Here is a 52,489-nt window from a genome sequence, read left to right as displayed (position 1 = left end):
AGAAGATTCCATTCTTGAGGTGAAGCAGGAAAACAAAATGATAATTATACAAAGTAAAAATGATATTTTAATATTAGACAAACGTTTAATTATATGTATAAAATGCGCGTTTATTTACTTATTCAATAAACAACTGAAAATATATGAACTATTTTTATACTGATCATTACACACCCTGTGTTTCGGTTTCATTGTGCTTTAACTCGAAATATTAAAAAAAAAGTACACTGTTCGAGACATGGTGTTGCAGATGTTTATGGGCGGTGGTGATCTCTTACCATCAGGAGACCCACTTGCTCGTTTGCCATCCAGTCGAATAAAAATAAAAAAATACATTTTTAAAGGGAACTACATTTGCTGACACTTAAATTTAGATATTTTGTCACTAAACTGCGGTCCTCATTATTATATCTATCCCTAAGAAATATATTGGTCATCAAATTAATCAAATCTGTCTCTAAGTATGAGTCATCAGATAAATGTAAACCTTTATCCTAAATTATAGTTTGATCATCAAAATTCGATCACTAAAATAATAGATCTGTCACCTAATAAATAGATCAGTTCCTTAATTCGATGCTTGTACCTATTCTACTAAGGCAGGTCTGATTAGGTACGACGACGAGCGAAGCGAGGAGGAGTGTTAGGTAGAACTGCGACCCCAGAATCCAACATTTTTTGCTAATACTTTTATGATGAATATAAATGTTTCTAGTAGGTACTTTAGTCTTGGATGTTTGTATGTATTTAAGTATATATGTATGTATTTATGTCTACCCGTTGTTTAGCACCCATAGAACAAACTTTCTTAGTTTGGGGCTGGGTCAATTGGTGTAATTTGTGAGAAGATATTATTATTATTATTTAATTAATTGTATATCATTATCGTCAAATTTCAGTTCAATTATTTGATGATCAATATTATTTTCATTGATTATAATTAAATTCTTAGGTGGCCATTTCTATATTGTTTGGTGATTCAGTTTTAGTGACACATCTATTATTTGGAACCCAATATAATTATTTGATGATCAATATTATTTCCGAGTATTTTTTAAGTAATATTTAGGTACTTAAACGTTTTTCTATTATTTGGTGATTCAATTTAGTTGACAGATCTACTATTTTAGGAACAAATATTATTTTCACACCTCTCCTTCAGAAAAGTAACTTTTCTTCCCTGGCGAGAGGGAGCAAAGTGCAACTTTTCTGTTCAAGGCTTTTCTAAGTGTTTTATTGCAAATACCATTTTTTGAAGTTGATTATTGTAAAGCCACGCCATTTTCTATGCTGATTGTTCTTTAATAATATTTTGAATATTTTAATTCAAGTTTCTTAATGCTTGTTTGTGAAAAGTTGTATGAGCCACTCGGAGCAAAATTATTTTCATCTTGGGCGTTAACACTTGAATCCCTCACTACGCTCAGGATTCTACTTTAGAATCCCTCGCTACGCTCAGGATCTATTGCGAGAATCCTTTGCAACATTCTGGATGCAATGTACGCCTCGCCGTAAATACACCCATTTTGCTCCTTGTGACACAAATAACTATTTCACACCTCTCCTTCAGAAAAGTAACTTTCCTCCCTGACGAGAGGGAGCAAAGTGCAGCTTTTCTGTTCAAGGCTTTCTAAGTGTTTTATTGCAAATGCAATTTTTTGAAGTTGATTATTGTAAAGCCACGCCATTTTCTATGCTGATTGTTCTTTAATAATATTTTGAATATTTTAATTCAAGTTTCTTAATGCTTGGTGTGAAAAGTTGTATGAGCTACTCGGGAGCAAAATTATTTCATCTTGGGCGTTAACACTTGAATCCCTCACTACGCTCAGGATTCTACTTTAGAAATCCTGAGCGTAGCGAGCAGAATCCTTCGCTACATTCTGGATTCAATGTACGCCTCGCATAAATACACCATTTGCTCCTTGTGTTTGTTTAGGTGATCAATAAAATCATACCCAATTTCACTGCCGCCATAAAACTTAGTGGTTCTTAACATACATTTCCAGTTCGGTTTTAAATTTAATAATGTATATGTGTGTAACGTTTCATTTAACGCGAACGCGTAAGCGAACGGGTGTAGAAATAATGTCAGCGGAATACTTAAGTGCGCTCAGTGCAATATAGTCATAAATGAAGTTTTATGTTTTATACAGAATAAATTGGACGTGATGGACGAAGAGGGGTTGATTCGAGTGTGTGTAAGTGCATTTTCGACTACTGATATTGATGCTGCGAAAGTGCTACTGTACAAGTCGATCTCGACATCGAAGCGAAATGCTCGCGCCGTAAGGATAAAGAGCAGAGGGATGTTGCAGACATTATTTGCACGTTCAAGGAGACAGACCCGGATGGTACGCCGATATTTGTAGCAAAGGAGTTGCAAAAATTACCCCCCGTAACTTTGACCACGTAGATGTCACGTCTTTATTAAAGGACATCGTTTCTTTGAAGTCTGCCGTAGCGAATGTGAGGGAATCTTACGCGACGATGGACCAGATTAACGACTTACGTTCAGAGGTTCACAAGTTAAAGTATGCATCACTATTAAATGTCGATGACGGAAACGTAAATACAAGGAAAAGAGGCAATTATCTGTTAGATAGCGGTCCGTTCGGTTTTCTACATTTTTCTGCAACTACCGACGCAAACATACCGCCCGAAAACAAAGTGTGTGCGCGCTCTCCGTTGCCGTCACACTCGGGCGCGAATGTGGAGAGCGCTGTCTCGCTCGCGCCTGAGGAGCCACTCCCAGCGCCGACGGTTACTTTGGAAGACGCAACTACTACTGATGAGAGTGATAGCGATGACTCACCAAAGCGATCGAGCAGGATTCCGATACAAACAATGAATAGCGGTGTGCAACAACTGCAAATGAATTCTACTCAAATAAGCAACGATGTAAACAGTGGAGGCAAAGGCAACAAATCTGTAGCGGAGATTGTATTACAAGCAGGTGAGTGGAAAAATAATAAGCACTGTGATTTAGAATGGATTAAAGTGCAAAGAAAAAAATATAGAAATAGATTGGAACCTGTGCGAGGAAAAGCAACAATTTTACCGAATGACAAATTCAAAGCGGCGGATCAGAGAACTGCCTTATTCATTTCGAATGTGCATAAAGAAACGTCGGACAAAGATATCGCTGACTACATACTGGCTAAGACAAACGAAAAGATTGTGTTATAAAATAAAAATGAAAAGCGAAAAAACTTATCAGTCTTTTAAAGCTATGGTACAGAAAAATAAGTTAGATGTTTATCTAAATGAAAAGTTATGGCCAGACGGAATAACGTGTAGACGTTTTATGCCATACATGAAGCAAGATGAGCGAAGAAATTTAAATAAGCAATGACTAATACGACCCTTATATCATACAATTGTAAGAATATTAGGAGATGTATAGACGGAGTTAAACAACTATGCAGTGATGGGGATGTTATTGCGCTTCAGGAGACTTGGTTAATGCCACATGACTTGTCGTTCCTGGACACTGTACACGAAGAGTTCGGGAGCACCGGCACGTCCGCAGTCGACACGGCAGCGGGCATTCTGCGCGGGAGGCCGCACGGAGGCGTGGCGCTACTGTGGCGCAAATCTCTCTTCCAGTGCGTGACAGTCATTCCGTGTGCTAATCCTCGCGTATGTGCAATTCGTGCGTTAACAAACGGTTCGCCCGTTGTTGTGATAAGTGTCTATATGCCTACTGACATGAGTGAAAACATTCTGGCATTTATTGATTGCTTAAGTGCCATTTGTGCGATCATAGATGAGAGTGATACCGAGTCTGTGTTTATTCTCGGCGACTTTAACGCGCACCCGGGAGAGCGGTTCTACAATGAGCTCGTCGAATTTGCACGGGACCAGGACTGGGTATGTGCCGATTTAGATATTTTGAAGTCGTCGGGAGCATTCACATTTATAAGCGAGGCACACGGATGCCGTCGATGGCTCGACCATTGTATTACAACTAAGGCTGCATTGCCGTGTGTTACAAACATTCATATTAAATACGATGTTTTTTGGTCTGATCACTTTCCACTTATAGTAAAGTGTAATTTAAATGTAGTAAATAAAAAGACAAGTGTAACGTGCTTAGAGTATAATAATAAAGTTAAATGGGGGCAAAGAAGTGCTCATCAAATAACGGAATTTTCCAAAATTTGTGATTTAAAGTTAAAGGATATAGATTTGCCAACTGAGTTTCAGGATTGCTGCGGTAGTTATTGCGATAGTTTATGCCATAAGCGCCTGATTGACAAACTGTATACGGATGTAATCGGGGTTCTATGCCATGCTGCTACTGAAACTCATAAAATGAGTATTAGTAAACGCAAAAACGGCTTGGCAGGGTGGAACAAGCATGTTAGTGAGGCTCACAGACACGCTAAACTTGCGTTTGGAATTTGGGAATGGCATGGGAAACCGGGATCAGGATGGGTTTATGATGACATGATGAAGGCTCGTAGGGTTTTCAAGGGGAGGTTGAGGTGGTGTCAGAACCATCAAGATCAAATTAAGATGGACTTGCTGGCATCCCATCACTCTGGTGGAGACTTTAAGGCCTTCTGGAAGGCTACAAATAAACTGAACCCCAGGAATGGCGTGCCTGTGAGTGTAAATGGAGTTTCAAATCCCAAAGAAAATTGCCAACTTATTTAGAGATAAGTTTAAAATTAACTCGCCATTGGGTCCGACGTGTCGGGGTATCGAAGCTGGTACACTGACGGGAGACGTATCAGTTTGTGTCTGTGCTAAAGATATTCGAGTAGCAATCAAGAGAATGAGGGGGGGCAGGTCACCTGGACATGATGGCTTGAGCGTTGAGCATCTCCGGCATGCTGGCATCCACCTTCCTCGTGTACTGGCTTTAATTTTCAACTTGTGCCTAAGTCACTCTTATTTGCCACCTGAGTTGATGGAGACCCTCGTAGTTCCTATTATTAAAAATCGAACGGGTGACGCTTCGGATGGGACAAATTACAGGCCTATATCATTAGCAACTATTGTAGCGAAGGTGTTTGACAGTGTGCTTAACTCCTACCTCAATGCACGCATTAAACTACATGACGCTCAGTTTGGCTTTCGACCTGGGTTGTCAACAGAGGCCGCCATTCTCGGCCTAAAGCACACTGTCAAATACTACACAGACAGAAAAAAACCTATTTATGCCTGTTTTTTGGACTTGACGAAAGCCTTGACCTCGTATCGTATGATGTTTTGTGGACGAAATTGCAGGGATCTGGGCTACCGCCAGAGTTAATCCATCTTCTCAGGTACTGGTATTTAAACCAGGAGAACCGTGTGAGGTGGGCGGGGAGGCCACGGAACCGTACAGGATGGAGTGTGGGGTGCGTCAAGGTGGTCTGAGCTCGCCTCTGCTATTTTGTCTGTATGTGGACGCACTCCTTGAGCAGCTCGGCGGCACACATGTCGGCTGCCATGTTGATGGCGTATGCCTAAACAACATTAGTTACGCGGACGACATGGTGCTGCTGCTCCCTCCATTGCCGCGCTCCGTAAACTTGTAGCTGTGTGTGAATCCTACGCCTCTTCACACGGTTTGCTTTATAACGGGAAAAAGAGTGAATTATGATTTTTAAGGCTGGGAACAAGTGTCCCACAGCTGTACCGCCTGTCCAACTGAACGCATCGCCCTGACGAGAGTCACTCGCTTCAAGTATCTCGGGCACATTGTTACTGACGATCTGAAGGACGATGCTGATATGGAAAGAGAGCGAAGAGCATTGTGTGTGAGGGCAAATATGCTGGCCCGCAGGTTCGCTAGGTGTTCAAACGCGGTCAAGATTACACTGTTTAAGGCGTACTGTTCTTTCCTTTTACACCAGCAGCCTGTGGGTCCGATATACCCAAAAGTCGTACAATGCTATTAGGATTCAGTACAATAACGCCTTTAGGATGCTGATTGGTCTGCCTAGATGGTGCAGCGCATCAACCATGTTCGCTGAGTCACGCACAGACGGGTTTGCAGCAATTTTGCGCAAAAAAGCAGCGTCACTGCTGAGTAGAGTAAGGAGCAGCCCAAACAGCATCTTAAAGATGATAGCTGATCATGTTTGTTGTCTGTTCTAAACGAAATATTTTAAGGGTAAAATCCAACTTAGTTTTTAGTTTTAAATACTAACATTATTTTTAAGATTGCTACTAACAAAAATGAGATCTATGTTATCTTTTTAAATAAAATAAATTATTATTATTATTATTATTTAAGTGTGTGGCCCTTACCGGCTGTCCTTGTGGAACACACGCCGCTGCTGTGTTGATGAAAACCGAAGAGACGCATGCAATCGCTATCAGAATAATTGAAAACAATTTTGTCATTTTTGCTCCGACGATTTATCTGAAAATATAAAAAAATCTCAGTCGAATCTAATTAGAAAAGTATTCTCCTGGAGCCGGCCCCACGGCCGCTTGCAGCAAAGAACTAATATTCTAATCCAATAATTCCATTCCAAATTCGATTCTGCCGTTGAGTATTTTTAGCACAGACGACTACTTGGCTCTTCCCGGCTTGAGTTCCGCAACCACCAAAGTTTGATCAAACGGGTGAATGGTTTAGGAGCGCATGCAGGGCTTGGATTAATAAATAATGAAGTACTTACCTGTTTGAACTGTGTTTGTAATGGATACAGCAAACCGCGTCCACTGGAGATGTGCGTAACCACAGTGATATTCTCTCCTTTTATAGGTGTATCAATTCTAATGAGCAAGGGCAAATGTATGATAAAAAACGCCAAGTGCGGGATGGACTCGCGCGTCGAGGGTTCCTTTCAGTTAACACTAGTACCTATCTAGGTACTCAAATTCCCGCAAGTGCTTAGCAGTTGTTCTATTCTAACAAACCAAAAGGTTGTTTTAGATAAAAAATTAATTGAGAGAATGCTACAACGAGCAGGTACACATTTAACGTATAATCTCAATGAAAAAAGTAGCGTCGTCCCGCTTTACATTTCGGTGTGATCTAACCCTTACGGTAAATTGGTGCGGTGAGACCTGCTTCATGCTGAATTGAGTGGTTCAGGTCAACGGGAAGAACTTTGCACCTACACCTGCATCAATATCCGCCTCAGCGGAGCGTACAAAAAATACCGGACACTTCTTACCGACCGTCGAATTATATAGTCGTATCTGATACTTATTTAGTTTTTAGTTGACTAAGCATCTCTAATACACAAGTGCTGAGCAAACAGGCCATGAAATCGCTTAAAGGAAAAATTAAATATTTAAAGTGTATTTACAGCCTATAGCTTTTGCCCGCGATTTCGCCTGCAGGTAAATGATTCGTGTCCTGAGGCCACAGGCCAGGGCGCGCGAGGGCGGAGGGCGGAGGGCGGAGGCGGGTCCCGCCGCAGCACGCACGGACGCATTGCGATTTGAGATACAATTTGTAATGAAATGAAACAGCGTAATTTATTTTGTTTTAGACGTGGTAACAAGTGGTTTTTAGGGTTCCGGAGCCAAAATGGTAAAAATGGAACCCTTATAGTTTCGCCATGTCTGTCCGTCCGTCCGCGGCTGTGCTCAGGGACTATCAATGCTAGAAAGCTGTAATTTTGCACGGATATATATGTGATCTATGCCAATAAAATGGTACAAAAAAAAAAAAAAACATTTTTTTAGGGTACCTCCCGTAGACGTAGTCCCGTAGACGTGGTCTTTTAAAACCATTAGGGGTTTGCTAAGACGATTTTTCGATTCCTTGATATGTTTGCGAAATATTCAACTTTAAAGTGAAAATTTTCGTTAAAAATCTAAACCGGTGGGTGGAAAATTTTGAAGAAATTCAGGATGGTATTAAGTATATCAAACTTTCAAAGAAAACTATAACGGCTAAGTTTGCTTGAGTATTATTAGTAGTTTAAGAGTAAATAGCAGCCTAAGGTATAAAATATACGTGAACTTGGAAGATTCCGTACTTATAAAATACGAAATCCTTAGAAAAATATTACTTAATTTTTTCGTAATGGCTACGGAACCCTATTTATTTGGGCGTGTCCGACACGCTCTTGGCCGGTTTTAAAACTACTGGTAAAATGTACAGCGACACTAGTCCAATTCATTAATTACCTACTTATTTATTGCATTACTTAGGTAAGTACTAAACATACTCGTACGACTATGTATTTGGAGTGGTAGGCCTACGCCGCGTGACAAAATATTTTTTTAATAATCTGAGTACTTAACTGACTTTTGTCTAATTATATTTCTACCCAGGACAGTACTAATACTAAGTCATCTTTGTTTTCTTATATCTCTTTCTCTTTTCTTCCCTTTCACCTAAGTATTTGTATTTTTTGCCGATCCTACAAACAAAACTCACGTAGGAAATCTTATAAATGGATATCATAGTAAAATCATGGTAAAATCATAATGCTTACCTACTCGTAATCAAGTTAATATTATATTGCAATAACTTGATTCTAGTATTAAATTAAGTACCTAGTATGTGCCTGAAGCAGGCAATTTCAGCCATAACTTAAAACATAACAGTAAATAAATAAATAAATATCATGGGGCACTTGACACCTTCTTGACACCAATTGACCTAGTCACAAACTGAGCAAAGCTTGTACTATGGATACTAGGCAAGATAAACATACTTATATAGATAAATACATACTTAAATACATATTAAACATCCAAGATCCGAGAACAAACATTCGTGTTATTCACACAAATTATCTTCCCTGGCCGGGAATCGAACCCGGGACCTCAAGCTTCGTAGTCAGGTTCTCTAACCACTTGGCCATCCGGTCGTCTGAAGACGTATTATAGGTATCTGTAATTAGCCCGCGTATTAAAGACAGAGTAGATAGGACAGAAAGTCAGGGCCAAGCTATATACCAGTGGTGCGGCGTTAGTGATGTAACAACTTGATCCTCGCCGGAATGTCTAACTTTTAATGTAACGTCAGTGATGCTAAGGTTGTCCAGGGATGTTCACTCGACTTCGATTTTCGAATTTCGGAGTAAGCCCTCAAGTGCAAGCCCTAAGTGGATGTCGCGGACAGAGTGGTGGGCAGGGCCAGCGCCCCCTAGCGCCCCCTCGCCCCGGCGACGGCGGCAGCGTCGAGTCGTCGACATTCCGTAACCACGGGAAAGTATCTCCACAGACCTGAACTGACTGAACAGTTCTCAGTTGCATGCGGACACCCCCGCGGAACAAGTGTCAAGAAATCTAGATAACCCGAGAGGGCAAAAGAATCCCAGTCCACGTCATACGTCCCGCTGCTGGGCACAGGCCTCCCATAAGAATGAGAGGGCTCGGGCCGTAGTTCTCGCGCGGGCCCCATGCTGATTGGGAACTTCACAGACACCATCGAATGATCACCACGGCCCCTGTGGTTAAACAAAACAGCTTTGTTTTTCTAACGATAGTCTCACACAACACGTCGGATTGTGCCATTCGACTGCGACATACAAATACCTATAAGTAAAATAAATTAAAAGCGCATGTCGCTTTAATAAATAACACCATTTGGAAATGATTAGATTCTAATAAATAGGTACTTGGTGTAATTTCTCGGTCGATTACAGCGTAGTGTAGGAGACATCAGCAGCCGCGAGCCATGCCCGCGATGCCCCGCGCCGCGCCGCCGCTCGCGCTGCTGCTCGCGCTGCTGCTCGCGCTGCCGGCGCACGCGCAGCTGGAGCTGGGCTTGCTGTCGCAGCTATACTACCCGCGCCTGTCCTACTTCACGTATATGCACCCCGGCTTCCAGCGCCGCCCCAAGTCGAAGCACCAGGCGGGGCCGGGCGTCGGCGAGAGCCTGCTGGCGCGCCTTCCTCTGTCCAAGCGGGTGGCAAGAATCGGCCAGGAAGAGGACGCCTCCGAGGAGCAGCGCCTGCCCCGCGTGGAGCCCTACCGCAGCCCGCGCGGCGGCGGGCTGGTCGAGTGGTGACAGGACTGCCTTCCTGCACTGTTAATGTTGTCAACATTAGGGCTCGCCAATAAAATACCCGCAGCTAATATATCCTACTTTTTAATAAATGTCAGTGAACTTTGTTAAAACAGTTTTCTTCAGCGTACCTACTACACGTTGCACCGTGTGAAATTAGCCACCATTTTATTGCATGTCGATTTTATTGAAGGAATCGGTGCCTGTAGTATTTAACTTTGTGATATCGTCACAGTAAAACTCCGAGTCGTCTAATAATAACAGTTTTCTTTTATTTAATACAAAAATTTCGCTTACCCGGGTCCTGTAAAATTGTTTTTTTTTTTATATATAATAAAGAAACACTGTGCCACTTATTCAAAATTTGATAAAATTGAGACTGTGCCTCATCAGTCCATCACACAAAATTTGAAGGGTTTTCATTGAAAGGGAACTGAATTATCAATGTTTTTGTCATTTTCAAAGGGTTAGGGTAAAAGCAGAAACCCTATTACCTACTACTAAGACTTCGCTGTCCGTCCGTCTGTCCGTCTGTCACCAGGCTGTGTCTCATGAACCGTGATAGTTACACAGTTGAATTTTTCACAAATTATGTATGTGGCCGCTATAACAACAAAAACTAAAAACAGAATAAAATAAATATTTAAGGGGGCTTTCATTAAATAACCGCGATTTTGTTGCCGTTTTTTGCTAATGTCTAATGAATGTTGAATAGATGTATGGACCTTCCTTTCGTGCGCGAGCCTGACTCGCACCGCACCTGGCCGGTTTTTTTATGGTTTTTGCATCTACTCCGATAACACATAGATCTGTTCAAGATTATTTTGCAATAAAAATAAATGCAAAAGAAAATTAATTCCGAATATCAGAACGCTAAATCTTAGTGTGAGTATTAATTTTCATAAAATCAAAAAATCGATTTTTTTCGAAAACGGTGAGGCTTACTAAGGTATTTTGTTTTATATTTGGTAGATATGGCTTGCTGGTCAGTCTCCCTCGCCTCTGTCGCCTACCGGGCTACCAATAATAGGTATATCGCTTAATTTACAATCAATTATCTCCCTCGCCTCGCTACTGGCGAGCGGCGAGTTAGGATTCTCTGGGTTCATGACAAACTCATTCCTCGCAACGCATCCTCGCACATCCCTGGTGGGAACGGAGCCTTAGTTTCTCGTTTTTACTTACGGGACGGGACCTATATTCAAGGACTGTTCTTTAAAAAGTATTAGATGAGTAGATGGCTCAGCTATAAGTCTATAAGTACCTATAAATGAGTCACCACTTTTGACCACGTAACTATTTAAAGCGCTGTGATCGTTTGCGTCGTCCCTATTTGGATGAACCGCGCACGTGATGCAGCAGATTGTTGCGGCTGCGGGGGTTTCCCCGCCGGCGGCTGCGCGTGATCTAGGTACCTGTACCTACACATTACTACTACTAGGTATTTAAGACTACATACGCACTATATGCGGCTAACCGCGCGGTTTTAGCGCACCATCTCTTTCTCTATCTGTAGCCATAGTTTGAAGAGGGACGACGCGCTAAAACTGCGGGCAGCGTATAATACCACATATGTAGTGCGTACTTGCAACGTGTGATGTGATCTATCAGATGTCTGCGGGTCAGTGCCACAGCCAGAGGTCGCCACGCGACGCCCGCCGCCCGCCGCCCGCCGCCCGGAGCTCCACTTATCTACTTTACGTTCTACAAATACGTAATATATCTAGGTTGTGCCACGAGAGTTGAAGTGAATGATTACACACACAGAGCACAAGAACTGATTGCAAAAAACAATAATTTTTAAAAATCAAAAACCCGGCTGCTAAAACTAAAAGGAAGAAAATAAGTCTAGTGGTCTAGACCTCTGTTAAGTAGCTAATTTAAAGTTCAACAGTCGGGGCCATTACTAAGAGTTTTTGAGCGTCACGATTTAAATGGGTCCCAACTGTTGAACTTTAAGAGACCACTAGACATATTTTCTTCCTTTTAGTTTTGGCAGTCGAGTTTTTGATTTTTTAAATTTATTGTTTTATTTCACACTTTTTAATAGTTCTGTGGAAATGGTAGATCAAAACTATTATAACTCATATATATTTAGAATTGGCTAATTATTAGCTTTCATTTCATACCCCACTCGATAGGTTTGAATAAAAATAATAATTTTTAAACACAATTTGACGCCAAAAATCCGCCATTTTGATTTTTCAGGAATTTCTTTACCCAGTGTCACTCGCGTCATCAAGAGGAACCCAATGACGTATCATAAGTATCATTTATCAAAATCGGTTCTGCCGTTGAGTAGTTACGAGAGGACATAGGAATAGACATACATACATACACACGCGTCAAATACATAACCCTCCTTCTCCGCTGTCGGGTAGAAAGGAGAATGAATGAAATGAATGAGTTAATGTCAAAATCCTGCTGTCGGTCGTTACACGACAGACCCTTGAGTGCCTGACCTCAGGTCTGGTGGCACTACCTATACGTACGTATTGATTACGAATGCGTAAGTTTGTGTGTGTGTGTGTGTGTGTGTGTGTGTGTGTGTGTGTGTGTGTGTGTGTGTGTGTCGTGCGTGTTTGTTACTCGAGGTTCACGCTAAACGGCTGAAAGGATTTGGATTAAATTCAGAATACATACAGCTGTCCCACTGGAATGTCTAATACAATTAGCTAGTTTTTATCCCGACTTCCCATGTCAAATCGTGAAAATCGTGTGGCGTTTCCCCCTTTCCTTCCACACGGCAGCCGGCAGGGCTGGAGTCCGGAGGTCGTTGTAAGCAATAGAGCGCTGGTGCGCACGCTACGTACCTACTTAATATGTAAACTCTCAAAATCCTAACCTGGAATGAAACAATATGGAATTTTGCGCGGGTGATCTTCATGCAACGGAAAAGGAGACACTTACTTAGAAATATTTTTAGATGTTTGTTGTTGTTTTTGGAAAATCGCAAGTTCCATTTGTCTGCCAAGTCTAGGTCACGCAAATGAAGCCACAGGTAAAAGCTAGAACCAAATAAGGCACTCCTAACAACAACAACTAACAACTACAACTAAGGCTCTCCTGCGTGGTTCGGGAGATAAGACGTGAGCACGAGCAGGAGCAACCCGGCCTATATATCCCCCGCAATGATACTTAATGGATCTTTCACAATCATTAATTTAAAACTTCCACACCTGTAATTGTAAACTAACCGTGCACTTAAAGCAAGCTCAAAGTAGTGCGGCAGGATTATCTAAACGCAGTTAGATACGTCGCAATTACAGCGATGACTCGTCGCTACGAGGAAAACTGTGGTGGCGTACCCGCTGGAGAAACCCATATCGTCAATAACCATTGCATCGGTGATATTCTTTTCAATTCCCTGACGCGCCGTTGATCGATTCGCATTTCGTAAGGTGCGGGTTTAAAACGTGACGCATGAGATTCACACAACTATATCGCATGGTAAGTAATCTGTAGCCAATGTGGGTTAAATTATCGTACTTACATGTCTTCTTTGGGAGAGAGCTATGGCTGGAGTTTCTTTGTGCGATAGAATCCAGAATACGGAAATCCGTCGAAGAACGAAGAAAATGATAGTCTTTCCGAAAGCGCTGGTAGTTTTAAAAAATGACGTGTAAAAGTGCCCATTGCGGCCTATTTACTGAATAAATGATTTTGATTTTTTGATTTTTTTTGAACGAAAGTCGAAGGACAGATAACCCTTGGAGCAAAAAAGTCCTCGAGTCGGCGTCCTCGGCGACCACGAACAAGAAGACGAAGCGTTGGCAGGCCTCCCACTCGGTGGACTGGCGACATAGTGAGACGCCAGTGGCGAGTTGTCGTTCATGGTGGCGTTCGAAGGCGGAGGCCTTCGTTCAGCAGTGGACGCGGCGTCTCCCGGGTGATGATGATGATTATCTTAACACCATGTATAAATAGAGCAGGTACTTTATAAACGATTATGGCCTCTCAAGCAGAGAGTCATTGGGTTCGAGCCCGGGCTCACACCTCTGTTTGTGATGTGGTGACTAATAATAACATTTGAACCAAGAACTTTATGAGGAAGGAAAACGTCTTGAGGAAATCTGCACACACCTGTGAACAAAAATAAAATGGCAGCGTGTGAAAGTTTTCAGTCCGCACTACACCCACTGGGACATTACGGGCTCTAGCCGGTCCAGGCAGGCTACGCTGTATTCTCTATTGTGAATCGTAGCCGAGATGCTGGTGCATGAAGGAAAAATGAAGCATCCATCGCGTCGCGTAGCGTCACGTCTTCTAAACTGACCCCAGACCTATTATATTTTCAATTTAATGAATGTTTATTTCTGCTTTATCCAGCGATACCTGCAGCGGAGGGCATTTTAATGTCAGTGTGGTAGTACGCTCTGTGCACGCGGCGAGCGGCACTGCCTCATTTTATCGCCTCGGCGCACAGCACATGTCTGGTGGAAACAGCTGAGCGAAGCGAGGCGAGGTAAACGAAGCGTTTCTATTGGTTCATGAAAAACACATTCCTCGCAACATATCCTCGCATATTGGTGCAAACGTAGCTCCAAACAGACAAGCTCGCTTTTAGTGTGCAGTGCACCGCCTGACCGCCTCACCGGTCACCGTCACCGGGCAACCCGCAGCCGCGTCACTTCGCGGAATTATTTTATTTTAATTGATGCCGCAGTTAGATTCTGCGACGAAGAATATACCTACTTACTATACAGCGGAACCCGTATTTGTCTGAAGTTTTTTTATTAAAACTTTTGGTTAAGGAGATTCACTACTTATTGATGTGAATTGGACCAAGTGCTGCACAAACCCAGTAGCTACAAACTAAGCACACAGTGCGTTATGCTCCTCAGGCTACATTAGATTCAAATTCAAATTACTTAATGTTCAACATCTATTTTTCTTACTTAATATCTTATCACATATTTTGTGTTTTTTTTTTCATGGTATCACCGGGATTCCACCGAAAGCAGGTTTCCACCAAAGATGTGCGAGGCGAGGATGTATTGTGTTGCGAGGAATGTGTTTTTACTACCCCAGTGCTCGAGGAGAGTTATGTTTTTCGAGCGTACTCGTATGTATGTATATATGTGTTTGTATGTATGTATGTATTTATGTTGTTATATGTACCTATGTCCATTTCTTTAGTCCTCGCTGCAGCCTAAACTCCTGGACGGATTTTAACATATGCCGTATCATTGGATTTTTCATAACCGTCGGAGTGACATAGGGTATATAATAGAAAGAAAGAAAGAAAGAAAGAAGACATTTATTCACTTACACAGAAGACACACATATACAGCAAAATTAACACAAATAAAATAAAAAATAAAAAAAATAAAAAATTACAGAAAAACACATGAAAACATTAAATACAATATACACAATGTTGTGTGTCCCCGCGAAAGTGAAACGGTCGCTGACTCAGCATTATGCTGAAGCGTTAAACGCCTGCAGCGCTGATTTTCTGCCAGAACCGTCTGTGACTCACGGAACGATACACAAATATAATAAATAAATAAACCACTTATCTATACATACACAAATAAACTTAAGAGAAAAAATAATAATAATAACTATAACAAACCAAGAAATAAATAAATTACAACGAACAATAATTAAAAGAAAGAAGAAAAAACGGATTGTTTAAAAACATCAGGCCGGTATATCAATGTGGTTGGCATGTCAAAGTGCTGGATAGGGAAAGGGTTTTGGAGCGTCAACAAGTAATCCTTCAGCTTGCGCTTGAAGGTATACCCACTACACGCTCCTTGGATAGGGGGAGGAATATCATTCCAGCACTTGGACGCCGCAAACTTAAAACTTCCGCGGAATGCTGCAGTCCGGTGCTTGGGCACAAGAGCCATTGCGCTCCTGCGTTCACTAATATTTCAATATGGCGTCTGCAAAAAGAAATATGGCGGGGGTATGAAAAAAAATTGTATTGTTACAATATGGATATCAAATGAAAGCTCATAATTAGCCCACGGTTATAAGTAATACTTTAAATCTACTATTTTCACAGATAAATCAAAAATATATAAAACAAAACATTAAATTTTAAAAATCTAAATACCCGACTGCCTTAAAAACTAAAAGGAAGAAAATAAGTCTAGTGGTCTAGAACTCATAAGTAGCTAATTTTAAGTTCAACAGTCGGGAACCATTTAAATCGTGACCAGCTCAAAAATTCTTAATGGGTCAATCAATTAATAATGGGTCCCGACTGTTGAACTTTAAATTAGCTACTTAACAGTTCTAGACCACTAGACTTATTTTCTTCCTTTTAGTTTTTAGCGGGTTTTTGGTTCATTAACCAATAGAAACGTTTCCTTTACATATCCTCACACAGCCATCTCTGGTGGAAACCGCTGAGCGGAGCGAGGCGAGGTAAATGAAGCGTTCCTATTGGTTCACGAAAAACATATTCCTCGCATCACAACCAGCTCGCAACACATCCTCGCACAGCTCTGGTGGAAACTGAGCATAATGTTGAAATTTCTCAGCAAGATGCCTCTTAAGAGGAAAATTATCGTGAAATTATCGATCAAATCAAGTTTATGCAGCAAACTCGGAGGCTACAAAGCAATAAAATAGTCATAAAATAGCCAGCGCAAAACATGATTAAGTTAAGTATGTCGCGTGGAGATAGTGGCGAGGCGACGCAATGCGCGTGCGCGCTACTGCCGTGCGCATGCGCCAGCGCGAGTACCTAGCGATGCCCTTATTAAAGACACCTAAACTAATAAGGAACTTATTGCGATACCAGCAAGACCTCTATTCATGCTTGAGCTTCATCGCGTCACCGTCACTACAGTAATTTAATTGTTCTAACTTTAGATGCTTATAAGGCACTCGTTCGTTCCTCCTGCCCCCGCCCCCGCCCCCGGCCGTCGAGGAAGCTTAGCTGTCGCGGTCAAGATCAAGAAACATACAATAACATACCAACATACTCGTAGTACCTATTTAAGATCACGCAGGAAAGTTGCCAACGCGGCACGCGGCACGCGGCACGCGGCATCGCGACGCGAGCTCTGATGGTGTCTCACATAATGCCCGTTTGTCACTCAGTATAATAATTATATTTTATCAACAAAAAATACTGATTATCTTTGTATTCTTACATAGACATTTAGGTATTCTTCAAATTGAAATGCGAACAAAAAGTATTTTTTCAAAACGGTTAATTTAGTACCGAACTATGAGAACTAACATAAACAAATGCAAACGAACGAACCGAGAACCTCTTTGTATTAAGTCGGTTAAAAAAATTAACCTCGATTCGAAACGAACAGGTAAAATGTATCTTAAAATCATCGTTCTATTAATGTTTGGAAAGCCCATATCCTGGAAAATTTGAAAAGAAATAAATGCGGGTGCCGCGCGCGGATATAAGCGGCGGCGGCGGCGCTTTGCCGACAGTCGCGCCGCGCCCGCCGCTGCAGTATGCGCGCCCTGGCCGCCCTGGCCGCCCTGGCCGCGCTGCAGCTGGCAGCAGCCTCGCCCGTCGCGACGCGGCACGTCACAGGCGACCGGCCCAGCACCAGCACCAGCACCAGCACCAGCATGAGGCTGGTGCGAGCGCTGCGCAGCACGCGCGTGTTGGTGCAGGCGCCGGCGTCGGCTGCGTGCGCGGGCGCCGAGGGCGCCAGGCGCGACAAGGGCGCCGGCCGCATCTGCCCCACTGAATTGTACGAATTTGTGCTGTGGGGAAAGGACGCGAGAAAACAATTGGGCAACTGATTGCTACATAACGAATGTGGGTTAGGTGAATTTTATTATTCACGTTATTTTCATTTTGATCGTGAATGGTTTATACTTTTATATTTATTTTAGGTCTATTTATTTACAGAATTTTAGTTAGTAGGTTTAGCAAAAAGACTGACTTAGGTAACAGTGATCGCTGAGTTTTGCTATTGAGATAGAGTTCTATATTGTATAAATAATAAAAAATAAAACTTAATTGGTGGCTTTTTTTTGACTGACTTTTCCTGATAGCCTTTAACCTGATAGTTAATGCCCTCATGCAATTATCATCAAAAATCTGTACCTATGCAATTTGCCATAAGGACAGGAATTATCAGAACGTATGTGTATGTGTGTTCGTTGTTTTAGTGGTGGTTATTAAAAGGGATCATGAAGGCTGTGATATAGGCGCTTAATTTTTTACACTTGTACAAAATATTTAATTTTGTTTATAAACAAAAAAGCATTCCCATTTATTTTTCTCACTGTATTGGCATACTTTGTTCTTTAATTTGTCGCAAGTTGCACATTTTTTTCAAAGTTAGGCAAACGAAAAACGCCTGCGGCAGTAAAGCAGCAACACCGACCGAGCTCGGAGCTGTCAGGCGCGCCCTGTCCGTGTCCTGTCACTTTGTCTGTCATTCGTTCATTACTCTCGTTGAACGTACGGTACGGACGAGCTAGGTCTAGCAAAATTGTTTTTCGTCGTAGTGTATTACCTTAAGGATGGTGTTGGTGTATCAGTGAGTGAGCGTGAGTGGGGGGCGCCGCGAGCCGCGACCATGGGGTACGATATCGGCTGGATCATCCCGCGGCTACGCAGCCCGGGCCGCCTGTGGAGCTGCGCCAGCTCCATCACCGTGGCGGTGGTCGGCCTCTTCAGCAAGTTCATCATCGGTGCGTGCCTCCCCCCCCCTTCCCATCAGTTCCACCGTGAGACTGTCACGAGCTCGCCCATGCGGTCCGCGAACCAGTACCTAATCGCTTCCCCATACTACACAAACAAGTTTATTGGAGCCTTAATTGCTGAGAGAATGTTCATATTTGGCAACTGGTTGTTGAATATTTGTCCACAAATAAATATCAATATTGCATTTATTAATTCATGTAAAATAAATATTTTAATGAAAAGAAAGAAAAACATCATTTATTCATGACAAAGTACAAACGAAATAAGTTATAAAAAGACACACATTTGACAAAACTTTTTTTTAAAGAAATTTGTTCTCAGCTGTGGTTTAGGGTATTGTTTAATAGCATATTTTAATTGGTAAAGAAAAGAAATATCTGAGGGTTTTAAATATGTATACAATACATGTCTCTTTATTGATCACCACAATAGATACAATATGTATGTAAATGGTATGTTGGTCAAAAGTGAAGAAAGAAACACGGTTAAATAAATGATTAATTGAACTTATCCTTTTAACACTTACAAATAAAAAGACTAAAAACACAAGTGCAGTGATATACGACGCATCAGCTCTAAGAGAAGTAGTTCAATAATAGTAATAATATAGTTGCAAAGACAAAAAATGAAATGTACTGCATTGGTGGCCCTGGCCACGTGGCCACTGGCAGCGGTGCTCCACTATCAATGCACTTCCTGCTTCACTGGTCAGAATGCATTAATATTGAACAGCTAGTGGCTCTCAACTAGAACTGACTGAATAAATTTAAAACTATTAATGGTTATTAATCTCCTTTGTACAATATTCTGTGATGATTTCTAATTTTGAACATGAAACTACCGTGAGACTCACTCATCCATACTAATATTTAATGCGAAAGTAACTCTGTCTGTCTGTCTGTCTGTCTGTCTGTCTGTCTGTCTGTTACGCTTTCACGCAAAAACCGCAGTACCGATTTGGATGAAATTTGGTACATAGATATAATAGACCATGGAAAGAACATAGGAAAGAAAGAAAGAAAATAATTTATTATAACAGCAATGAAACATAAATTAGTAAATATAACAAAAAGAAGTGTTGCCGCTATAAAAAGGTCCCATAGGCTATCTTTTATTGCGAAAAAGAGGCTTTAAGGGGTTGAAATGGGGGGTAAAGTTTATATGGTGGAAGTTCGTCGCTGTCGGAAATAAAACCATGAAACTTGGCATTTAGGCACTTAATAAAAAATAAGTCGGTGTGTGTTTTAGCTTTTTGAAAATTCGACGTATGAGGGGATGAAATAGGGATGAAAGCTCATATGGGAGGTCGTCATTATCGAAGACAAATCGATGTTTCTTTATGAAACTTGGCATTTGGGCACGTGATAAGAGATAAATAATTGTCACGCGTTTTTTTAAATTCTTCCTGTGTGGGGGTGAAATAGGGGATGAAAGTTTATACATGTAAGATCGTCATTTTTGAAGATAAATCAATGGTTCTTTATGAAACTTGGCATTTGGACACGTGATAAGAGACAAATAGATATATTTTCGAGCATTTTTTTTAAATTCGTCCTGTGTGGGGGTGAAATAGGGGGTGAAACTTTATATGAAGGTCGACATTGTAGAAGATAAATCGATGGTTCTTTATGAAACTTGGCATTTGGGCACTTTGAAAAATAAATAGATATTTGTTCAAGGGTTTTTGAAAATATTACCTACCTGCGAGGGGATGAAATAGGATGAAAATTTATATGGAACGTCGACATTATCACAGATAAATCGATGAATCTTTGTGTTTAGGTATTCGATAAAAACAAAAAAAAACCTGTTAAAATCGACTCGGACTCGCGCACCAGGGTTCCGTGCATAGGTATTTATGAATATCAGTGTTAGCAGAGCTTATTCTAAGCTCATAAGCAAAATGTACGCAATGTGGGGTCATTTTAAATGACTAATTGACATAGACAGTCAGACATGAAAAATTATGATTTTCAGATTTTTCTTATTTATTTTGCTATAAAGGGAATAAAATTTGCTATAAGTAAGAGCTTCCTTTATACAATATTTCAAGTTTCTAGGACAGCCGGAAGTACCCTATAACTTTTTTTCATAGCTTCCGGGACGTTTAGGGTTTTAATTTCAACTCGATACATACCTACTCCGTACGTTTACGGGATAAAGGGTCTTGACAGACAGACGGACGGACGGACAGCAAAGTCAACCCTAAAAAACATTTGTGCCGGCTCTTTTCAAATTTTGAAATTTTTCATACCTACTTGAAAATATGGGGAGAAAGTTCGTAACGAATTCCAAACAAATTTACTATAAGTATATTTATCGGAAATATGTGTAGCTATGCTTAGTAAGAATGCCGTCTTAATTATAATCCTACCCTCCTAACTTACAATACAGGACGTAAGATGTCAAGAGCTCACTATGAAGAATTAGTCCTTTTGTGTTGGCAGGGTAGAATACTTATGTTTTACCAAAGAATGGAAGAACAAAAAAAATAGTTTAGATATAAAGCAATGTATTAAAATAGGTTATTTTCAGTAAACCGTAGAAGTTTCTATCTGCTATTATTGACAGAATAGGTTACCCTATATAAATTAAATACTTTCCAATGTTACTATTCCACGCGGACGAAGTCGCGGGCAAAAGCTAGTATTAAATATAATGACCCAGATAACTCACATCTTAAATGGAGTTTAGCTGGACGTGTTTCGGGCTAATCCGTAGCCCTTCGTCTTTGGAGCAACGTGACTCAGCGGCTGCTGCAACACGCGCACACAACCAGTGTCATTACATCAACATCCAATATTCAGCTTTGTAGACCGGGCTCCAATCGGGCTTAGTCCGCCACTGAGAAGTTGATTGCTCATGTATCATGTAAACAGGAATTGCCTGATTCCTCAAGCAAAATAAAGGTCAAGTAAGGGACACACACACACAGATAAGGGACATGGACCGAGTAACATATCAATCATGTCATCCATATTAATAATGTCAACAATAAGTTTTTGTATCATACATTGTTGTATGACTGCATGACAAGTCGCCTGATGGTCATAAACACATAGATAAGGCGTGCAAGTCATTCATAATCTGCATACCGTGAATACAATCTAAGATTTCAATATATTTTATTATAAGTAAGTACATATATCTTGATAAAAAAATAAAAAGTGGACAACTACAAACAGTTAACAAATGAAGGGCCCTCATAAAATAAGGAAAACAATGAACTATGTATAATAAAACCTGTATCTATTTATGTAATGGTACGACACTGAATCAAACACCATGTATCCCTTGTGAATTGTCAATGAAAAGTAAATGTGTGTTGGTGTGTGTGCGCAGAGTTCCTGAACAAGACGACGGTGTACAACAAGGAGCAGCTGGCGGCGGCGATGCGGCGGCCGCCGGGCGTGCCGCTCATCACCGTCTCCAACCACCACTCCTGCTTCGACGACCCCGGCCTCTGGGGTGAGTGCTGACTGCTGACTGCTGACTGCTGACTGCTGACTGCCCAGTGCGAGCCGCCCGCGCGCCCTCGGCCTACTGCAGAATGGCGCCGCCTTTAGGCGTGCATTGGGTCAATTCCAGCGTAAGCAGCGCCTTGAGAATTTGAATGAATTTTAAGAGTTCACGCCATCTGTTCTCCGTCTTCCGAGTTCCACTTCAACGAGCTAATTCACCTGGCTATGTGGATGCCCCTCGTTCTTCAACGTAAAATAAAAGTACTAGTAGTATATTATTCGGTTTGCAAAGCGGCTGGCGCGTGTCCTTCCACAGGCGCGTGTCAGCCAGCTGAGCGTAAGACGCGGACCGGTATTTTATGTTCAACAATTAGCATTTCGTGTTAGTTTGTTTCGTAACGCGCGGGTCAGATATTGGGAGCGTTACTGGTGAGTGGTGAGGCAACACGCGCCGCGGCGATGCGACGCAACTTGCTGACTGTGCGAAAAACCAGTCGACATTGTTTGAAATGAATTATATTAATAATCTTGTTTGTGTTTCCACGCAGAACTTAGAAGGAATATAATTGTCATGGTTTTTCTTGATTTCCGACTTCGACAGACGAATCCGTTCAAAGATAAATACTAACTTAGTGGCCAAATCGTTTTTTTTTTTTAAATGTAATAATAATTAATAACTTGACAGTTAGGCTGCGGTTCCACCAAAGATATGCGAGGACACATCCTGTGTTGCGATGAATGTGCTTTTCATGAACCAATAGAAAGAAAGTCTTAATTTAGGTACCTGTCCTCGCACAGCACATTTCCAGTGGAAACAGCTGAGCGGAGCGAGCGAGGCGAGGTTGGTAAGTGAAGGCTTTCTATTGGTTCATGAATAACACATTCCTCGCACATCTCTGGTGGAATCAAAAACCTTCTTTTGCTAACCATGTGCTGTGAAAATTAAGAAATACTTTAGGTGCTAACGTCTTCGGCCCCGTCGCCACCAGAGATGTGCGAGGAATGTGTTATTTATGAACCAATAGAAACGCTTCATTTACCTAGCGCGGAGCGACGCTCGGCTGTTTCCACCAGAGATGTGCTGTGCGAGGACATGAAGCGTTTATATTGGTTAGTGTATAGTATACCACACACCTGGAAACTCATCCTCACACATCTTTCGTGGAAACGCCTAAAACTAACGTCGTAAATTAATAACGGTTTTACCGCGCATAATTAATATATTAATTAAGCTATAGGAAAAAAGCTTCATTACATTTAAATTTGTATTTTTAACTGATGTAATACTAGGTATTTATTTGGGGCATGATTTTATTGATCACCTAATAAATGCGTTTTCGGCGACCTCATAAATAATATTTGTTTCTAAAATAGTAGATCTGTCACCTAAATTGAATCACCAAATAATATTAAAACGGTTACTTACCTGAATATTATTTGAAAATTACTCGGAAATAATATTGATCATCAAATAAATATATTGATTTCTTTGGGTTCCAAAATAATAGATGTGTCACTAAAACTGAATCACCAAACCACAGATATGATATGAACAAAGTCCGTGCACAAAAAAAAATGGCTTCCTAAAAATTAATTATAATCACTGGAAAATAATATTGATCATTGAATTGAAATTTGACGATAATGGTATACAATGAATGAAATAATAATAATAATATCTTCTCACAAATTACACCAATTGACCCAGCCCCAAACTAAGCAAAGTTTGTTCTATGGGTGCTAAACAACGGGTAGACATACATATATTCTTGCAAAATTACAGCTTTCTAGCATTGATAGTCCCTGAGCAAAGCCGCGGACGGACAGACAGACAGACAGGGCGAAACTATTTGGGTTCCGTATTTGCCATTTTGGCTACGGAACCCTAAAAACCGCATTCAGCTCGGTGCACTCGTTTAAGAGCTACGGTGCCACAGACAGACACACAGCGGTCAAACCTATAACACCCTCTTTTTGCATCGGGAAATCCATAAATATCATGAGAATCGATTGCGAGGAGGAAAGCCCAAAATATTTTTTGTACAAAAGCATTTTTGTACAAGCTGAAAGGAGACGCTTCGCTCGCGCTTCGCCGTTGCTTGGTCAATGATCTTGAAGTTTTGGCTAGATGGCAGCGCAGCGGCCGTGGTAACGCTGAAGTAATTGAAGCAATATTTCCTTACGTGATTACAACCCACAGATTACTCCCGTGAGCTACTACGGTCATGCGACTGTTATATTACAGTCAATTTAAATAGAATAAAATTAAGAGCATTGGAAAGATAAAGATGTTCTTGAGTGAACGATAGGTCGTCGCGCGTCCATGCAGTGCGCGGCGCGACTGGCAGCAGGGAGGTTGGAGTGGCTCGGTGCCTGCCGCCAAAAGGCAAAAGCAAAAGCTTTTAGTTTAACTTTGACGCAAATTAGCGTCTGCGGCAGAGGGTAGGTTTGGGTAATCCTTTGATGACAAACAAACTGGTGCCCGCCGCGGCAGTCGCGCCGCCCGTCGTCCGCTGATAGCGGCGCTTATCTTAATCTGTGATTGATACTGATAACTCTCCCGTCCCACTATCTGCGTCGCTTGCTTATTGTTTTCAAATTTCGTACGCGTCAATTTATTATCTTGAGCCACTATTGTAGGAAGGGTCGTTTGATACGTCTGATAACCTCCTAACGCCCAGAGCCCTTTATAAACGACATACTGTAATTTGAACATCACTCTATCATAAATGGCATAAAGTTTGATGTTCATAAATCAAAAATTTGACATTGGCGTTAGGAGGATAAGTCTTATTTGGCTCCGTTTACGCCATTTAAACTAATCACTTATTAGTATCAGCAAGATTGGCATGATTGGCTGACCGTTTCTTTCGTCTCTTGTGTTAGGACTGTTAGGGTCACCGTCACCAGCACCAACATGTGACACAATAAAGCGTGTATAAATATCCGATAGGACTCCATTTCTAGGGTCGGTAGGACGTCAGATATTTTTGCACGCTCCGCTGTGCCAGATATTAATTCAGGTGCTTGTACTCATACAATTTGATCACGAGCCAGCGACCTTCCGTCTCCGTCGGCGCTGGTGGCTGGTCACTCTGATCAGCCTAAACTTGATAATTATAATCTGATGGCGAATCGTTGCTTGTTATGCTAATCGATATGCTAGGTGTGTGCCACGATAGCGTGTGGTCCCGTCAGACAATAAAATCTGACAGAGTAATTAGATAGCTTGCTCGCAACATACAGGGAAAAAAACACACTGATGTATACATATAAATATTTCAGGAATACTTGAAATATGTACGTATACATACGTGTATACGTCGCGTGCTTATGATAAACAAAGACTCGTTTGTTGCTAATCACGGTAGGTATGTACATGAACGTGCATCAGTCAGTAACCACCTACACAAATGCTTTGGTTATTAGACGTACCAGAATTTGTATGTAAAATACGTACTTAAAGAGTATACTTCCAAAATGCGCAAACGGAGTTGTGAGGTAACAGCTAGACAATAATCGGTGGTAGGTAGGTATCTATTTGACATTAAGCGAATATGTATATTGAGTTGAGGAGCAAAATTTAGTAAGTTTAACTTTTTGGTAAAAATTACATTTTTCATACAAGTTTTTTTTGCTGATTGTACTTTTTGTTGACTGTACTTGTATTGTCACCCAAAGATTTGCATGCCAAATTTCAAGTCGATGCCATTAACCGTTGAAGAGTTCCGTTCCGTCCTGTGGCCGGACTACCAGCAGGGCTACAACGAAACTCGAAGTTCGTATCGTACCGTCCCTCTCGCTCTCGTATTAAATAGTATAAGTGTCAAAGGGACCGCACGACACGAACTTCGAGTTTCAATTTTCGTAGTAGCCCTGCAGGATGTCACTACCTGATTATTGTATTGTCACGCAATTTACATAAGTATACCAAATATCAAGTCAATACAACTACTGAAATTTGGTCGAATTTAACTCGCAAGATTTGATTACAGACAGACAGACATACAGACAACGGGATAGGTGAAACTAAATAAAAACTTGTAAAAGATTAAATATTTTGGAGTTTCTCAGATTATGTGAATGAACCCATACGTGTAGAGTAGACTTGACCTAGTTTGATCGCAGCGGAGACCGCGATATCTTGCGTTGACGTCACGGCGTGTCGTAATCGTAACGCGCGAAGAGGCGCGGCGCCCGCGACCAGTGGCGTAGCTATCGTATGGCCAGGTGGTGCAGTGCACCAGGGCCCCGGCCCCGGCCCCGGAGCTCAGGGGGCCCTTTAACCTAAGCTTTGAAAAAAAGAGGATAAAAAAAAACTTGTGAGCAGGCTCGAACGCTTTTTTAATGTTTTGAAACGTTTTGGAAGGCCAATATAAGTTCATGCTACGTGGAAAGAGGTAGTGATGGCCCAATTCTTTGTCCATGCACCGGGGCCCTTGTCCACCTAGCTACGCCACTGCCCACGACAGCAACTGACTGATAGTTATAGTATAGTGCGTGGAGTACGCGGCGCTGCTGGTCGCTGCTGCCGCCGGCAAAGCCTCCGACAACTACTCAGACTGATTCGTTCAAATTAGGATAGTCTAGTAAATAGTACCTACGCCGTGCCCTGTCCGGTTTTAGGTAAGACGGACACATCTTTTCCCGTGCGTGTCTTAAAAGTGACTGAGGTACCCAATGTGAGTGGGCAGCAGAGCTCATTGTTGCCAACTGCGCACTCCGGACTCCAGCGCGGAGTGGAAGGCAAGGGAAAGGAAACCATGCACTATTTGCCCATGAAAATCCTCATAAAGGTTCGCGATAAACCACAGTGTATATATATTTATAGGTGGTCTCGCTCTCGCGGTACTGCAGTCGCGAGTCGCGGGTGACGCGTCGAGTCGAGACGAGCAGTGGTCGCGTTACGTTGTTTCAATTGCGTGCGCCCTCGTGCGTCGTGCGCCCCAGACAATCCGCGATATTAAAAACTATGCCTGGAAAATATTGTGCAGTGTATAGCTGCTTGAACACGGATTATTCGAAACCGGGGCTTTCATTTTTAGGGTTCCGGAGCCAAAATGGCAAAAACGGAACCCTTATAGTTTCGCCATGTCTGTCCGTCCGCGACTTTGCTCAGGGACTATCAATGCTACAAAGCTGTAATTTTGCACGAATATTTACGTAAACTATGCCGACAAAATGGTACAATAAAAATTTCAAAAATAATTTTTTTTAGTGTGCCCGACCCGACCGAGCCCTGCATTACGTAGCCTCGCGCCACGCCTGTGCCTGTGCGTCACGCTCCTTATTTTATATGGGAGTTTAGTTTACACATTTAACAAAAATACACTTAAACTATATAGTTTGCTAATGTCGTTAGGAATTCGAAACAAAAGATCGTCTTTCTTTTTCGTTCTCGTCGAATCGACGTCGTTTGAATCGTCAAGATAACGAAGAAAACCGACGAGTCACGAGCAACATTAACACTCTAGTTGTACTAAGCTGTATGTAGAGTTAAATTCTGCGGCACCCCGTGGGTATACCGGTTTATGGGTGAATCAGTGGTTGGAGTATTAAAGACTGTAAAAAAAGCGTTATTTACTAATAAACTAGTCTATCTATCTCTTTTTTGATAAGAATAAAAATAATTAGATTTATTGACACAATTATCATTATTGATAATACAGATATTGTGGCCTAGTTCTGTAAATGCGCGGGGAAAAGGCTTAAAATGTAAAAGTACATTGAATTCGTAGCCAAACAATCAGACGCGATCACAGGGGGTACCTGCTTATCATAATGTTAATATATATAATTAGTCCCAAGTGTCTAGAAACTTGCAAAATAGTATGTAAAAGAAACGCGAGCGCCAGACACCTATTTGGTGGCAGCAGCGAGCCCTGGCGATGGCGAGTGCTGCCGGTGCCGAGTGGAGCACAGTCAAACAGCAAAAGCGCTAGTATCCGACGGTTTTAACAGATGCCACGCCGGCTCTATGCTTCCGAACATGCCTGCGTAATTCTTCATTCTCTCCGCCAAGTGATTCATTGCGTGATTGACTGTGTATTCGACAGACATCGGGAAGAGCATGATCTGTCCACGGCACCAGGCTCTCGTGGCGTTATCACCGTGGTCGACTCAGTAAGAGTTCATCTCTGTTTCCACCGGAGATGTGCGAGGAATGTGTTATATTAGTATTAACCAATAGAGACGCTTCATTTACCTCGTTTCGCTCCCCTCAGCTGTATCCAACAGAGATGTGGTGTGCGAGACGAGTTAAATGAAGTTCTCAGTCGGGTCGGAGAGCAGTATGTGAGGCGTGTTGTTTTGGTTGTGTCAGGCGTGCTGGAGTGGGGCACGCTGGGCGGCGCGGGCGGGCGGCGCATGCGCTGGTCGCTGGCGGCGCACGACATCTGCTTCACCAACGCGCTGCACGCCGCCTTCTTCGCGCTCGGCAAGTGCGTGCCCGTGCAGCGCGGCGCCGGCGTCTACCAGGTGACAACACAACACACTCGCTGAGTCCACTGTTGGACATAGGTATAGGCCTCCCCAATAGACCTCCACATTTTTTGATTGGAAGCGGAATTTTTTTTTGTATGCGAAAACTTGCCATTTGATTGTGTCAGAAACGTTACGCAGTAGACCCTCAGTCAGTCAGTCATCCGTCCATCTCGCTTACTTGCTTGCTTGGTGACAAATAATTCGCAAGTCTTAAAGTAACTATCACGAGAACACGTTGGAAAATTTCGCCGTTAATTACAAGCTTACGAGGCGGTGAGAAGGTACAGCACGCGCCCCAGACAGGCGAAGACCCGGGTTCGATTCCTGGCACATTATTTGCGTTTTTCAAATGTGTTCAATTTACATTATCACAAAATGTGTGTAATGTAGTACACAAACTGGTGACTATTTACCGGACGTACAATACCGACATCGAAATACCGTCATGATATTTTGTGACACGCCCATAGAAACTCTTGTCAGATTGACATCAGTTTGTATGGGTGTACACGAAATATCGGGTCGGTATTTCCATGTCGGTATTATCCGTGCCGGTAAATAGTGTCACCCACACAAACCTCTTTATTTTAGCCCTGAAAACCAGATAAATTTTGAAATAACTACAATATTAGGTTTTTATTTATTTATTTAAAACCAACAGCTTGTAAAACAATATGATTATGAAAATAGTGACACATAGCCAATTACCTACCAAAATAATATTACGTAAGTTAATCGATTGAGTAGCAAAATAAATGACGTCACAGACCTCCGGCCGGTCAAAGTTCAGACGGCAAAAGAATGACAATTGATTGGTTTTGTCAACTAAGTACCGAATATTATTGTGTCTGTGTTACGACAAGCGGGGTCGCGCCGCCCGGGCCGGGGCCGCGAGGGCCGCGACCCGCCGTCTGTACACTCGACTCCCGCGCGCGGCGGGTTCACTGCCAGCCCGTGTGCCAGTGCCAGGCCAGGCCAGGAGTGACATAAGACATCCACAATGAGCGACCCACTTGCTCCAATTTGTGCGTCAACCTGTAATTTATGCGCGGCTAAACGCGGCCGACGCTCACGCGGAACCTTATTGCGCAATGAACCGCCTGCGCCTGCGCACACATTTTCACCTACCTACTTGTTGTTAACAAATATAACGGGTGTTTAGCACGGACTCCAAACAGTGAGTCGTTATTTTTGCTTTGTCGTCAATGTGTCAATCCAAATCCAAACTAGGATGTAAATGCGAATGTAACACTGTCCGTCTGTTACCTTTTCATTTTTAAACGGCTTAACCGATTGTGATGAAATTTGGTATGGAAATAGTTTGAGAGAATAGAATAGTACAGAAAAAAAACTGTGTACTAAGTTTTATATTTCTTTGAGTGCCTAGATACAGTGCATACGCTCTGAAATCATTAGTATGTAGCACTAGTAAACTTTAATATCGCTAAAAGAAAATGTTTTTTATAAACATTTCATATTTTGAGTTGTTCATGGTAATTTTACCTGATGTGATGTTTAATTGAATTTGAGAGAACGATACAAAATCCATACTAATATTATAGATGTGAAAGTGTGTGTGTTTGTATATTTGTATGTTTGTGTGTCCGTCTTTCACGTCGAAACGGATCGACGTGATTATTGGCATAGAGATAGTTTATGGGCCCGAGAGTGACGTGAGTAAAGAAAGAAAGAAAGAAAGAAAATAATTTATTTATAACAGCAATGAAACATAAATTAGTAAATATAACAAAAAGAAGTGTTGCCGCTATAAAAAGGTCCCGGCTCAGCATATCGCTGGTTGAAAACCAGCACTGGTCGCTAGTAGAGAGAGAGAGAGAGTAGCTACTTGTTATCCCGGAAAAATGCACAGTTCCGGGAACAGCGCGCGATAACCGAATTACACGCGAGCGAAGCAAAAGCTAGTAACTAAATAATATAAAAAAATATTGGAGATGGCAACATATTTCTATTACTCGTAACAAAGCTAGAACATACTCGTATTATGGACACGCATGAGCATGGCCAGTACCGAGTACCGAGTACCGAGCGCATGCGGCGACCAACATCTGATTCTGAAACAACACTGAACAATACTGAATCACAATGACATACCAAAATTAGTGCACTGATTAGAAATTTGCCCGGTAGATATAAATTTGCTCTAGGGTCAAGTGGCCAACAATGAAACACATAAAATTCAAAATCTCATAAATCTTTTGTTTTGACAGATAGAAGTCTGAATTTTTAACAGTACTTAGGTAATTTTATTGGGTTCAAAAAAAAAATTCAAAAATATTTATTTGCATAAACAAGGGTATAAATTGGTCTTACATAATGTCATAGGTTGCATTCCTTGTTTTGCCATAGTATGGCGTACAAATATTTATAAAATCACATTATCAATTCTAACAGATCACATGCTTACATTTTTTTTTCGGGTGACATATACAGTATTCTTTAGGAATGTGTTGTAAGTCATCAAAAAAATAAAAAGTAAAAAATGGGAAATGAAACATTACATATTTAACAATGAAACGTGAAAACGAATATAATCTGTTTCATAATTTTAAGAGTTATTTATGTAATACGTATTTATGTAAATGCACGAATAAAATCAAAACAGTTTTAATTACTTTAACTTTAATCAGCCTCATTAAATATCCCATGCGTAAATGTTTCATTGTTGACTACCTGAGGTATTTTTTATTAACCTCGAATTTATGCCTGCTAAATTGTGTCACTTTAACACGTGATATAGTCCACGATAATTTACGAAACATGTTTAATGTTAGGAGAGTATAATTTAATAAAAAATCTACAAAAAATTCTAAAAAATAATACTTGACAATAATACTGAAAAAGCTCCGTAGACACGTATTCCCCACGTGACGCTGATGCAAACTGGAGCATAGTGGGGGGTTCTCAAGGGTGTCTTTGTGCGATATAGTGCACGATCTGGCAACGTGGCACTTTAGAAATATCACAATGTTTCACTGTGTACCTAAGTTTTATTGTTGGACACATGACATGACCTACATAAATTCATATAGGTAAAATAAATACAATGAATATCAACTGAATAGTTAATGCTATGTCACGTAGCATATCAGCTCACAATTAATTGTTATAAAAAATCTATGGTTGATATGTACAGTTATCAACTTTAGGGTGATCCTAGATGAGAGTGTGTATACTGGGGGTGATATAGACCACATATTTGGCTGATGGTACAGTCACCAGCATTAATATCTGCCACAGCGGAGCGTGCAAAAATATCTGACACGTCCTTCCGGCCCTATAAATAGAGTCGTATCAGATATGCACGCCTGTTGTGTCAGATATTGGTGCTGGTGACTGTACATACGGGACAGTTGCCTTTGTGTCTGTGTGTGTGTGTGTGTATGTATGGTGCAGCCGTAACGATGGCAATGAATGCGTGTCGTGTTGCAGCCGGCGATCGACTTCTGCATCGAGCGGCTGACGCGCGGCGAGTGGGTGCACATCTTCCCCGAGGGCCGCGTCAACGTCAACAAGGTAACCGCTTGACACCCCACCACACCCCACCTCACCACACCCTACCATCCTACCAGTACGTACCTAAAAAATACAGTCAAACTAGTTCGGAACTCGAAACAGAAGATCGGTTTTCTTTTTCTTTCTCATTTGAATCTTCAGGAACACAGAAAACCGACAAGGCATCGGCATTCTAGTTGTAGGTAGGTACTGTACTAATGTTGTAAATACGTAAGTTAGTTTTAACCTTTGTCCTCATTTGCACCTCAGGTGAGATAGGGGGCAATCACGGTCAGAAATATAAGAAAAAAAAGTTTCTAGGAGCGTGCGTGGACGGACCTGAATGTAGCATGTAGACAGCTGGACGTCTGGAATAACACACAGGCTACTTTTTAGTTTGATATTCCTTCCGAGATCACAAAGAGGCCCAAAATCTTAACCTCTAAGTATAAAAACATATGACAGACTGTTCGTCATGCAACGTAAATGGAGCTCACATTGTTATATTTCGGGAATTCCCTTAGGAAAATCTCTAAATTTCAATTCGATGGCCAAATGTCATGGTTTACGTTATAGAATTCGTGGTCTATTGCTAGTCAAAGTTAACGAATGCTGAGCGGCGTGCGCCCGCGCCTCGACGACATTCCTCCGACGGTTTTAACCGCGCTCCGGCTTAAAAATAACCATTAGTTGGTCAAACGGCGGCGCGTGTCTGAAGTGAAGCGGGGCGCGCGCTTCTATTCAGGACATTAAACTATTGTCTGCGGTCTGCCATTAGCAGAGGAGTTCTCGAAGCCTATGTTTAAGTAGGTAAACCAGAAAAATGCTTATAAATAAAGATCTGCTCTGCTATCACTTGAAGCAGTGAAAAAAATCTAACTTTACCAACGCACATTATTGAACATCTATATATTCAATTTAATAATTGTATATAGGAACTCGTGTTTGACAAATAAACTAATATTTATTTATCTTTATCTTTAACGCAATCAAAAGATAGGTACGGTCGTAAGAATAAGGCAGTTGGGTTTTTGATTTTTTTAAATTCCTGTCTAAAATTCTATTTCAATATTTACAATTACTTAGCCCATCATACGAGCAAAACAAAGGATATACATGTATACTCGTAAGTTGGTCTCGATATTATTGAAACAAGGAAATGCTCAATGGTCAGGAAGGAGAGAGCGACGAAACGGCGACGGCGGAATAATCGATTGGTCCAATGGATCCTTCCGCCATGCGCCATCGTCCCGCGGGACACTTTGATGGGATATTTACGTTCCCAGCCAAATATATTAACTGGTGACGCGGTCACGCGGCCACGCGGTGGCGCGGTGGCGCGTCGAGCCAAGTTCAGGCCAAGAAAAAGGAACTGGCGATGGCGATACCAATTACGATGCCATTTCGTCATATTTATATTGAAATGAGAATGAATGAGATAGATTAATCAATCATGCTATAACATCTGAATCAATTTCGATGAAATTTACTATGGATATAGTTTAGTCCCGGCGCAGACTATAGGATATCTTTTATTTTGGAAAATATCAGAAGCCGCAGAAGAGCTAGTAATTAATAAATATCGGTTTTACTGATAAGCGGCCATCTTGCGGCTGTTCTGCGACTTGTTTGAGTTATTTAACGCGCACCGCGGACGCTGATTACGCCATTGTTTCCCGAGAAAGCACAAATGATTAATGATTCGAGTAATTATGTCGCGCTGGACAATGTCCGCGAACAAAAGGGAAGCTGGCAAATGCGTAATCCACCAAGTGCTTTACCATTTTTTATGATACATATTTCCTACATCATAATAAAAACAATAAGGCTGATTGTCATATTGACTTGTAAAAGAAAATAGCCTTTGATGTTTTGAGTTTCACAACCGACATTGATCCTTAGGCGCAAGCCGCACAGAAAAGACGTGGACATTAGCCGCTCGCGTGGCGGTTGAGATTTCGGGATTTTATTATAAATATAATAGACGTACGCGTACATCTCCAAACCGTGGTCGTGGTGTTACCGGAACAAAGAGTAGCCCGTGTTATCCCAGATGTACTTAGTTGCTATTGCGGAGTACCTACCTACCTACCGGGAGGTACACTAATCACTACAGAAACCGTTGTCATTGATCTAACTTTGTACAATTTAACTTTTGGAATCCTAAAACTTAATCAGCTGCTAACTAAAGGACGTCGATGTAATAACTTTAATTACCAAATTATTGAGCGATCGCAAATTATATCTCACACCACCAATGCGATGAGGTTTGTCGTTTATTTCTGAGTCCTATTCGATTGCCTCAATTCGTAGCGCGCGAATGTGAACACTGAAGTTGCGAGGAATGTGTTTTGCATTGACCAATAGAAAAGCTTCATTTGCCTATCCTCGCCCAGTACGGCTCTGGTGGAAACAGTGAGTGGAGCGAGTAAATGAAGCGTTCATGGTAAACACGTCCTCGCACATCTCTGGTCGCGACGCAGGCTAACTCCCTCGACGACTGCGTGGAAGTTTCCGAGACATCGTGCGCTCGTCACGAGGCGCGTTGCGCGGCTTGTGCAAGTCGAGTGTCCAAGCACACTATGCCGAAGTTACGCTACGGAACTACTACGAAACTCGAAATTCGTGTCGTGCTGGCCCTCTGACACTGATACTGTTTAATACGAGAGCGAGAGGGACGGTACGATACGAACTTCGAGTTTCGTAGTAGCCCTGCTGATCGTACATTCCGACGTATGTGATTAATAATTGTAAGTAAATAATAAAAATAAAATTAGAAAGTAATAATTTTGGCGCGGAAACTTTGTGACATAAGTTCGGCGTGATCACGCTTGCAATGCTGTTCCAACATAAGTATTTGCCGAAATCACGACATTGGCCCAATTGCATAACAAATTACAAGCTATACAGTATACTATTTGCTTGTAATTTCGGTAAACGTGTAAGAATCGAAACAGCATGGCAGACGTGATTTCGGCAAAGTGTGTGTGTGTTGGCGTGTCGCTTGCAGTAGGTAAGAGTGTGTGTGTGTGTGTGTGTTCGCAGGAGCATATCCGGTTCAAGTGGGGCGTGGGGCGCATGATCTGGGAGTGCTCGGCGGCGGGGCGCGCGCCGCTCGTGCTGCCCGTGTGGCACGAGGGCATGGACGGCGTGCTGCCCAACCAGGAGCCCTACCGGCTGCGCGCGCGCAAGCGGGTCGTGCTCGGGGTGGGCGCGCCCGTGCCGCTCGCCGCGCTGCTCTCCAGGTACAGTGGGCATGGACGGCGTTCTGCCCAATCAGGAGCCATACCGTTTGCGCTGTCTTATTTAGTGCTAGGATAGCGATAGCCGAATTCTACGCGCACGAAGTCGCGAGTGACGGCTAGTTAACTGCATAAAAACTCAGTTGGAAGTTAAGCTTTGTTGTGAGTTTTGATCAAAGATGTTACCCATCAGTCGCGTCGAAGAGAGGCACCGCCAGAAGCGAGCGTTGCCGAATGCTGGCACTTATGGGCGTTTTTTAGCGTCTCAATCATAAATGTATGGATTGTTATTGTTTGTTTATTTATTTTCTCGCAATGGTCGTGAAAACATAATGTTGAATTTAGTCGCGACTAAAAGTACGATAGATGAATTCGCATTATCGAAGGCCGACTCGATTTCCAGCCTCTACAATAATGTACTATTGTATCGAGCATAACCAATAAAAGGAGAGAAGCGTAATGAAGCGCTCTCGTGTCGCAGGTTAAAGGAGTGCGGCGCGAGCGAAGAGGAGTCGCGGCGCGCCATCACGGAGCGCGTCCAGAGCGAGCTGCTGCGGCTGAGGGCGGCCACGCACGCGGCGCTGCGGCGCACGCTCGGGACCGCCCCGCCGCCGCCCTCGCGCACCCCGCCCCGCTGGCGCCCCGCCCGCCCCGCTGGGGGAGCCGCCCGCCCCGCTGGGGGAGCCGACCGCCCCGCTGGGGGAGGCGCCCGACCCGCCACAAGCCAACGGACACGCCCAGAAGGATAAGGACCTCTAGGCGCGCCCCGTCTGGTCCAGCTCTCCGCTCCCACTGATTCCGTTATCAGTTAGTTCCGTTACTGGAACTGGTTGGGATTTTATTCCCAGTGACATTGAATCAAAGTTCTTAGCCGATGGAACCGGTTGGACTCTTTTATTCGAGCACTTTGGATTAGAGATGCAGTTTCATTTGTACTTGGAGAGAGAGACCGATGCTCCGCTGACTTCAACACTTCAATACCGCAACCGGAACGAAACATTCCAACTGGTTCCATCGATAAAACTTAGTGGGAATTCGCGCCGGGTCTCTGTCCCGCGCCGCGGCCGGCGCCGGCGCATTATTAGAGCGTTTTCAGATTATCCGATCCGATATCGCATCATATTTCATACATTTTGCTTGGCCCGATATCGTATCGGCGTCCGATACCTAATATATCGGATCGGATAATCTGAAAACGCTCTTACGGCGCGGCGCCCCTAGCTAGTTAGCTAATTTTAAGATAATATCCTTTTAGTGTTCCGTTCCCTTAGTCCTTTATTCCCGCAGCCCGGTCGTGTGCGTGTGAGCGTGCTTGTGTGAGTGTGTCGGTGTCTCTGTGTGCGGCGTGATGTCTGTGTGCGCGCGCGCCCCTCGCGGGTCGCGGGTCGGACGCGCGCCAAACGTAACATATTATTTTATAATGGAGTTTTTAAAGTATTTTTTACAAACGTTTACCCCTTCGTGTACCGGCGTCGCGCCCGGCGCCGGGTGCGACAGCCGCCATATTGTCTGCACCAAAGACGTTTTATAGCGAATTATATCGATCCGTTTTGACCCTGATCTACGAGTATTTTTTCACATTATTTAAATCATGTAAATATTAGGTGGGCGGGCCGCGACGCCGGCCGCCGGCCCGGGCACCGGTCCGGCAGACGCGGGCGGCCGGCGCCGCGGCCGGAGGGCGTTTCTTAACGTAGGTAGGAGTTTATACATTTGTAAAGTTGTGTCGGGTGGTCGGCGCGCTCTGGGCACAAATAGGTTACCTTAAGTATAAGTGGTGGAATCTTCCAACGGGTTGCCCGATTTTTGTGACGGCGTAATATTAATCAAATTTGTGTATTAAATGATTGTCGACGCGCTGAACTGTGCGCGCCCGGGACATCTTCTGGGATCCAAGACCGGTTACTGCCTCGATTGATAATGATAATGACATTTAGTTTACTATACAAGTACCAAAACTTGGTTGCCATGTACTGTACGTAAGGTACACACCGAGAAACACTGAAGTAGCCAAAAAAGACGAAGCTCAAAGGAATCTACGGTTTTACTAAGGAATGGCATATCAATACTATGTAATTGACGTGTCCAGTCGTGGTTTCGGCCGCAGCTGATTCCTCTGCTCCGTCTTTGTTTCGATTGGAAACATTTTAATAATGTTTACTGTGTATTTTTTATAAAATATAGCACCCTTACTAATAAAATGCATCGGTATTATAGGTACTTTATTTACATTTTGGTCTTGAGTTCGAGAAGATACATTCAAGGAGTAGGCCCCATTTGTTCTATACAAGTGATACATTCGGTACGATCTTGTACTCAGTTACTTTACAGATTTACATTCCTAGAACAAATGAGACCTGCGCCTCCTAGAGCAAAGGAAGCGGGTCGGGTACCTTGCAGTGTAAAGCCTTGGTCCGGCGTGTAGGGTTTACTAATGTTTCGGCGAATAATTTTTGGCAACCTGTTTCATTTCCCAAAACTGTAAATATTTCAGGATTTTTATAAAACTAACCTAACCTAACCTAAAGGGTTCTACACGATGGCCCTGAAATAAATCCTGAAATATTTACTGTTTTAGAGTTTGCAAAATGAATAGTTGCGAAATGAAACAGGTTGCCAAACGTTACGTGGACAGCCGCCGCGCAGTCGCGGGGGGGGGGGGCATGACGACTTGTCTTAGATTGTGGTCGAGCTTGTCTTGCCCCCCACCGCACGGTGGTCCATGCGTTGCCTCCCAGCGAACTGTCCGCTGGCGGCTGCGACCCGCTTTTTGATCGTTGTTAAAAAATATATTTCGTAAATAAAAATTGATGGACTTCAATTTTCAAAATGTCTTTTAATTCAACACCTCAGGGCCGTTACAGCCAGACTGCAATCTAAATGCAATGTAAGGATTGTTCATACATTTGAACCGCGGCTAGCTTGCACATTTGCCCAACTGCAATGGAAAATACAATACATTACAATGGGCAGTCTACAGTTACGATGCAGTGTAAGTGCAGTCCGCCTGCAACGGTCCTAACCTCGCAGGGATATATCAAACGACAATTTCAATATTAAAAATTGTAATTTCAGAAATTCATACATATAAATGCAAATTATACAATACGTGGTCTTCTTGCGGTGCGTAAAGACCAAACGAACAAACATAAGTTCTATGTATAGACCACACAAATCTACACAAAAATTCCACCTTGCTACCATTACTATAAGGTAAATACGGAACCCTAAAAATAAATTGAATTTCTTACAAATTTATATAATTTTCTTTTAAATTACTCTTTTTAATGCAAATATTATAAAACTACATAGGTTAATAATTTTGTAGTAGCATGTAATTGGCGAGATTTGAACAAAGGTCTTAGTATAAACGAGAGAACGTATTAAAGCATTCTTTCGTCGCTTGGCGGTTTTTGTTGTCTCGTTTCCGCTCTTCATACTCTTTTGGTCCAAATAAGAAATTCCTGCTCGGACTCATTATTTTGGTCTAAACGCACCTTAACAAACCCAACGCCGTGTCCAGTCGTCTACAAAGTTAACTGCCACGGAAGCTGTCCGGTACCTAACCTACCCTAGCCGACACCGGCATGGAGTAGAAATCAAATAAATACGCACCTGTCACGTTTTTGACGTAAATTATTTGAAGGTAACAATTTTCTGCCATCCGATGTTTACTCTCAATCAATGGTCGTCCGTCATCCCGTCACCGCGCCAGGCCTCACTACAACATTAAGATTGGTTTTTTGGAATCTTTTTGTATTTTTTATTTCAATTCCAATTTTTACTTTTACGGTCATCCGTAAAACCTAAATTGAAAATACGAACTGAAATATAGATGCACAGAAAAACCGGAAAACACTCACTGCTTAAGTGGCTAAAATAAGAAACAAACAAGCTGAGATATGATGTGCATAGGGGAAATTCGTGTCTGTACCATTGACCATCAGTGGTGTAGCGGTATAGCACGCAGTACGGAATACCGAGGACCTGGGTTCGATTCGCAGTGATGGTCTTATTTTTCTGGTTTTTCTGTGCATCTATATTTCAGTTTGTATTTTCAACTCACTAACTTATCATCGGTGATCGCAATAAGCAGACTCACTTTGCGGGAACAAGTAATATAATAGAGTTGTAAAACAAGGGCCGGATTTAGGGGCTATAGCCCCGGAGCCTCCACTAAAGGGGCCCCCACAATAGACTTCCAATTTTTTTTCGCTGTTTATCTTTACCAATTTGCTCAAACATAATTATACTGTTCATTTTATTTAGGGGCCTTCACTCCTTTGTTGCCCCAAGGCCTCCAGACCTCTAAATCCGGTCCTGATTAATACCACTCAATCCCGAGTTTCTGAACATGTTAATTCACTTTTTATTGTGCAATTGTGCTGTAAATATTTAAGGTTTATTAATAGCAGAAGCGAAACGGTGGCGACATTGATTCTGGAAGGAAATACGATAAGTATTTAAATTTTTTATCCGACTGCCCAAAGGAGGTTTATTTATTGTTAGTTCTATTGGTCGAACCATCAGGCTTCCGTGGCGTTTTTCAACTACAACTAATGTTAACAACCAATCCTAGTTATAATTTATACAATTCAAAAGTCAATGAACTAAACGTGTAAAAATATAAGTCTCTTTGTGGAAGGTGATTGCCAGTCCTCTGGCACTCGCCCTAAGTCTGTGTTACGATCGCTGTTGTACATTACGCCTAAACCTAAACAAATGGTACAGATACAATATTCAACAAAATTAAATGCGAACCTTCTGTAATTGATAAAATTTGTCGACATGGAAGTTTGGGTAAACTTTAGCTTTAACAAAGGTAAGCGTTCAATATGATTGTCAAGTAGCGGTAGCGGATTGATTTAACAACATCGATGTACGAGTACAAGCACGAATAAAGGTGCACAGCAGCAACAAACTCATGTTTCAAATTGATTTCATACAAACAATATACAAATTAAATTAAAGCGAATAGGAGTTAAAGTGGTAGAACACAGTGCGAGTGCGACGGCAAAGAGTAGAAATTAAATGACAATCCACTGTAACCGTCATATTTTCCAAATTCGATGCTCGAGTAAGGCAACAATGTGTTTATAATTTTAATTTATTTTATTACGTATTTATTTTCTACTCTTTATTCTCAAATTATAGTTTTAGTTGTTCTGCAACATCGCCGTATAAATAAACACGTTTTAACGAATTCATCTAGATCTTGAACGCACTCGTAGAACTCGATACCAATCTCCGACACATATTTTATCGCGTGACGGGTGTTCTCGCATCAGTTATTTGGCGAAGTGGGACAATTCGGTTATTCTCGCAACACCGCAGTTACCATGGCGGGTAAATCTACCGCACCAACAGACCGGAAGGGATTCAGTATCCATACCGATCCATCTAAATGGGTCACACTGTATTATGAAGAATTGATAGTCGAAGAAACTAAATCGAGTACCGGGGTGGAATCTTTCGCTGTAGTGTCAGGGTGATGCTGTTTAGTTGGCGGGTGTGGGGGCGGGGCGGGGTCGGGGTCGGGGTCGGCGTCGGGGTCGTGGGGGTGCAGCGGCAGCAGCGTGCGCGCGCCGAAGGGCGGGCGGTAGGTCGCGGCGAGCGCGGCGAAGAGCGCGGCGGGCGGCGCCACGTTGGCCAGCAGCAGGCGCGCGGGGCGGCGGCGGGCGCGGGGGGCGCGGGGGGCGGCAGCAGCGCGGCCAGCTGCGCGCGCGCCGCGCCCGCCAGCCGCGCGTCCGCCGCCTCCAGCACCACCAGAGCGCCGCGCCCCGACAGCGCCCACTCCACCATCAGACTGAGAACACACGCACGCTACTTTACAACGGGCTCTGCACGACTGCCGTACTGACAACTTTTTATGTACGTCAAAATATAATTAACATATATTATTGAAAACATTTCATTTTTCATCAATCAGTTTCAGTGTCAGTCTGAGAGGGTTATGTTATAAACGGTTCGGTAATTCTATCGTCGTTCTAACCACAATGTCACATCGAGTGTCAAAGTGCCACTACATGTCATTCTTCTTTTATCTGTAACCCTTGTATTGTAGTACACGCATTAAACGATTTTTTGTATAATGTTGGATTTTATTTCTTAAAGCCACGTAATGTTATGAAACATAATTGGTGGCCCATGAGGGGAACAACCCGCGACTTTCGCGTTATAAGCACGAAAACGGTTTATTGGTTTATTAATGGTTATTGTTTGATGTATTCTATATTCATGTTACAAATGGTTTATGCAGCATGTACCTAAATGAAAAAAATAATGTACAGTCGAGTTCGAGCAAAAATTTGAAAAATATCTGAACACGCTTTTAAGCCGTTAATAATAGTCGTGTTCAGATATTTTTGATCGAATTATTGCTCACAAGTTTATGAACTCGACTGTACGAAGCCGTATCATCTAGCGTGGGGTAATTGAAAAATAATTGATAGAGTATGACGTTAAAGGCAGTGGCGGACTAACAGGGGGGCGGAAGGGCGGCCCGCCTCGGGCCTCCGGTCTCGGGGGGGCCCCCAAATGCCTCCGCGTTCCCCTGATCAAATCCTAAACAAGACTTTAAAAATGTGCTTAGTACCTACATTTTTTAAAACTACATTTTTTTTAAAGCTGGGGGCCTCTGTCAGTTTGGCTGCGCCACACGCACACACTCCCAATGTTAACCTATTATATAATAAGAATTCATTTATGTTAATAGGACAGTATTTACGCATCATTCGTGAGTTTCACTCGTCTCCTCGATCGCTCCTTACATGGCGACCCTGCCAGTGCCGCTGCCTCGTGCGGCGCTGGCGGCGCGCTGCGCCACCAGTATTAGTTAACGGACTTATTATATCAATGAAGTGAAAAAGACTAGAAGAAGAAGTGAAAAGATGTGAACTTTATAAGTGTTTTACGGACAATGAAAAAAAAAAAACATGAACTTTAACTACTATTAATTAAAATATTATAAAATTAATTAAGAAAATAAATTTAAGCAAGAAGATGGAAGAATATAGAACTAAGCAGTTATCATAAGATAAATAATATATATTTAGGAAGTTAAGAAAAAAAAAAACGCTGTTGAAAATTAACACAGAAAAGGGCGAAGGAAAAATCAAGAAATAAACGACAGAAGGATTAAGAAGAAAATAAAAATAATCTACTGAAGAAAGAAGAGAAAAATTAACATTAAATATGAAGAATTTACTGAATAAAAGAAATGAAGGAAGTAAGAAGATAAAATAAGAAGAAAATGTGAATAAAATGAGATGAAGTAAGAAGAGAAGAATACTTAAAGCTATGAAAATGAGGAATGAAGAAATTGAAGAGAAAATAAAAATAAGGATATAACTTAATAAACTAAAGTAAGAAAAATGAATATTATATAAAATCAAGAAAGAAAAATATAAGTAGGACAGAAAAGAAACCTAACTAATAAGATGAAAAATGAAGAAATTGGAGAAGAAAACCAATAAAAAAGACTTATGGAGGTTTGCTGCAAGAAGTTGTTGGCGAGTTTTCGGTATGCAGCAGCTAGAGGACGGCGTCGAGGGCCAGCTGATGGAAACGGACACGCTGCAAGGAGCTATAAGTGTCCGTGAGGAGCCAACCAAAGCAATGGTTTTTTTTTTATAACATCGTTTGGAAAGGTATATTTGCAGTAGGTTTTCGTTGTCGGATAACTATTTACAGGACTGTAGAAGGTTTTTTTTTAATAATTGTTTTTTTTTATTAGTCATGTGCTACATTTAAGCTAAATAATATAATCATAAGTGTAACATCAAAGCCGCTGTTGACGAGTTCCTACTAATTTCAGAGTTTTTCAGATAGTATATTTTCGTTTTCAAAGTAACAAAACTTTAACTTTACGCAGTCTTAAAATAGATAAAAAGGAGTATCATTGTTTACATTCCCAGCGCTTAGCTTGATGATTCCATATAGGTCATCAAATATGGATCGGAATGTGAGGTGTGTTATTTCGTCTCACATTTCACTAGGTAAATGAGGTACTGTGCGCTCTTTAATGCATGTTTTAATTACAACGTTATGAAATATATTTTACATGAACTTGGCAGTTTAAAAATAAATGTTAGATTTTTTTTATTATTATTTTAAATAGCCACGATTGTCTTCTTTATTCAGCTGCAGACGGATAAAAAGGATGATCCGAAAATAATTTGTTATTGTTGCTAGCTTGATCACCTGGCTTCCATTTCAAATTATTAGTGCAAAAGTCAATAGTAATAAGACAGTTAAAAAGTTACATTTGCCGAATGAAATAATATACACTAGTTATACACTTGATATTTTTTCTTTAATTTTATTAAAGAGTCAATTTAAACATTTTTTACAGAGAGTTAATTTATAAATTTTTTTTGGTTACTACATGATAATGATTTTAAGATTAGAATATGAAATAAGAGGAAACGTAAGTAAAGTAGGTTTTGAGTTATGAATGGCGTTTATATATTAAATTAGGAAAGGAAAAGTTTTGACTGATTAGGATATCGTATGATTTTGAAAGAGAGCTTAATGCTAGGTATGTGGTTGGGAAAGCGGAAACAATCAGGATTATCATTAGCTGTTAAGAAGGCCACTCTTAAAAGTTGATGGAACTCTTGTGAGTTGAAGTTTTTAAATGAATGAGTATTTTGTGAGATATTTGAATGCGTTTTCTTTCTGAGAGGGTATAGGATAGGAAGTAGTTATAATCCAAGGTCCACCAGGATATAAGGGCAGGTAGCTGAATCCTTGAAATTGGATCATGATGTTTTGGTCGAGCTACCACTCGTGACGATTCTTGGACACATGGTATGATTGAAAAAGAAAGGAAGTGTTAAATGAACTACCTGAGTAAATGTTATTATAAATGAATATTTATGAATGTGCGCGCACGAAAGTATAAAAAAAATATCCTTATATCCTGAACAAATAAATAATATGAAAGAAAAGTCCGGCCGGACACGAAATGTATAAATGTGTTGTGGACCTTGACCTTGAATGACAAGTGATGCCAAAGTAGCACACTGATAAATATAAGAAGTATAAGATGTATGAAATGAGTTATAATTAAAGATATGAAAAGTACAGAATGATTATGTAAGAAAGTATATAAGGAAAAAGACATTTAAAAAAAAATGGTAGAAACAGAACGAAGAATTTACGAGACAAAAGTTTTTTTAAGTTGTTATGTTATATATTTATGATAAAGAGAAGTAATCAGAGAGCACAGTACCGAACATTCGAACAGTACGTAGTCAGTAATTTTTTTCTGGACAGTTAAGGTTAATTAAGAATAAATTTTATCATTTAGATAATTTCTATTAAAATAAAGTACCTACTAATAACGTTAAGTTTCATTGATTTTATAGTGACTGCGTTATAATTAGTACTAACAATAATCAAAGTCTCGTCAACAAAGAGTGCAAATTTAGAAGTACCTAAGCAAAAGTTATTTTTACATTTCGTTTTAGTCATAAGCGTGCTAGCGCCCTATATAAGCTATTGTCAAAAAAAAGGATAAGTCTATTTCTTTGTTTCTTGAATTTCATGATTCAAGCACAAATTTACTACTTAATATAATTATATATTTTTTAAAAAACTTGTTACTTAAGTGTTTGCTTTATTTTGAAACTTACTACTTTGTAAAAAAAAATTCTAACAATTTTTTTTTTCTTTTCCCAGGGGAGAGGTGTAGTGTGAGCTGCGCCACACGCACACACTCCCAATGTGTAACCTATATAATAAGAATTCATTTATGTTAATAGACAGTATTTTACGCATCACTCGTGAGTTTGACTCGTCTCCTCGATCGCCTCCTTACACCTCAATCAGCTTTGGCGCCCCGGGCCTCTGACGGACTTAGTCCGCCACTGGTTAAAGGTGCAAATAAACGATCTAAATTGAATTGTGACATTGATTATAACAGCAAAATTTACTGTTGTAATCTCAGCATCATCACATCTTAGTCATTTAAGGACTAAGGATGGCCGTGAAATGTATTCGATCGGTTTAGACCTGTTGAATGGGGCAGTGAATATTATCGAGTCGTCCGGTACTCACTCGTAGTGCGGCGGCAGGTCGCCGGTCTCGGGTCGTCCAGCGCAGCAGCAGCACGTCGGCGGCGGGGGGGGGGGGGGCGGCGGGGCGGCGGGGGGCGCAGGCGGCCGCCCGCCGCCTCGTAGGCGGCCAGCTGGGCGGCCAGCAGCGCGTCCGGGCGGCGGGCGGCGGCGGCACCACCAGCGTGCGCGCGCCGTGCGCCGCCAGCAGCCGCGCCGCGCACGCGCCCGCCGCGCCGGCCGCGCCGCGCCCCACGCCCGCCACCACGAGCGGCCGCTGGTGCGCGTTGCGCGGGTCCAGTCTGCGACACACCACACACCACACACCATAAACCAAACTCTTCACCGCCATCATCGACACCCAAACCCCAATGGTAAACGAATACGTTGTAGCGACACAGTTGTATAGCTACCCATATAGCGATATCTTTATAGGTCAGCTATACCGACGGGCTCGCCAGTAGTCTCTCGCCCATAGGACTGTGTACTCGTCCTTTTGGGAATAAATAATAGTTAACAGTATTCTTGGTTTGTACTCAGTGACTCTCCCCAAATTGATATACCTCAAACTACGCTAAAATGTCTCCATTAAAATGTCACCATGAACGCTATTTTGCACCCACATGGTTACCACCGAATTTTAAAGCTCCCCAGGTCTTCCGGTTGAATACGAGATCTGTCTCCCTTTTATTATGTCCAGGTTAGGGGGTACCTGCGGGGCCCGCCCACGAGCCTGAGCGCGACGTCGGCGGCGGCCCTCGCCAGCAGCAGCAGCGCGGGCGCCAGCTGGTGCGGTCGGCCGCCAGCGCGCGCCACAGCCGGCGCCGCCCGCCGCGCTCACCGACGGCACCGCCACGCCCTCGTCCGTCACGTACCACGTCGAGCCGCGCCACTGACGACGGAAACATTACGCTATACACTCACGATCATTGTGCAAATAAGGAATTACGAACGAGACTCTATTAGAAGCCCGAAGTCGAACACTGAGGACTTTAATGAGTCGATGTTCGTAACTCTAGTACCGCCCGTGCGATATAAATGTTTTTCATCACATTTGCGAGTAAAATTGTATATTTGTAAAAGGAAAATTAATATTTTTTCAAATATTGCCAATACCGCTGACTACGCTCTTGGCCGCGCTCTGCAGCGCACGCACGGAGCAGCAGCACGCCATGCAGTAACTAACTCATTTACCCACGGTTTCATGACAAGCACATTAAGTTCGAGGTTTTTTTGGGGGGTTGCAACTAAGGTAGCCTGCATGTTACGACATTGTTTACGAGCAAGTGTGATGAATAATAAATAAACAATCCCTGTGCCGCAGCTTGCCGGCCGCCAGCTGTCCCGCGCGTTACCTGTGCGGGCACGGTCACGGGCAGCGTGTCGGGCGCGCGCGGCCGCAGCACGTGCTGGTCGTGCCGCAGCTTGCCGGCCGCCAGCTGTCCCGCGCGTTACCTGGGCGGGCACGGTCACGGGCAGCGTGTCGGGCGCGCGCGGCCGCAGCACGTGCTGGTCGTGCCGCAGCTTGCCGGCCGCCAGCTGTCCCGCGCGTTACCTGTAAGGCACGGTCACGGGCAGCGTGTCGGGCGCGCGCGGCCGCCAGCACGTGCTGGTCGTGCCGCAGCTTGCCGGCCGCCAGCTGTCCCGCGCGTTACCTGGGCGGGCACGGTCACGGGCAGCGTGTCGGGCGCGCGCGGCCGCAGCACGTGCTGGTCGTGCCGCAGCTTGCCGGCCGCCAGCTGTCCCGCGCGTTACCTGGGCGGGCACGGTCACGGGCAGCGTGTCGGGCGCGCGCGGCCGCAGCACGTGCTGGTCGTGCCGCAGCTTGCCGGCCGCCAGCTGTCCCGCGCGTTACCTGTAAGGGCACGGTCACGGGCAGCGTGTCGGGGCGCGCGGCCGCAGCACGTGCTGGTCGTGCCCGCAGCTTGCCGGCCGCCAGCTGTCCCGCGCGTTACCTGGGCGGGCACGGTCACGGGCAGCGTGTCGGGCGCGCGCGGCCGCAGCACGTGCTGGTCGTGCCGCAGCTTGCCGGCCGCCAGCTGTCCCGCGCGTTACCTGGGCGGGCACGGTCACGGGCAGCGTGTCGGGCGCGCGCGGCCGCAGCACGTGCTGGTCGTGCCGCAGCTTGCCGGCCGCCAGCTGTCCCGCGCGTTACCTGTAAGGGCACGGTCACGGGCAGCGTGTCGGGCGCGCGCGGCCGCAGCACGTGCTGGTCGTGCCGCAGCTTGCCGGCCGCCAGCTGTCCCGCGCGTTACCTGTAAGGGCACGGTCACGGGCAGCGTGTCGGGCGGGCGCGGCCGCAGCACGTGCTGGTCGTGCCGCAGCTTGCCGGCCGCCAGCTGTCCCGCGCGTTACCTGTAAGGGCACGGTCACGGGCAGCGTGTCGGGCGCGCGCGGCCGCAGCACGTGCTGGTCGTGCCGCAGCTTGCCGGCCGCCAGCTGTCCCGCGCGTTACCTGGGCGGGCACGGTCACGGGCAGCGTGTCGGGCGCGCGCGGCCGCAGCACGTGTCCTTGCGTGCCGCCAGCTGTCCCGCGTTGTGTCTGGTGGGGGCGGGCACGGTCACGGGCAGCGTGTCGGGGCGCGCGCGGCCGCAGCACGTGCTTCGTTTTGGCCGGCCGCGCGTGTCGGCACGGCACGGGCAGCCGTGTCGGGCGCGCGCGGCCCCAGCACGTGCTGGTCGTGCCGCAGCTTGGCCGCCGGCGCGTTACCTGGGCGGGCACGGTCACGGGCAGCGTGTCGGGCGCGCGCGCCGCAGCACGTGCTGGTCGTGCCGCAGCTTGCCGGCCGCCAGCTGGCGCGGCACGGACGTCACGGGCAGCGTGTCGGGCGCGCGGCGCCGCAGCACGTGCTGGTCGTGCCGCAGCTTGCCGGCCGCCAGCTGTCCCGCGCGTTACCTGGGCGGACGGTCACGGGCAGCGTGTCGCGCGCGCGGCCGCAGCACGTGCTGGTTCGGCCGCCAGCTGGTCCCCGGCGCGTTACCTGGGCGGGCACGGTCACGGGCAGTGGTGTCGGGCGCGCGCGGCCGCAGCACTTGTTGCCGGTCCGCCAGCTTGCGGCCGCGTAGCTGTCTGTGGCGCGTTACCTGTAAGGGCACGGTCACGGGCAGCGTGTCGGGCGCGCGCGCCGCAGCACGTGCTGGTCGTGCCGCGCAGCTTGCGGCCGCCAGCTGTCCCGCGCGTTACCTGGGCGGGCACGGTCACGGGCAGCGTGTCGGGCGCGCGCGCGGCCGCAGCACGTGCTGGTCGTGCCGCAGCTTGCCGGCCGCCAGCTGTCCCGCGGTTACCTGTAAGGGCACGGTCACGGGCAGCGTGTCGGGCGCGCGCGGCCGCAGCACGTGCTGGTCGTGCCGCAGCTTGCCGGCCGCCAGCTGTCCCGCGCGTTACCTGGGCGGGCACGGTCACGGGCAGCGTGTCGGGCGCGCGCGGCCGCAGCACGTGCTGGTCGTGCCGCAGCTTGCCGGCCGCCAGCTGTCCGCGCCGTTACCTGTAAGGGCACGGTCACGGGCAGCGTGTCGGGCGCGCGCGGCCGCAGCACGTGCTGGTCGTGCCGCAGCTTGCCGGCCGCCAGCTGTCCCGCGCCGTTACCTGGGCGGGCACGGTCACGGGCAGCGTGTCGGGCGCGCGCGGCCGCAGCACGTGCTGGTCGTGCCGCAGCTTGCCGGCCGCCAGCTGTCCCGCGCGTTACCTGTAAGGGCACGGTCACGGGCAGCGTGTCGGGCGCGCGGGCGCAGCACGTGCTGGTCGTGCCGCAGCTTGCCGGCCGCCAGCTGTCCCGCGCGTTACCTGTAAGGGCACGGTCACGGGCAGCGTGTCGGGCGCGCGGCGCCGCAGCACGTGCTGGTCGTGCCGCAGCTTGCCGGCCGCCAGCTGTCCCGCGCGTTACCTGTAGGGCACGGTCACGGGCAGCGTGTCGGGCGCGCGCGGCCGCAGCACGTGCTGGTCGTGCCGCAGCTTGCCGGCCGCCAGCTGTCCCGCGCGTTACCTGTAAGGCACGGTCACGGGCAGCGTGTCGGGCGCGCGCGGCCGCAGCACGTGCTGGTCGTGCCGCAGCTTGCCGGCGCCAGCTGTCCCGCGCGTTACCTGTGGGGGCACGGTCACGGGCAGCGTGTCGGGCGCGCGCGGCCGCAGCACGTGCTGGTCGTGCCGCAGCTTGCCGGCGCCAGTTCGTCCCGCGCGGGCGCCACGCGCACCACGTCGGGTCGCATCTGCTGCCACAGCGCCTGACACACACACACACAACATAAACTGTCGTAGTCGCATTAGGTTGTTAACGCACACTGAGCCAATATATCAGTCGGCCGATCGATTAGACCCTCCGCTAACTTGCACGAGTACACAGCTTGATGCGGGCGCCGCGTGCTGTTTCAATAAATTTCATAAGAACAGGACTCGCTTCACGCAACGCCACCCCGCCAAACCAAGCCGTGCGACTTAGCGGAAGCCCTTACAGATGTTTCTATAAAAAAAAAAAAAGTTTCGTCAATCAACAAAGTTATGGATCCCGACGATCAGTGGCGTAGCTGTCGCAGGACCACGTGGTTAAAGCGAAGAGCATTACATGTATGTTAGTCTTTAAGGTATTTATTGTAAGGGCAATATTGCCTGAAATAATTAAAGGCAATATAATTCAAACTACGTGGAAAGAAAGGGCGAGGGCCCAATTCTTTTTCTATGCACCGGGGCCCTCGTCGACCTAGCTATGCCACTGCCGACGATGGGAGTGTTCCCTGTCATAGATTGAAATGAATTGCAACTGGCTATCTAAGCGCTGTGTTAGTGTTAGTGTTAGTGTCACCTCCTTGTCGAGAGCGCGAGGTTCCCTCGAAGTCGAAGTCCTGCTGCAGGCCGTCGACCGCGCCGCCGAAGCACGCGTGGTTGCGGCGCCGCGCGCGCTCGCCGGGCCCCCCGCCGCCCCCGGGCCCCCCGCCGCCGCCCCCGCCCCCGCCGCCGCCCCCGGGCCCCCGCCGCCCCCGCGCCCGCCGCCCTTCGGCAGCGACCCCGACGCGCCCAAGCTGCCTGACATTACAATCAATACAGAATATGATTACAGGGCAACTACTTCTGAGCCGAGTCCTTTTGGCATCACACTACAGCGCAATGTCTCTAATTTTTCTCTCTTCTTGTATTTATGTTTTTACTGTGTTTTTGGGGTTCTATAGTCAACTATCTGTTGATGTAGAAGCGGTTTAATTAATTAATTTTCTATCTAACCCACATTAATATATGTAGTAAAAAGGTATATCATAACAAAGATATGTAATACGACAGATCGTAATTGCGACGCTCATGGAAAAATCTCCAGATATGCATGCACATGACATGCACGCGGCACGCACGCGGGCTCTACTGAATAGAATTGATTTATTACTGGACTGAAAGAGCCCAGCGAGCACTCAAAATCTAAACTTTTTCTACAAAGTAGGGCGCAAAGGGTTCTTTTACATGTCACTTCTTAACCAGCACCATTTGTTGCCAAGATTTTTTTTTTTAAACAAAAATTATACTTATTACAATATTTTTAATTTGATCGCGGTTGTGTGGCACCCTTCATGTAGAGGTGAAGTTAGCCACGCAAGCTAGTCAAGAGTGGTCACCTGAGTGCGTGGTGTTCCTGGGCCGCGCCCCTGGATGTCGATGGGCTCGCTACGCACCGGGCCCCCCGCCCCGCGCCCCCGCGCCTCGCGCCGGGCCCCCCCCCGCCCTGGCCCACGCGCGCGCCCCCCCGCCCCCGCCCCGCCGCCGTCGTTACCACTCGCACTGCTTGCTGATCAAAAAGACAACATAATCTTCAATATCCTTTGTGTAGTTTAGCTGTATGGAAATGTAAAATTTAAGCTATTGGTATAAACATAAACATACAAACGCCATTTGTTTATTTTACCTCAAAAGCATAATTCCACGTAGCGATTCACCGAATCGCATGTCACCTTGAACTAACGAAATTTCAATAGAATCTTGCACTTGAAGCATTTTTCATTAGTATACGTAATTAGTATCTCATAGTTCGTTTTAGAATTTTACCCTAAACGCATTTCGCCGCGATCGATATTTGCTTGGGACTCTAATTGATTTGAATTTGATTGAATTAATTAAGAATCTCGATATACTCGCGGGTGAGCAAAGAAATCTTTTAGTTTGCGTTAATAATTGATGTTTGTACTAAAATAAATTACAGATCGAGGTGAAATGCAACTAAAACTAATGACAACAAAAAAAAACACGATTGAGACACAACGCGATACTTTAATGCATGATCCAAGTGAAATTGTCACCAACTCTAATAATTAATACGGTAGAGGTGATATGCGATTCGGTGGAACGCTACAAGGAATTTATGCTTTTGGGGTAAAGAACTAACAAGTGACAAACGCTTGTGACCACATTCATTCTCATCAGTGGTGTAGGGCCTCAGCAGCTCAATTACCACAGAATTGCCAACATATTTATGTAACATCATCATCATCATTCATCATCAACAATTTATGATCAGTGATGGCTATTGGCAGTAAACCTTTGCATGCTTGCATTTACTAACTGAGGGTGTTACATCCAAAGGCACACCTAATTCACATTTTTGTCATCCTCCAAGATGCCTATAGTAGTCCGCTGCTAAAAAGTCAATCCTGACACCTGTCATCCTGGTACTAAATACTCGTACGTCAATGTTTTTGTTTTCTAAGGTATTCAGTATGGGGATGGGTGGGTACATGTCAGTTGTAGTATCAGATCAGTATTCATACCAGATTAGCGTGTGGTTGCGGCTTGGGCGCGGGCGCGGGCGCGGGCGGCTGCAGGCTCTCCCCGACGGTGGCGCGCGCGGCGCGCGCCCCCCCGCGCGGCGCGCCCCCCTCCCCCGCCAGCAGCATGCTGTGCGCCGGCGCCGCCTCGTCGCGCTCCGATATTATCTCGAGGGACTCGATGTCCGACGCTCTGTGGACAGTGCATTATAAACTGACATCAACAAGAACACAGTGAGGCCACTCATACATATCATATCGTTGTTACCATAATACTAGTAAAGTAAACCTAATTGTAGAATCCAATCTGCTGAAAGCAAATGTTTAGTGTTGTTTCCGATTATCACAATTTTAAGGTTATTCTATTTGTGTAGGTACTTAAGGGGTTGCTCTTCCATACAATAACCTACGGACACCCCGCATAGCTT

The 52,489-nt window shown here is 44.2% G+C and overlaps 2 protein-coding genes across 2 annotated transcripts; both read left to right on the top strand.

Moving 5' to 3' along the window:
* The first annotated feature begins 3,198 nt into the window (after positions 1-3,198).
* LOC141435059 (uncharacterized) lies at positions 3,199-4,662 on the top strand. Its single transcript, XM_074097580.1, has one exon. It carries the CDS (start codon positions 3,352-3,354, stop codon positions 4,660-4,662), a length of 1,311 nt encoding a protein of 436 aa, XP_073953681.1. The 5' UTR covers positions 3,199-3,351.
* A 13,573-nt stretch (positions 4,663-18,235) lies between these two features.
* Positions 18,236-38,095, top strand: Taz (tafazzin, phospholipid-lysophospholipid transacylase). Its single transcript, XM_074098111.1, has 6 exons — positions 18,236-18,553; positions 21,909-22,034; positions 28,350-28,504; positions 31,961-32,044; positions 35,069-35,268; positions 35,747-38,095. The coding sequence occupies exons 1-6, from the start codon at positions 18,439-18,441 to the stop codon at positions 36,012-36,014; spliced, it is 948 nt and encodes a 315-aa protein (XP_073954212.1). The 5' UTR covers positions 18,236-18,438; the 3' UTR covers positions 36,015-38,095.
* The last annotated feature ends 14,394 nt before the right edge of the window (positions 38,096-52,489 follow it).

This window comes from Choristoneura fumiferana, chromosome 14 (assembly GCF_025370935.1).
Source record: "Choristoneura fumiferana chromosome 14, NRCan_CFum_1, whole genome shotgun sequence".
In the NCBI taxonomy this organism is placed as follows: Eukaryota; Metazoa; Arthropoda; class Insecta; order Lepidoptera; family Tortricidae; genus Choristoneura; species Choristoneura fumiferana.
This window is presented reverse-complemented; position numbering and strand designations above follow the sequence as displayed.

Bases quoted from the DNA above. Each gene is read 5' to 3' on its own strand.
- Taz (XM_074098111.1), top strand. From the start codon at position 18,439: ATGGGGTACGATATCGGCTGGATCATCCCGCGGCTACGCAGCCCGGGC. The intron at 22,035-28,349 runs GTGAGTGCTGAC...TGGTTGTGTCAG, and splicing joins CGACGACCCCGGCCTCTGGG to GCGTGCTGGAGTGGGGCACG. The intron at 28,505-31,960 runs GTGACAACACAA...GTCGTGTTGCAG, and splicing joins GCGGCGCCGGCGTCTACCAG to CCGGCGATCGACTTCTGCAT.
- LOC141435059 (XM_074097580.1), top strand. From the start codon at position 3,352: ATGACTAATACGACCCTTATATCATACAATTGTAAGAATATTAGGAGA.